This window comes from Lucilia sericata, unplaced genomic scaffold (assembly GCF_015586225.1).
Source record: "Lucilia sericata isolate MDLA Ls3-8-SP2 unplaced genomic scaffold, ASM1558622v1 Contig000424F_arrow, whole genome shotgun sequence".
Lineage (NCBI taxonomy): Eukaryota > Metazoa > Arthropoda > Insecta > Diptera > Calliphoridae > Lucilia > Lucilia sericata.
In genome coordinates, this window is record NW_023994440.1 from 36,273 (window position 1) to 108,361 (window position 72,089).

The 72,089-nt window shown below is 29.9% G+C and overlaps 2 protein-coding genes across 4 annotated transcripts in view; both read left to right on the forward strand.

Moving 5' to 3' along the window:
• The first annotated feature begins 13,142 nt into the window (after positions 1-13,142).
• LOC119604752 lies at positions 13,143-35,942 on the forward strand. 3 transcript variants are annotated; one of them, XM_037957563.1, is made up of 7 exons: positions 13,143-13,431; positions 26,613-26,625; positions 28,355-28,779; positions 28,841-28,926; positions 34,792-34,875; positions 35,085-35,335; positions 35,464-35,941. In XM_037957563.1, the coding sequence occupies exons 3-7, from the start codon at positions 28,359-28,361 to the stop codon at positions 35,588-35,590; spliced, it is 969 nt and encodes a 322-aa protein (XP_037813491.1). In that variant the 5' UTR covers positions 13,143-13,431; positions 26,613-26,625; positions 28,355-28,358; the 3' UTR covers positions 35,591-35,941. The 3 variants fall into 3 exon arrangements, with proteins under 3 accessions (XP_037813491.1, XP_037813493.1, XP_037813492.1); XM_037957565.1 differs by lacking the exon at positions 34,792-34,875 and having other exon boundaries at positions 35,464-35,940; XM_037957564.1 differs by lacking the exon at positions 26,613-26,625 and having other exon boundaries at positions 13,148-13,437; positions 28,358-28,779; positions 35,464-35,942.
• A 35,471-nt stretch (positions 35,943-71,413) lies between these two features.
• Positions 71,414-72,089, forward strand: part of LOC119604753 (serine-rich adhesin for platelets) — a 36,204-nt gene continuing 35,528 nt past the window's right edge. Inside the window, exon 1 of the mRNA XM_037957566.1 lies at positions 71,414-72,089. This exon is cut by the window's right edge and continues 39 nt beyond it. The gene's annotated coding sequence lies outside the window, so the exon portion shown is untranslated.

Genomic DNA, 72,089 nt, shown 5'->3' on the forward strand with positions numbered 1-72,089 from the left:
CTTTCACATCAACTGTTTGTACAAGTGTCAGTACATTGTTGAGTTATTTTCTCGTCTTTTTATTTATTTTGTATTTTTTTTTCTTTTTTTGACTAAAGCACAGACATCTCTAGTACGTGCTAGAGTATATTGTATCTTTTTCTTTATATTTTGTAGATGTATTTGTTGCTGTTGCTACTGCTGTTCCTGTTATTATTTCAATTTATTTTTAGGGAAATTACATTCACTATCAACGTAGTAGTAGTAGCAGTAGCTAAACTAAAGAAAGAAATAATGAGATGAAGCTGTTGTGTAGAAAGTAAGTTGTTCCAACATGTGTATAAAATTAGTTAAATAATAAAAGAACATTTGACTTTTCCACTAAAAATCTAGTTTTATTAAATTAAAGCTGAAGTGTTCAACCATGTTGATCTTTTAGTCTAACAATTTAACTACATATTGTTTTATGTACTTCAATATAGAAAAGACGTTTAGTTTTAGTTTCAAAGCAATTTGTTGTAGATTAAAATAAAAAATTTTACGTTTATGGTATATAATATATTTGTGTCTGTCTGTCTGTCTGTCTGTCTGTCGGTCTATTTGCCAGCTTAAATAGCCATAGGACTCGAATGGTAGGAGTTCGAAATTTTCATTATCTTAAAGTTAAAGTTCATATTTAAGTATTTATTTATGAACGAGCATTAAGGAATCTCTTTTAGAAAAATTACTAACTTCAATTCTCACAATTGGTCTACTTCTAAGCAAATTTTGCATAAATTTTTGAATCAAATTTGTATTGTTCATTAAAAAAAGTCATTAAATTATTTAAAAATAGGTTTTTATCAAATTTTATGTTTGCTAAAGAATAATTTCGTAGTCAATAATTTCTTTAGTAAGTATTTACACAAAATTTAAAATATTATGAACCAAGAACAACAAACTTTAATGTAATTTGTTGCATCTGTTGCAATAAATATTTAAACATTTAAAAACTTTTTCTTATGTATTTATGTAAACATTTGTGGGGAAGTTTTTAACAAACCACTAAACATCATAAAAATTTATATTGACTTTTACGATTTTTTATACCCTCAATGCTGATAGAGGGTATACCCTCTATATATATATATATATATATATATATATATATATATATATATATATATATATATATATATATATATATATATATATATATATATATATATATATATATATATATATATATATATATATATATATATATATATATATATATATATATATAAGTCTGTCATTCTAAGGGAAACATTGAGAAGAATTGGGTCCTCTTTCAAAAATTACTTCAAGGAACTTTACGCATTACCAAATAATTTCAATTATGGACCGACCCTCATAAAATTTGGTAGAAAGATTTTGGATCATATGAAACTTATTTGTGTCGAATTTCATCGCTATAGTCGTACTTTTAAAAGAGATATACCCGTTAAAGCTATTATTCGGGTCCATTTGTATGGGGACTATCCGAAAACGTGGTCCGATATTGCCCATACCAAACAAAGTTTTCCTATAGAGAATATTTGTGGAAAATTTCAATCCTCTAGGTCATTCCGTTCGAACTCTATCGTGCTTTCAACAGACAGACAGACGGACAGACAGACATGGCTAGATCGTCTTAGAATTTAATAAGGACCCAGAATATATATACTTTTGTGGGTCTACAACCAATATTTTAATTCGTTGCAAAGGGAATGACAAAATCAATATACCCCCCATAATTTTTGATGGTGGGTATAAAGACTAATTTTCTGAAGGAGGCTTTATATGTGGGGCTAGGGGCAAATATGGACCAAACTCGATAAAGTTTTGTGAATGTATTTATATTTATATAATATTTATTTGTGCAGAATTTCATCGCGATATTTGTGTTTATAAGTTAATTTTGGACATTCAAGTAATTTTGTGAAGGGGACTTTGTATGGGAGCTAGAGTCAAATGAGACCCGATCTTTATGAAATTTGTCGAGGTCATCAAGACTTGTATATAACTTAGTTGTGCCGCTTTTTATCGATATATATATATACTTTTGTGGGTCTACAACCAATATTTTGATGTGTTACATACGGAATGACAAAATCAATATACCCCCCATCTTTTTTGATGGTGGGTATAAAAACTAATTTTCTGAAGAAGGCTTTATATGTGGGGCTAGGGGCAAATATGGACCAAACTCGATAAAGTTTTGTGAATGTATTTATATTTATATAATATTTATTTAATATTTATTTGTGCAGAATTTCATCGCGATATTTGTGTTTATAAGTTAATTTTGGACATTCAAGTAATTTTGTGAAGGGGACTTTGTATGGGAGCTAGAGTCAAATGAGACCCGATCTTTATGAAATTTGTCGAGGTCATCAAGACTTGTATATAACTTAGTTGTGCCGCTTTTTATCGATATACAGGTATATTTAACATAATTATGAGCTCAAAAGCCCTATTCGGGGGGTTCTGTTGTATGGGGGCTAGGTACGATTTTAACCATTTTCAATAGGCTTCGTCCTTGGACCAAATTTCATCCAATTATGTTGAAAATTGCGTCATGTACCTTGCGCACAAGGTTTACATGGACAGCCAGCCAGCCAGACGAACGGACGGACATAGCATAATCGATTCAGAAATTCTAAGCCGATTAGTATACTTTAAGGTGGGTATAGGACGAATATTTTTGTATGTTACGAACATCAGCACAAACCCAATATACCCTCCCCACTAAAGAGGTGTAGGTTATAACCGATGGTAACCATTTTCAATAGTCTACGGTACCATAAAAGATCATGTGCCATATTTCATTGAATTATCTCCAAAATTGCGACCTGTAGTTTGATTACAAGTTTTAAAAGCCCTATTCGGGGGTTCAGTTGTATGGGGGCTAGGTGAAAGAATGGACCGATGTGAACCATTTTCAATAGGCTTCGTTTACGATACCATAAAAGATCATGTGCCAAATTTCATTGAATTATCTCCAACATTGCGACCTGTAGTTTTATTAAAAGGATTACAAGCCCTATTGGGGGTTCAGTTGTATGGGGGCTAGGTGAAATAATGGACCGATCTTAACCATTTTCAATAGGCTTTGTCCCTGGGACGGTAGAAGATCATGTACCAAATTTCATTGCATTATCTTCAAAATTGCGACCTGTAGTTTGATTACAAGGTTTACATGGACGGACGGACAGACAGACGGACGGACATAGCTAAATCGACTCAGAAAATGATTCTGAGCCGATTGGTATACTTTAAGGTGGTATAGGACCAATATTATTGTGCGTTACAAACATCAGCACAAACCCAATATACCCTCCCCACTAAAGTGGTGTAGGTTATAAAAATATTGTTTAAAATCTAGACAAACGTTCACTTCAAACTTATGTAAATTATATGCAAAATTGGATTCAATATTTTGGTTCAAAAATTAATAAATGAACTTAACATGTTGTTACGTGTAGCGTTTTAAAATTTTGGTCTATTTCTTTTAAACAAGAAATTGACATATAATATTAGCTAATAGGTGAAGGGTATTTCAGATTCGACGCTGATGAACATAACACTCTAACTTGTTTATCTTTTTTGCATTGTTATTTAAAAAATAAAATCGGTTTTATTTTCACAAACTACCAAAACAGCAAATAAAACATTCATGCGAGGATAGTTTGAAAATTTTTAATATACTTTAACACATTCATATTATTCCTTTTTAATAATTTCCAATAAATTATATTTGTAATTTTAACTTTTCACTTCAACCCTCGTTTAAAGATTTAATTCCACCAATACTCTTACATAAGTACATATGTATATCGATAGTTGCTTAGTCTGCTTAAAGTTTATTATTCCAATGCAGGCTAACAAAAAAAAAAAAAAAAAAAAAAACAAAGATTTTATCCTTGAAGAATTTAAGTGCCTGTTAATATATTTACGAATGATGGACAATGCTCGTAGTCATTTTTACTGGTAGTGACAGATGTAAATAAACTCTTTTTATTATGCATATTTACATGTGTACTTACATCTTTATATTCGTACATATATATTTTTGCAAATTTTATCATATTATTTTAATAGAAAAAATATTTATTTACGAAAGTAAAATCTGTTAACAATAAACAAATTGATATCAATTGACAGAAATCCTTTAAATATGTATGAGAATCGTTATACATATATTTATTATACGAATTATAGTGTACATACGTATTTTGTATTTAGACCAATTTTACATACATACATTTTACATATGTATGTATATACCCACCGTGAAATTCATAATCAATATTTCGTTATTGAAAAGTAAAAATTTTATTGTCAAATCATATAAAGATTTACCCTCATATTCATAAACAACATTTAATTTTATAAAGGGTTTATAAAACAAAATTTTCTTGCACAATTTGCTTTAGAAAATAAACATTTGGTTTTGAATAAGTATTTTGTTATGTAATACAAAAAAACTGGAAATCGACACAACACCAATTGGACCGTATGTATATGTACACTAGAGTGCTTCAAAAAAACGAAGTTGCGAATTTTGCCCGTCCCCCACTCTAGAATTGTTCGTTGGGTTGTAAAACTATATCATAAAAAACAAGTAAGAAATTATAGTCGGGCGAGGCCGACCATATAATACCCTACACCTGTTACAAAAATAAAATGTGATTTTGTTTTCATAATAAAGCATTGTAGTTGAATTGTACCTTGCCTCAGATATACTTAAGCCATTTATTGTTGAATAAAATTGTGGACATTTAAGTCAAATTTTGAAGGGGGGGTTTGTATAGGTGCTATGGTCAAATGAGACCCTATAATTATAAAATTCATGAGAGTCATCAAGGCTAGTATAGAACTTGGTTTTGCAGCTTTTTGTTGAGATACGAGTATATTAAACATAATTATGAATTTAAAAGTCTTATTCGTCGGGTTGGGGGCTAGGTGAAATAATGGACCGATGTCAACCATTTTCAATAGGATTTGTCTCCGGTACCATAGAAGATCATGTGCCAATTTTCATTGAATTATCTTCAAAATTGCGACCTGTAGTTTGATTAAAAGGTTTACAAGCCGTATTCAGGGGTTCAGTTGTATGGGTGCTAGGTGAAATAATGGACCGATCTTAACCATTTTCAATAGAATTTATTATTTTATTTCTGTTATTCCTCTAATTATATAGAGCATTATTCAAATAGATAGTTTTTTTTTCGAATTTTTTACTTTGGTGTTAAATTATTCCCAAGTGCCTTAAAGGGTTAATCTGCCTTTTTTTCACTCTATTTGAAATATTGGACTACATACGATAAATTCCAGTCATTTTTGGCCGACAAATAAATATTATTTCGATATGGTACATTAAAAATTCTCAAATATTGCAAAATTTGACCTTTGAACTCCACAGTTTATGGGTTAAGAATGTCCGATTTTATTAAAACTTCGGATATATATTTTATATTATGTGAACTATATTATTCTCTAAAATATTACAAAAAAATGCGATTTTCCCGAAATCCGCCGAGTTCAAATCGCAGGTACAGCTAAACGGTAAGAATTATTGATCTAATTTTTTCACCGTTTAATGGCCTTATCTATTGACCATAAGGATCTCCTAAAAACTTTGAAATTTGTTTAACAAAGTTCCAAAAAAACTGAAATTGGAGATTTGAAACGGCCGTTGAAAAAAATCAAACTTTTTTGACGATAGCTGAGTACGAGTTAGCGTTATCTTATATCAAAATTTATTATTAAATGGCCAAATTTAAGAAAAACTGAAAAATCTATATTTTCCCCTTGTAAATGCGCTTGGAAACTTCAGAGCCGTTGCGGCACCTGTTAATGTTATCCAATCAGCCTAATTTTTTTTATGAAAGAGTTTTACAACCCATAGAACTATTCTGGAGGGGGGGGGACGGTCTGTCAGACAAATTTTTTTTCCTTCATACAAACTTGAATCACTCTAATGTACATCCCCAGCAAAAATTTTCATTACATAGTAATCTAGAAAGTAATATTGGAATCACGTGGAAACTAATTACTTTTGGGGTGAATAACTAATTATTTTTGTTCGACGAGGTTCAAATAATATGTACCTACCTTAAACAAATTAATAAATGGTTACTAATTTGATTACAAAAACTTTGCGAAATAACTAGTTACAAATAAACCTACAAATATGTTATGTGATAGCTAGTTATTTTGGGCCGACTTTGTATGTAGAAAACAAAAATAAAAAAAATCTCGGCCGGGATTTGAACCCAGGCATTCAGTTGTTTTCTATGTTTCTCACTCCAGCCGCTTACTTGATGCTCCATTAACATGTTGCTTTTTGTAATTTTGAGAACGGCATTTTACAAAAATATATAAATGAATGTCATTTTGAAAAAAATAAACAGTATCCAGCAGGGCTCGAACCACGAACCCCCTGTTTGTTAAATAAACGACCTAGACAATTGAGCCATAACAAATCCAAATTGGTTTGTTCTTTACCAGTAATAACCTATTCAGCTAAATGAAATAATGTGGATGATAATGAACACTCATTACCAAATAATGTATGAAATAACTACTGGCTATTACCAAAAATTTCAGATTTTTTGCTGGGTATATACAGCAAACTACGTGATCACTGATCATATAAATATCTTTAAATATATTTTTGGTATAAAATGAAATGCATATTTTTAGGCATTTGTATTAAAAAGATGATCACAACAAAAAATTTGTATACACAAGCTGTAGCTTTTAAGAAGCTTTTGTTATGATTTGGCCTGCAAGTCGAAGACTCGAAAATTTCACACTTGGGTATCTATAGGGGAAATAAATATGTAACTAATAAACAGTTACTAATTGTCAGTTAGTCAAATTTTAATGAAATTTTACACACATAAAATGTTATAGAGTTGATGTTTTGAATTTGGATCGTCCTCAAAACGATCCCAGTTCTTCGTTAAAAGTTAAAAAATATTTTTTTTGATAGATAACCCATTAGCATCCCATTCTGGGACTATAAAGCCATTAAAGGAAATTGTCTAAGCTTTCTTTTGAGCAAAAATAAAAGAGTTTTTTGAAACAATGAAGAAATAGCTATCTGAACTCCTTTAAAAACAATTTTTGCCCCCTCTAACTCCAGCAGTTCTTGACCGTTAGAGCTAAAAATTTGTGTCTGACCTATTATCTAATACTACTAACCTTGTTGCAAATTTCATCAAAATCGATTTTTTGAGTTGGATCGCTTGACAAGAAATTGGCCATATGTATATAAAATATGTTTGTAGTAGTTATAAATTTTATTTTATAGCTAGGGAGATTATCGCGTTTGAAAATTAAATTTCTAACTTTCTTATTTATTTTTTTATACCCTACACCACTATAGTGGGAAGGGTATTATGCGTTTGTGCTGATGTTTGTAACACATTAAAATATTTGTACTATGCCCACCTTAAAGTTGCCCAATAGACTCAGAATCACTTTCTGAGTCGATTTAACGATGTCCGTCCGTCCGTCCGTCCGACCGACCGTCCGTGTGTCCATGTAAACGTTGTTATCAAAGTACAGGTCGCAATTTTTAAGATAATTTGATGAAATTTGGAATACATGTTTATTTTGACCCAAGGACTTTCTGAGTCGATTTAACGATGTCCTTCCGTCCAACCGTCCGTGTGTCATGTAAACGTTGTTATCAAAGTACAGGTCGCAATTTTCAATATAATTTGATGAAATTTGGAGTACATATTTATTTTGACCCAAGGACGAAGCCAATTGAAAATGGTATAAATCGGTTCATTATTTCACCTAGCCTCCATACAACTGAACCCCGCGAAAAGGGCTATTAAGCTCATAATTATGTATAATATAAATGTATCGCGATGAAAGTTCGCACAAATAAGTTTTATACAAGCCTTGATGACCTTGCCGAATTTCGAAATGATCGGACTTCAATTGACCCTAGCTCCCATACAAAGCCCCCTTTAGACTTATATATCCGCAATTCATTCATTGACACTGTTATTGCAATGAAATTAAGCACAGACAAATGTTATATAAATACAAATCTAATCAGCCCATTTTATCGGGATCGGTCCACATTTGCCCCTATCTACCATGTAAAGCCTCTTTTAGAAAATAAGTTTTTCATCAATAAATTGCTTAGATAAATCAAATATCAAATATTCAAGATAAATTCAATGAAATTCGATATAAACAAGTTTTAAGAGGATCGGCGCATAATTGACCCTACTCTACAAGTGTAGAGGTGAAATTGGATACAAGCTAATTTTATAGGAACCAAACACTATATACCGAATTTTATGAGACCCATTTCATAACTGACCCTATCCCCCATATAAGGCTTTCTTTACAAGGTTCATAACTGGCTTAAAAAATAATTATATTTATAAAATTTGACATAAATAAGCTTCGTGATAACCAAAATATCTCTACCAAATTTTATTAGGATCCATCATTGACCCTACCGTCAAATACATATAGAGGTAAAATTCGACACAAACTAATTTTATAGCAACCGAAATCTCCTTATCAGGATCGGTTCATAATTGACCCTATATAACATACCTAGTCTCCATGTAATCTAGAAAATCGGTATGTTGTTAATAAATCTTTCAAAAATGTTAGGGTTAAGATGAAGTTGGAAAGTTTTTGATTAAATTGCACGTCCTTCCATATTCTTTTGAGGTTTCGTTATAGGTATTTTGAAATAAAAGAGTACGCATTTTGTTGTACTAATGCGCAATTTGGATTTCTTTGTCACTTTTTAAAGGACGTCAAAATGAACTTTAGAAATTTTTTCTTTTTGTTAATTTTTTTATTGGAAATTCAAATGGCATCATATTGAATTGCTCATTAAATATTTACTTTCACAAATATTTACTTTAAACACAGATTTCATTTTTATAGATTATTAAATATGACACTTTCATTAATTTCGATCCAGACTAAGGTAATTCTTCTACATAAGTATGTATATTAGGGTGGCTCCTTTTGTCTCCAGAACAAATAAGGTATATGGAAAACATACCTATATTATAAAACATATTTCTTTAGCGGTCCGTTATGAAAAAATGTAATTAGTGTTTTAAAAAATGAACACTAAAACATAATACTTTTATTCTAATATCGGCATGTGAAGAGTTATTGTCAGATGCTATAATGTTGGGTTCCTATATTAGGTGGTTGTGTGATTGCAGAATATAGTGATGAAAAAGAAAAAATATAACTTCAAAATTATTTCAAACGTTTACTCCGAGAACCACACAAAGAACAAATGATTTTGAAAAACCCATTGACTGGGTTGGGAACAATGTTAATGATCATGAAAATATCTTGGTGATTTAGCTGCACAAAAAGCAAAAAGAACGTGTACAAAACAAGCAACCCTTAACGTTATTCTTAGCAAAAAATATGGAAAAAAATTATAAGAATCTCGAAAAAAGGACCATTTAATCCAGCTCACCAAATATCAACACCAAGGCAACAACATTAAGAAATATTTTTTTAGAATTAATAAAATTTTAATTTTTAACGGGAACATCAGCAACTTTTGGAACTACCCTAATGAAAGTACAAACTTATAACTAGATCGTACAAAAGACGTTTTTATTATAAACGTACATATCATATAGTTTCCTGTTAAAACTAGTACATAAAATAACAATTAATACAGCTTGTTTGAGTTTCTTTTGTTCAACGAAGGAAATACTGATAAGTAAAATACATTTCCAAATGTATTTCTCACATTTTCCAAATTTCTAGTATTTTAACTAAAATAAACATTTTAAAGATATTCATATGAGCTCAAAAGCCCTATTCGGGATTAGGTTCTATTGCAGGTAGGTGAAATAATTGATCAATTTCAACTACTTTCACTTTGTCACTGGACCGAAAGAGGAGTATGTGCTAAATTTCATAAAATTATCTTCAAAATTGAGATCTGTAGCGTATACAAAATTTTACATGGACACACAGATAGATAGACATAGGTACGGACAGATTGACATATGTAGCTCAATCGACTCAGAAAGAGATTTTGAGCTGATTGTTATACTTTGAATCAATATTTGTGGTGGTTACAAACACATAACAGGATATAAAAAAATTTGGCATAAGTCGTCTAGAATGGCCCCTTTGTGCTATATGTATGGGAACTTTAAGGAATGAGAACAAAATAAGGGAGAAAGCTAAAAAAGACAAGTACATAAAAGAGCAAAGAATGCATCCATCATAGGACTTAATTCAAAATTAGATAATCTTGAAATGATGCATACTATATCTAGAATAGGTCTTCGGTTATAGCAAAAGTTTATGGTAAGACTCTTTCTTACCCATATTGTTGGAAATACAGCTACAAAGATCATATACGCTTGTTCTCACTCACCCAAATGATATTGCTGCCTAATATCTCATCATCTCGTTGAGATACACCCAGAATTCTTCGACTAGTTGAGATGTAGACTTAACGCTCAAATTAATGAAAAGTTAGTTAGTTTGTTAGTTAGTTAGTTAGTTAGTTTGTTAGTTTAGTTAGTTAGTTAGTTTGTTTGTTAGTTAGTTAGTTAGTTAGTTAGTTAGTTAGTTAGTTGTTTAGTTAGTTAGTTAGTTAGTTAGTTAGTTAGTTTAGTAGTTAGTTAGTTAGTTAGTTAGTTAGTTAGTTAGTTAGTTAGTTAGTTAGTTAGTTAGTTAGTTAGTTAGTTCGTTCGTTACGTTCGTTCGTTCGTTCGGTCGTTCGTTCGTTCGTTCGTTCGGTCGTTCGTTCGTTCGTTCGTTCGTTAGTTCGTTCGTTCGTTCAGTTCGTTCGTTCGTTCGTTCGTTCGTTCGTTCGTTCAGTTCGTTCGTTCGTTCGTTCGTTCGTTCGTTCGTTCGTTCGTTCGTTCGTTCGTTCGTTCGTTCGTTCGTTCGTTCGTTCGTTTCGTTCGTTCGTTCGTTCGTTCCGTTCGTTCGTTCGTGTTCTTTCGTTCGTTCGTTCGTTCGTTCGTTTTCGTTTTCGTTCGTTCGTTCGTTCGTTCGTTCGTTCGTTCGTTCGTTCGTTTCGTTCGTTCGTTCGTTCGTTCGTTCGTTCGTTCGTTCGTTCGTTCGTTCGTTCGTTCGTTCGTTCGTTCGTTCGTTCGTTCGTTCGTTCGTTCGTTCGTTCGTTCGTTCGTTCGTTCGTTCGTTCGTTCGTTCGTTCGTTCGTTCGTTCGTTCGTTCGTTTCGTTCGTTCGTTCGTTCGTTCGTTCGTTCGTTCGTTCGTTCGTTCGTTCGTTTTCGTTCGTTCGTTCGTTCGTTCGTTCGTTCGTTCGTTCGTTCGTTCGTTCGTTCGTTCGTTTCGTTCGTTCGTTCGTTCGTTCGTTTCGTTCGTTCGTTCGTTCGTTCGTTCGTTCGTTCGTTCGTTCGTTCGTTCGTTCGTTCGTTCGTTCGTTCGTTCGTTCGTTCGTTCGTTCGTTCGTTCGTTCGTTCGTTCGTTCGTTCGTTCGTTCGTTCGTTCGTTCGTTCGTTCGTTCGTTCGTTCGTTCGTTCGTTCGTTCGTTCGTTCGTTCGTTCGTTCGTTCGTTCGTTCGTTCGTTCGTTCGTTCGTTCGTTCGTTCGTTCGTTCGTTCGTTCGTTCGTTCGTTCGTTCGTTCGGTTCGTTCGTTCGTTCGTTCGTTCGTTCGTTCTTTCGTTCGTTCGTTCGTTCGTTCGTTCGTTCGTTCGTTCGTTCGTTCGTTCGTTCGTTTCGTTCGTTTCGTTCGTTCGTTCGTTCGTTCGTTCGTTCGTTCGTTCGTTCGTTCGTCGTTCGTTCGTTCGTTCGTTCGTTCGTTCGTTCGTTCGTTCGTTTCGTTCGTTCGTTCGTTCGTTTCGTTCGTTCGTTCGTTCGTTCGTTCGTTCGTTCGTTTCGTTCGTTCGTTCGTTCGTTCGTTCGTTCGTTCGTTCGTTCGTTCGTTCGTTCGTTCGTTCGTTCGTTCGTTCGTTCGTTCGTTCGTTCGTTCGTTCGTTCGTTCGTTTCGTTCGTTCGTTCGTTCGTTCGTTCGTTCGTTCGTTCTGTTCGTTTCTCTCGCTTCGGATCCCCGTCTTCCTCTCTCCCCCTCCGTTCTTAATACTCTGCTCCTATCAAAGTATGCAAACTAGTATGTAAGAGCTAATTAGTTCATTAAAAAGACACAGCCCTGTAGGTTTTTGTGTGTTAAGCCTCCATCCTATTTGGGAACCATTTGGAGTATTGGTTTACCAATTTAGTGTTAAGTGTTGCCCGAATATACCTTCTTCATTGTTTTAATTTTTGTGTGAGAGTTAGAGAAAGAAAAATTAATTTTTTCTTTACAATGAAAAAATTGCATGATACACGCAATAGATTAGATGGTGTTGGATTGTCAAAATATTTTAACAGAAAATTTATAAATAAAATAGCCATATGTTTTAAAACGAACTAAGAAAAGTTACAGTTTAATAGTCATCAGTCTAAATAAAATTCAAAGTTTTCACAATCGTTTTTAACTCATCCACAGGTAGATGATGATTCACGGACAGTATACATATTAATTTTTAACAAGAAAATTAAATAGAGATAAACAAAAGCAACAGTTTTACTAAATACCACAAAGATCTAGTAAATTTAATGAAAATAAACACACATTATAAGCAATTACGCACGCGCAACTTGATAACAGTACAAAAGACTTACACAGGCAGCGTAGAGAAAAAACTAAACAATGTAATTGTTTCGATGATGGTGATTAACATGCATATTATTATTGCCCAAACATGACTGGCTGGCTGGCAGGCAAGATTCACAAATGAGCGAAATAAAGAAAACCAGAAAAGACCTTGTGGTAAAACCAACAGTCAATAACAACAATACCTTTCTGCTTACCACTTGCTACTTACTACCTGTTAAACAATGCACTTTTTCTTCAGCATGTTGTTAACATTTCTTTGTGCTGTTGTTGCGTTTGGAATTTCTCATTATTTTTAGCTCAAACATGTTGCAAGTCTAGCATGTGTTCAAACCACCAAGATCATGATTACTTGCCTAAGACTTTAATACCTACTATGTGCACATAAATATAGTTGTTGGTTTGGTTGGTTCTGCATTTCTTCGAGCTGGTTTATATCAAACCTAACTCTATTAGAGCAAAAAATAGGTCAGCATATATAAAGCCAAGTTCAAAGGCGATAGCAGTTTCAGTTGTAAGAAAGATATACGAGTGTTAACACACAAAAAAATAACCAGCTAAAAAATAGTTTGAAAAGCAAAAAAGAAATTTTAAATTTTCAACTTGGATAAAAAGAAATAAACACAATAAAAATTTTTGAGTGTTAAAGAGAAAATATTTATTAACATTGAAATAAGGTGTGTTAATGTGTTGCGGGTTAACTAGTGTCAAGTGTAATTAACTCTTAATTAAATTAAATAACGAACGAATAATTTATCAAAAATATATATTTACTTAACTATTTAAACAGGTAAGATTTTTACTAAACGAAAAAAAAGTATTTATTAAGCAGAAAAAAAATCAATTTCGTTTATACTTAACGGTTAAAAGAGAAAGTTTTCAATATGATTGTCATATAAGGGCACACACACATATTTTAAATATTTTCGTTTTGTACGTGTGTATTCTAAAAAAAATCAAAATTATCAATAAACAAAAAAAAAAAAAAAAAAATTAACTATTGTTACAAAAACAAAAGATTTAAGACACAAACTTTAAATAAATTTTGTATGAGTGTGAATGAAGGAAATACAATTTAACAAAAGACTTAAGACATAAACATATTTTAAGTGAAAAGATCATTTACATACTAGAAATAAAAACAAACTGTCATATAATTGATCTTAATTAACATAAGAATGATAAGAGATTATTAAGTCTGTAAAATTTGTAAAAAAGTGGTGTAAAGAAATAATTTATTAGTTATTAAGTTTTTAACACGTTTATATAAAAGAAGAAAACTTTTCGATACTTAGGCAACAGTTTAAGGTGGATATTTTCTTAAATTAAACCAATCAAACGAATAAGTCCCATTATATCATTTAAGCCCCCATAATTACCATAAAGATGATAAATTTTTTAGAGCCCGTGAATTTACGTATTCTTCAGAATTGTCGTCTGTTTAACCAGAAACTAAACTTTTGTTTTTAAACTCAAAATCTGAAATTTCTTATAAATTCACCACAAATATGTTTTCTTAACTATGGTTTTGGAATATCGGATGATAATTGTCCACAGCTCCCATATTCTTTTATATATATAAAAGAGTCGTGTTACTGACTGACTGATTCATCATCGCACAGCCCATCACTGTCAAATTTTGACAGCAGATGTGGTTTTGCTTATGTAGATCCACTAAGGAGGGATTTTTGGGTATTTATACATTTAGGGGTAAAAAGGGTAAAAACGGGTAAAACAGGTTTTCTTAATTATCTTACACAATATTAGTGATACTGGAAACATTTTAAATGCACCTGTAGCTACTCTTAAAATGAGTAGATGGGTGTCTGGTACTTTTTTGAAATTCGTACTTTTAAGGGGTGAAAATGTGTAGCAAAAGTGATTTTGGTACCTTTTTGGGCTCTTTATAACTTTTTAACTAATAAACATAATAACATTTTTGCAACTATTTTGTATATAACATCCTAAATTATGAGACACTTGTTTCGTACTTTTTAACATTCAGTCCTTTTTGGGTGTAGAAGGGAGAAAACTGGTACTTTTTACATTAAGAAAACTTTTTCGACTTATTGACGTCTACCTATTAAATTACGTACTAAATCTGTAATATTTATTGAAAAAATATCTACTATTTCACTGGGGGAAAAAAGTACCAAAAAGGGGAAAAACGGAAAATTTAATTTATTCAAAGTAATTGTGTCAATTTTTATAAAATTTGATAACACAAAATAAGCTATTGGTATATTATTTTGGAATTCATGTACTAAGGCCTATATAGGACCAAATTCGGGTAAATTGTTGGGTACTTTTTGAAAGCGCAATTTTTCAGGAACAAATGAATCGTTTGAGTTTTGTCTGTGATATATAGATTTAAACACGGAATATTTTCTAAACTTAATTCTCGAAAAAGTTCCTAGGCAAGAAGGGGGAAAATGGTACTATTTTTATTAGTACGTTCTACAAAAGTAGAATTTATACCACTTTTGGTACTTTTTCTTTCTTCCAATTATACTCTTTGTATGTTCTATAATATGAATCCAAACACATGATTATTAAACAAAGACAGTCCTTATTGAATAAGATTCTTTAGGATAGAACTTTTTAGTACTTTTTATGTCTCAAATGGTACTTTTTGAATTTTCTTAAATATTCAACTTAGAATGATTAATTTGAACATGCATGGTCCTGACTGAATAATAATCTGTAAGTGTGAACTCTTTGGTACTTTTCCATTTTTCAAATTGTACCTTTTGGATTCTCTATAATGGGAAACCGGAACACATGATACACGGTCCCTATTAAATCAAATTTATTGAGAAAGATTTTTGCACTTTTTCGTTATATGCAAAGTCGTCTTTCAAAGTCTATCGGTATAAATATCTGGCCACTTTTTTTATTGAATCCTGAAGTTTGCAGAAGTTTTGAAATTACTGTTTGAATAGCTGCCAATGATGTTTAAAACTATTGATGGGCTAAAGCCCACACTTCTTGGTCTTCAAACTTTATTTTGATTGAGGCATGAAAGTCTTTGTATTACGTTCAAAATCACAACTAAATTTATGTTATTAACCTGTTATTAAATTCCATTTATTCTCATCAATTTCACTAAAAATTTATTCAACAAATATAATATTTTACACTCCATATACTATCTATTGAACATAATATTGAAAGTTATTTATTTACAGTAAAACTTATTTATTCTTTCAATTAACTAAAAAAAATTAAGAACATTATTGCCTAGTTTAGTATGTTTAAGAAAATATTTCCTTAAAAAAATTTCACCAAAATACTTATGATAATCAATTAACATAAGCATTTAAATTGAATACAAAACACAAATAAAACGAAATAGAAAGTTAAGAATATCCAAATACAAAAGAAAACAACAACAACAAAAAACACAACAATTCAACACCTGATTATTAACTGGCATATAGGTCAAGATAAACACACAGAAAACCAAACACAAAATCAAACTAAACAAATACACCGTTGAATGACAATTTAACAGAATAAATGTCTAAATAACAGTTTGTGTTAACAGCAGCTGGTAATACTAACAGCATACTAATACCCCAAAACAACATAAAATTTAAAACTTTTTTTAAAGAAGTAGTGACGACATACTTAACAATTTGTTAGTTAGAGGCATAAAGTGCAACCAATGCTTAAATATGGTTTAAAGAGACAAACCAACTTTAACTAGAAAATTTTCAATAAAAAACTGATCTTAATTTCTGTTGCCTGCATACAAGCATAAATTTGTTAAAAAAATTGATACTCTTTGAGAAGGCTTCTTTTGCTCACTTTTCGTTTATTCATTCAATTAACAAATTGTATTTAAACTTTACTTTTATCTGTACATACATATACATTCATATGCATATGGTTATATGTTTTTTTATAAAAGTGCTACCATACTAGTGACACTACTAACCCAATTCTATCATGCATGTATGTATATGTGTATGTATGCTTGGATGGATGTGGTATATTTTCTGTATATGACGATATACATACAAACATGCAACTTTTATAGAATTTGTGTCAAAAATACTACAACATTTTTGTATATACACCTATTAAAAAAACTGAACTCTTAATTTTGTGGAAATCAAAGTTGTAATATTGTACTGAGTATTCTAAATTTTGTTATGGTTTTGTAACAGGCAAGTTATATGGAATAATTGTATATTATTTATAGCAATTTATCAAAGATTTATTAGACAAATTTTCATAATTCTTTTCCTATAAACTTTTGATAAATTGTTGTAAATAATCAAAAACCAACATTTCAGATTTTAAGTCTTAAATAAATTTTGGAAATATGGGATTTAATCTCAAAATGTAGTGAAATTAACAGATTTTGGAAGAACATTTACGTCAACATTAAAGTTATATGAAGAATATCATCGTTTTTATAAGTGAATTTTGAACTTCAAGTAATTTTCTGAAGGGAAGTTTGTGTGGAAGCTAAGGTCAAATCAGGCCTGATAATCATCGGCAATGTTAGTTAGTTAGTTGGTTGGTTAGTTGTTAGTTATTAAGTTAATTAGTTAGTTAGTTAGTTAGTTAGTTAGTTAGTTAGATAGTTAGTTAGTTAGTTAGTTAGTTATTTAGTTAGTTAGTAGTAGTTAGTTAGTTAGTTAGTTAGTAGTTAGTTAGTAGTAGTTAGTTAGTTAGTTAGTTAGTTAGTTAGTTAGTTAGTTAGTTAGTTAGTTAGTAGTTAGTTAGTTAGTTAGTAGTTAGTTAAGTTAGTAGTTAGTTAGTTAGTTAGTTAGTTAGTTAGTTGTAGTTAGTTAGTTAGTTAGTTAGTTAGTTAGTTAGTTAGTAGTTAGTAGTTAGTTAGTAGTTAGTTAGTTGTTAGTTAGTTAGTTAGTAGTTAGTTAGTTAGTAGTTAGTTAGTTAGTTAGTTAGTTAGTTAGTTAGTTAGTTAGTTAGTAGTTAGTTAGTTAGTTAGTTAGTAGTTAGTTAGTTAGTTAGTTAGTTAGTTAGTTAGTAGTTAGTTAGTAGTTAGTAGTTAGTTAGTTAGTTAGTTAGTTAGAGTTAGTTAGTTAGTAGTAGTTAGTTAGTTAGTTAGTAGTAGTTAGTTAGTTAGTTAGTTAGTTAGTTAGTTAGTTAGTTAGTTAGTTAGTTAGTTAGTAGTAGTTAGTTAGTTAGTTAGTTAGTTAGTAGTTAGTTAGTAGTTAGTAGTTAGTTAGTTAGTTAGTTAGTTAGTTAGTTAGTTAGTTAGTTAGTTAGTTAGTTAGTTAGTTAGTTAGTTAGTTAGTTAGTAGTTAGTTAGTTAGTTAGTTAGTTAGTAGTTAGTTAGTTAGTTAGTAGTTAGTTAGTTAGTTAGTTAGTTAGTTAGTTAGTTAGTAGTTAGTTAGTTAGTAGTTAGTTAGTAGTAGTTAGTTAGTTAGTTAGTTAGTTAGTTAGTTAGTTAGTAGTTAGTTAGTAGTTAGTTAGTTAGTTAGTTAGTTAGTTAGTAGTTAGTTAGTTAGTTAGTTGTAGTTAGTTAGTTAGTTAGTTAGTTAAGTTAGTTAGTTAGTTAGTTAGTTAGTTAGTTAGTTAGTAGTAGTTAGTTAGTTAGTTAGTAGTAGTTAGTTAGTTAGTTAGTTAGTTAGTTAGTAGTTAGTTAGTTAGTTAGTTAGTTAGTTAGTAGTTAGTTAGTTAGTTAGTTAGTTAGTTAGTAGTTAGTAGTTAGTTAGTAGTTAGTTAGTTAGTTAGTTAGTTAGTTTAGTTAGTTAGTTAGTTAGTAGTTAGTTAGTTATTTCGTTGTTTATTAGTTGTTGTTAGTTCGTTCGTTACTTCAGTTTCGTTCTTTTCGTTCTTCGTTCGTTCGTTCGTTTTTTAGATTAGTTTGTAGTTCGTTCGTGAGTTGTTGTTTCTTTCTTTCGTTTCGTCTCTTTCTTATACTTTCGTTCGTTATCGTTGTTCGTTCGTTAGTTGTTCGTAGTTCTTTGTTAGTTCGTTATTAGTTAGTTGTTAGTTAGTTAGTTAGTTTGAAAGAAGCATGTATATACATTTATCGGTCCTGTTGTGCGCTCCGTATTGCTCGGTTTTAAGGAGGCTAGGCGAAATAGTCAAAGGTCAAAGGAAGAATATCTGCCAATTTGTATTAAATTATCTTTAAAATTACGGGCACAATCTATACATGGACACACAGAAAGAGGGACGGACAGAAGTACGAACAGGCGGACCTACCTATATCGAATCAGAAAGTGATGGGTATACTTCATGGTGTTAGACCAATATTTTGGGTGTTACGAACATCAGCTTAGGGTATAAATTCAGTTTATAAAACTTTGCAATTTTAAACAAAAGAATATACAACTTTAAATATTTGAAGAGAGGAACGAAATGGAACTTTATATCACGTATAATATTAGGAAACGGAATGTAATATTAGCAATCGGTAGGGAATTTAACGATTATGTTTTTATGTTACTTCTTAAGTCATTTTATGCTTCCAGAGGATTATTTAACAGTGTTCTAGTCACTTAGTCAGGTATGTTCGATTCCCACCAGATGCACTGGTAGAGGAGTGTACAACAGGCCCGACGATGGCCTGTTGTGCTAACTTCGATATAGTGCTTACAAGAATCGTTATCGTGTCCGTTGCTATTTTGTATACACAATATGTAACTTTTAACCACTGATAATTGAAATATAAAAGAGTTTCATTTTCATTTTTTACACTATTAACTTTGTTTTAAGCTTCTCTTTATTTTCTGAAAAAGAAAAAAAAATAAAGACAGAAAAAAAGTTGAACATATTTTTAATTGACGCTACATGCATAGCAATCAATTTACACAGAGTACTTTTTATGTTTTACAGTTTCTTTTTTTTTAAATGTGGTTTAAAAAGACATAAAATGAGTTGACGACTGAGTATTCACTATATCCGTCAACACCAACTCATAGGCTGTTGTGCCGGTACCAATATTATTACCACCCCGCCTTTAGACCCTTTTGCTCATGTTATTTTGGATTTTTTTTTTTTACTTCTTTAAACTTGCCTTCAATAAAACCGTTTAAAGAAAAATATTGTAGTTTTGTTCAATTTGTCGTTGGTTGGTTGGTTGGCTGGCTGTTAGTCATGTTGAATTTTTTTTCTTCTGTTAAAAGTCGTGACTTTCATTCATTCATAACGTTTTGAGTACGAGTGTGTTTTAATGTTTGAATGGGTTTTAGTTTTATTATTTTCTGTTGTTGTATTTTGTTTTGTTTACAACACTTTGAGTACTCGTAGTTTCTATTGAATATTTTTTTGCGTTTTTTTTTCTTCTTATAGAGGGAGAAAGTTTTTCTGTGTTTTTTACGTATTTATGTGTGTACTTTATAGATGGCATTTTTTTATTATATTAATAATTTTTGTATGATTATTTTCATAATTTATTGCAATTTATTTTTAAATGATGAAATAAAAGTGCTTTTTTAATAATTAATAAAAAAATTTTTAAATTATTTTTTAATTTGTACATTAATAGCATATCTTTGTTGGTTATTGCACGCGCTAAACGTAGTTTTTATAGGTTTTTTCTTGTAAAAATACAATAAGTTTAATGACATTTCGATTGGGTACAGTGGTGACATGGATTAAAAAAAGTTGATAAAATTTAAATAATATGTTTTGAATAAAGTTTCCTTCGAAAAGTGACTGAAGAGCAGATTTCTATAGAAAACTGATTGATAAAAAGGTTTCTTTAGAAAAGGTTCCTATGAAAAGTTACTTAATAAAAACTGACCCATGAACGGTTTTCTGTGAAAAGTAATCAATGAGCAGGTTTCTATAGAAAATTGATCGATGAATAGGTTTCTATAGAAAACTGATCGCTGAAAAATATTTTATTAGAAAATTGATCAACAAAATCATTTCTAAAGATAGCTGATGTTTAAAAAGATTTCTTATATAAAACTGATCGCTGAAAAGTTTTTCATAGAAACTGACCATTGAAATATATTTTTATAGAAAACTGATCTTTAAAAACTTTTTATAGAAAATTTGCCAATATAAAGTTTTCTGATCGTTCAAATCTTTTCTGTAGCAAACTGATCGTTGAAAACTGATCTACGAAAAGTTATTTAATAGAAAACTAATCTATAAACGGGTTTCTATAGAAAACCAACAAATGGAGAGTTTGTTGTGAAAAGTGATCGATGAGCTGGTTTCTTTAGAAAATTGAACGATTAAAGCAAAATATTTTATTAGAAAATTGATCAACGAAAACATTTCTAAAGATATCTGATTTTTAAAATGATTTCTATAGAAATCGTGGAAATGTTTTTCATAGAAAATTATCGTTAAAAGGTTTTCTTTAGATTACTGATCGTCGACATTTTTTTTATAGAAAACTAATCTTTAAAAACTTTTTTACAGAAAATTTGCCAATATAAAGTTTTCTGATCGTTGAAAACGTTTCTGTAACAAACTGATCTATGAAAAGTTATTTAATAGAAAACTGATCTATCAATGGTTTTCTATAGAAAATCTACAAATGCAGAGTTTCCTGTGAAAATTGATCGATGAGCTGGTTTCTAAAGAAAATTGAACGATGAATAGGATTGTATAGAAAACTGATCATTTCAAATTATTTTTTTAGAAAATTTATCAATGAAAACATTTCTAAAGACATCTCATGTTTAGAAAGATTTCTATATAAAACTGATCGTTGAAAACTATTCCATAGAATACTTTTCTCTGGCAAACTGATCGTTGAAAACTAATCTATGAAAAGTTATTTAATAGAAAACTGATCTATGAACGTTTTTCTATAGAAGACCTACAAATGGAGAGTTTCCTGTGAAAAGTTTCTTCAGAAAACTGATCAATGAATATTTCACTATAGAAAACTGATCAATGAAAAATGTTTTTTAAAAATTGATCAATAAAAACATTTCTAAAGATATCTGATGTTTTAAACGATTTCTATAGAAAACTGATCGTAGAAAAGTTTTCCATAATAACTGATCGCTTCAAGATTTCCTTTATAATACTGATCTTTGAAATATTTTTTTTATAGAAAAATAATTCTTAAAAACTTTTTTATAGAAAATAAGTCAATAACAATTTTTCTGTAGAAAACTGACAGATGAAAACTTTAATGTAGGAAAATGATCGTTGAAAACTTTTCTGTAGCAATCAGATCGATGAACACTTTTCTTTAAAAAAAAGATCATTGGAAAGTTTTTCATAAAAAATTTATCCTCGAAAAGATATTAATGGAATACTGATCGTTGATCAGTTTTCTATAGAAAATTGATCTTTGAAAACTTGTTTATATAAAAGTTGAGATGAAAAGTTTTTTTTGTACAGAACACAACAACAATAAGTGGATAAAATTTCCATAGAAAACTGCTGGTTGAAAAGTATTCTATGGACAATTGATTGATAAAAATGTTTTTATAGAAAGTTGTTAGATGAATAGGGTTCTATAGTTCAATGATTTGTATAACCAATACAACTTTAGTGGGTTGGGTATATATTGGGTTTGTGCTGATGTTTATAATGTATAAAAATATCCTATATTCACCTTAGAACCATCTGCTGTGTCGTCTAAGCCATGTCCGTCTGTCCATCTGGTTGGCAGTCTATGTAGTGAAATTTATCAGATTTTTATAGAAATATTATTGCGAACATTTGTTGAGTGATTAGTAGTTCGCCATATCTCCCATATGGGCTACTTCTGAAAACCATTTATGATTTTATGTCAATTTTGATATGATATTCTGGAGCTAGATCACAAAATGTACCGATCACTCTCTTGCAACACATAAGCCATGCATTATTATTTAAAACAAAAAATATTTTATATTTCGAACATTTTTACTTTCATAAGCATATTTTTTTTATATAATTTTATAATCAATACTAAAAATTTTCATAATTTTTGGTAAAAATTATTACAATGTTTACAAATTCATTTATTGCTGACAACAACTGATTATCGAATACTTACTATAAATGTAATAACAAAATATTTGATTATTTAATTATGAGTAGCTAAAAAAAAATCCAAAAAATTGCATCATATTAAAGCCAAAAAAACGCTTAATATGCACTACACATTTTTAGTTAAAAAAAAGACAACATTTAAAAACCAACACTAAATAAAACATACCAGACATGATTAACAATTAACTTAAAGAAAATTTATTTCAAATACAAAGAAAAAGCCAACCACATGGCGGTATTTGTTAAAAAAACTAAAAATGTTAATGAATTTTAAAAAATAATAAACAAGTAACAACAACAGGTCTTTGACCATTTTATACTTAATGCACAGAGTGCATGAACATAATTAAATATACCTTAAATTAAATACAACAAAATAAAAGTTTTTTTTAACAGTTTATAAAAACTTCCAACAAAAATGAGGTCAAACAAGAGTGAAAAATTTTTTCTTAATATTATTGGTCAATAAACTTTAATTCTTGTTATTTTTTTTTCTCAATTTCTGTTTCTTAATGATCATACCACACATTCATACATTTTATGACAAAAAAGAAAGTGAAATTAATTTTGTTGGTTTTTTTTTTTCCTTATAAAATTTCTTATCTTACGTTAAGTAAAGATTTTGTTATTGTTGATGATGATTCGTATAAATATTATGTCTTTCATTTTCAAAATTAATTTCACTATCATTTCTTGTGAACTTAACTTAAGTGGAATCATTTGGAATTCCATTAACCTTAAGTTATTCATGAAACCAACCAAGAAACTTGTTAAGGTTTATTTTTTTCTTTCAAACTTACTCATCTGTATCATGCTTGTTTTGTATTAATTTTTGGTTAAAGTTTTTTTTTTTTATATTTCGCTTAAAGATTTAGTTTCTTTGATTTCATTAAAAGGTAATTTATTTTCAAAATATTGCATGTTTTTATATGATTTTCTCTTTCAATGAAGAAGATTATTGTTAAAAAGTTAAGAAAAAAAAATCTTTTTGTAATTAAAGTTTTTTATTTTATTGTAACTTTTTCTTGTTTCATTTTGAAAGTGAGAGTTTTTGTAAGAAGAAAACACATGTTTTTTTTTAGTTTAAAATATTTTTTTTTAAACAAATTAGTCATTATTAACTTCAATTTGTTAACAAAGTAGTTTTTGTTTTTTTTGTTATTATGACAAAAGACTTGAAACACAAACCTGTCTAATTAAACAACTATTAATAATTTTCCCACCTTTATGGTAAAAATATAATTTTGAAATTACTTATTACACCACTGGGAAGTTTGTCATTTTGTTTCAAGATATTTCGTAGACATTTTGTAATTTTGTATTATCATGAAGATATTTTTACATACATTAAACATGTTTTTGTTCTTTACTTATTTAAATGTATTTTATACAAACTGTTGTAGATTAAATTTTCCCACCTTATAGAAAGAAATTTATTTAAGAAAATACAAGCAATTTCCTCTATAACTTGAAAATCCTTTTCAGCGGGAAATAAACTTTCTTTTCAAGCGAGATCGATCATAGACCAGTTATGAGTATAAATGTGATGTACTTTTCATAATAAAGCAATTTATTGTACATGTACCGAATTTCATTGAATTATCTTTTTTTACAAAGTTTACATGGACGGACAGACAAACAGAGGGATCCTGCTCTGTATGTCAGATAATGTGACAAAGGATGTAGAAATTTCGAAAATCAATTCGAACCCAATAATTGTCCCGACAATTTAAGTGGTAGCTCTCAACCATAAGTAGCGTAGCATGAAACAATATGCATCTTGTTGAGATGGCATCAGCACTGAGAATTTCCCTGAAGTAAAAGATCTACTAAATCAGTACTAGTCTCCTGTCGGGCAGAGGAGTCTTTCCCGATCGTTCACCAACTAACATCAGTTTCATTTTCAGATCATAAAGAACGGAATGACAGGCAACTACCAAGTGTCAATCTGAAAATTCCCCAACGTATACTGGCGCCATACGATGCGAAAAGTAAGAAATACTAAACGGGTTCAGGTATCCAGCATAAGTTGCTCTGTCAGTGACATCTATGACATCTGTTGAGATGGCAACAGCACCGGAGAGAGAATCTAGACATATATGGCATAGGATATATTAGTCCGTAAATTTGAGTTTAAACCACAGCCACTACGTGGATCACGAAGGAATCTCAACCAACTGACCAGCCAAGTCCTGCGGGCAACTGTCTACCCGTAGTGCCAGATTATATGATGCTCTAGTTAGACCCTATTTCAAATCATCACCAGTTTATAGTCCTGGCAGACTAGAGGTATTGGTAGCACCTCTTTTCCCCGGGATATTGCAATAACACTAAGATGGAAATTTCACCAAGTAACATGCCCCCGGGGGGAGGACGGACAGACGTTTTAAGCCAATAAGTATAGGAGCAATATTATTGTGCGTTAGAAACATTGCCTGCTCACTAAAGTGGTTTGGGATATAAGAATTAGTTTTACTCGAAAGATCAATAAATGGCATTAATATTTGGAAATGATTTCGGGCATAGGACCACCGTTGCTCTACTTTACTAAGCGCATTATGAACGTTTGGTTATATGACACTTATTTGCCACAATGTTGGCCTAAAAGACGTTAACTCTTAATGGTAAATCTACATAAACTGAAGACTTAAATTGAACTTAAAGGAAATAACTGAAAGGTCAAATCGCACGACTTTGGAAGCCATTTTTCGAATTAAAGTTTTCGCTAAATTTTTGAAAAAATATGGATTGATGATGTTAAAGGGTATAATTGTATTCTTTACACCGTTTCAGTAGGGAGCCTGGAAAATTGCAAACTGTACCTTGCGCACAAATTTTATATGGACAGACAGCCAGCCAGCCAGCCGGACAGATGGACAGATATGATAAAATCGATTCAAAAACTTGTTCCATGCCGATTGATATACTTTCGAAAGGGTAGATCTTTGAGAATCAGCTAGTTTGTGGCTGTAATTGCACTACATCGTCTTTCTTGAAAAACTATTACTTGCAAAAGTTTATTTAATCATTAAATTAAAATTTTGCCAGATAGTTTTTCATAAATTCATTTTCTCCATAAACTCTACAAATCTTACAATTACTATTTTACCAAATAATAAAACACACATTTGGCTTGCAATTAGTTGCCTTAAAATAAAACTAAACATTTATAATAATGATTTTAATTTAGCACATTTTTCCTGTCTTCTAGCTGTGAAAAGTACAACAAGTTTATGTTCTCATTGAAAAACTGCAACTGCATTACAAATAATATTTAAAATTTCTTCATTAACAATAAAAAACGTACATGTTAGTCAAGAAACGGCTTTCTAAATTTACATATTCATAATAATTAAAACATCTTGCTTCAACAGCAAACAAACAAACAAAAAACTGACAAAGTAGTCAAGCAATTGCACACATTAAACGTAAATTGTGTCACATATTAATGAAGCAAAAATGAAAGAGAAAGAAAATACTCACATTAACAACACTGACAGCTATAAAATAGAAAAAAAAACGCGTTTTTCTTAACATAAAAATAAACTGCAAAACATCGACAACACAATTATAAATCTACACACAAATGTTTTAAAAGATTCTATTTGTTTTTATTTTTATTTTAAATGACTTTAGAGCCGACATAGAACATAGCCATAGAAACAACAACAACACTATTAGCACTCTTACAGAGCTTTAATATAAAACATTTGGTATTAAACCCATCTACGTTTTTTTTTTCATAATTTCCGCTAAATACAGTTAACATTTTTTATACTTATAATAGACCGTAAATATAAACTTAGTTATAAGTAGAAAGCATATAAACATACTACATGTAAAACTAAAAAACAACAACAACAAAACAAACTAAAATAATATAGAGAACAACAATAAAAACAACAACATTAAGACGTGGATCTAAAATGTTGAATCAACAAACGGTATTATATAAACTAGAATACGAATAAGAAAGCCAACAAGTGTCGAAGACTGTCTGTTTGAAGTATTTTTCTTAAATAAATCAAAGAAAAATAAAACAAGATATATTGAACTTGTTAGCGTTTGATGAAAAGAACAAACCAAATAGAAAAAATGCAATCAAAATTGTAAAGAAGAAAATCGATTTTTTTTTAATTAAAATAAATTTGATATATAGAATTTCCTTATAAGCATTAGATTAATGTAAGAAAACGAAAGACTTAAGCAAGAAACTTGATCGCACGCAAGTTTTTTATTTACTTCTGCAAACAAAAATTTAAGCAATCATAAGATTTTAGCTTTTAACTAAATCACTAAATTCAAGAGGTTTATACGGTCTAGTTTTTAACTAAATCAGTGAAATCATAAGGCTTATACGGTTTTGTTTAACTTTTGTATTAATAATCGGATACTTCTGAACATTTATATGATGCCCTACACCATCTTTGAGTGTAATTAAAGATCTTCAGGGAATTTGGTACAAAGAGTTAATCAATATTTTTGTGCTAAAAATACTAATATGATAATATTCTAAAAACGAAAGACTTAAGCAAGAAACTTGATCGTTAGTAAGATTTCTTTATGTTTTTAACTATATCAATGTATTCAAAATAATTATTCAGAATTAGTTAGTTACAAAGATTAATCAATATTTGTATGTCATTTTTATACTAGAAGCTCTAATATGATAATATTCCAAAAAACGAAAGACTTAAGCAAGAAACTCGATCGTCAAAAGTCAGATTTCTTTATACCTTACACCACTATAGTGGGAAGGGTATTATGCGTTTGTTTTGATGTTTGTAACGCATTAAAATATAAGCACTATACTATACCTTTAAGTATACCGATCGACTCAGAATCACTTTCTGAGTCGATTAAATGATGTCCGTCCGTGTGTCCATGTAAACTTTGTTATCAAAGTACAGGTTGCAATTTTCAAGATAAATTGATAAAATTTGGAATACACGTTTGCTTTGACCTAAGGACGAAGCCTATTGAGAATGGTTAAAATCGGTTCATTATTTCACCTAGCCCCCATACAACTGAACCCTCCGAAAAGAGCTTTTGAGCTCATAATTATGTATAATATAAATGTATCTAGTTCGCATAGCTAAGTTTTATACGGATTTCGAAATGATCGGACTTCATTTGACCCTAGCCCCCATACAAAGCTCCCTTCAGAATTACAAATCTATCTAGCCCATTTTATCTGGATCGGTCCACATTCGCTCCTATCCCCCATATAAAGAATTTAAAATAAAAATAGTTTTTTGTCAATAAATAGCTTTAATAAATCGGAGGTAATATTCAAGATAAATGCTTTATTATGAAAAATAAATCACATCTAATATTTAAAAATGGTGTAGGGTATCATATGGTCGGCCACGCCCGACTATACTTTCTTACTTGTTTAGTTTTTAACAATATCAATAAATTCAAAATACTTATACACACTTATTTATCATTTCAATTAGAAAAACTTTATAAGAAAGTTAAGTCGGACATGTCTGGCCATATCTGGATACCCTACACTAGCTATAAGTTATTAAAAATCTTCATAGAAATTGCAGTAAAAATTTACTCTATAATGGAATAGCATTTTTAAGTTTAAAAATGAATTTGATTTGAAGCTCTAATATGCTAATAGGCAAAAAACGAAAGACTTAAGCAAGAAACTCGATCATAATATCATAATTAACATATCTCAATATAAAAAAAATTTCTAAAAATATCAAAAATTATTAGCAATTTCAAACTCATAAAAATATTTCTCTTTTCCATTTCAGCATGTTTAACCAACGCAAAATAAACTCATATATTCTTCTTGCCATAGTGGCAACAAATTGTATTCTACTCACATTTGCCTATCCCCAAAATGAAGTATATCAAAGACGTTTACAACAGAGACAACAACAACAACAACAACAGCAACAGATTTCACCAGTCTATGCTGTAGGACAAGAAAATGTTGCACGTAAATATGCTGTCAAACCAAATGCTTCCAAGAAAGTAGCACTTGATGATGTTGAAGATGACATTGAGGGTAATCAAATACAAGAAGCACCCAATGGTTTCTCATGGTCCAATATGTTGGGTACCGTACTAACCATGTTCTTTAATGGTGCCGGTAATGCACCCACAAAATCGGATGATGTTGATGGTTCTATTGGTTTCGGTGGTTCACCCTGGGCTAATGTTATCTCAATGGGTAAGTTTTATATTTAAAATTTATCATATAATATATATAATCTATCTTTTAATTTAACTAGGTTTGAAAATCATTAACACTTTGTTGGGCGGTGGTGCTCCTAGCGATGGTATCGACAAGGTTGACAATGGTGGTTCTCCCATGCAGGTAATAGTTGCTTTATATTATTAGCATTCTTTTTTTTTGGTTTTTTTATTTTAAGTAGTCTGCACTTTTTGTTTTAATTTGTATATAAATATTTTTTTTTATTTTTGGTTAAACTAACTAATAATTTTTTTTTGCTTATAAATGCTTTTATAATGTCATATGCTGAAATTAACCAAAGTTTTTTTTTTAAGTGAAGTATATTTCATAAGGCTTTTTTAATATACTTATATCAGTTAATTTATTCAACAAAATTATACAGTTTGTTATAGAAATGTTTTTTTTGCAACTATTTCAAATAGAGGATTATATGAAATTGTTACATTTATATAATTAATATTATTTAAAAATTAGAAATCTAAAAAAAACATAAACTGTTATTAATTAATTGTTAAATTAAGGGAAAAACTATTTATCTTAAAAAACATATTAACATTGACTTTAAAATATCGAGCTGTAGCAATAAATCTGATCAATTCGCGGAGAAAAGTCATAATTTCTAGCTTCCTGTTCCATCACATTTTCGTTGGGAATTTAGTTTTTATGACCCTAAGCCGAATGACTTCCGCAAAGTCTCTGTGAGATGGTTGACGGTGTGACTTATTATGACTGGGATCACAGGCTACTTGTATGCCAGTAGTTCTGGTGTCGCATCAATCCATCTAATCTCTCTATCTTGATTTCTAGTTACGCAGTACATTGAACCTTCTGCACATTTTACGTGCATCCTCGATGTCCATGCTCGATGAAATCTTTTAGGCTTCTACGTGTAGCACTTTAGATTTTGGGCTTTCCTGTGGAAGTGAAATTATAAGGCTTTTAGGGGTTTGTTTAACTTTTGTATTAATAGTCGGATACTTTTGAACATTCAAATGATGCCCTACACCAGCTTTGAGTATAATAAAAGATCTTCAAGGAATTTGGTACAAAGAGTTAACCAACATTTTTAGGGTAAAAATACTAATATGATAATATTCTAAAAACGAAAGACTTAAGAAAGAAACTCGATCATAAGATTTCTTCTACGTATAGCACCTCAGAGATTTGGCTTTTATGTGTAAGTGACTTGTGCTACGATAAAATTGGAATTAATGTCAATGTAGAATTTGAACCAGAAACTCCAAGATCAAAGCATCGTTCAATTCAATCTTATTCTTGGAATCTATAGATCCTTGCTCTTGTATATTTAAGTCTATAGGGACCTACTTATTTTTTCAATATCCATCTGATATAATACGAAAATATTATATCAATCAGTAGAGCGCCGTCGGTTAAAAAACACAAAAAGCCACTCATATGGTGCATGGTGCATTCCGATAACAACAAAGATGATCTAGACGCTCGATACTCTTTACATAAATCGATCTTAAATATCAGTATAGAAATTCCATATAACTCCAACAAAATCGATTAAAAAAACTTTAATATATCAAAATCTAATTCTGAGTTATTCTAATCTTGTAGCAAATGAGAGATTTATTCGTATGTCATATGATCTCAATAGGTCATTATAATGATTGGTCCATAATGATAATGACCATAACTCCTGAACAAAAAGAAATGTATGTAGTCTATATATTTCTTAAAATTTTATATAAAAGAAAGCAGTCTAATTAAGCAATAACTTAATAAAAAGCTCTGATTTCAATAAGTCATTGTATATATTGGTCCTCTTTCTGTAATGATCAGTCCATAATGATAACGGCCATAACTCCTGAATATAAATATAGATGGTTAAATATTACTTAAAAGTTAAAATAAAAGTTTAAATAACTTAAATTAAAAGCTCTGCTTTACAAAAGGCAATTGTTAAAAGCTTCACATATGTAGATCATCAAATTCTTTTTATACCCACCATCAAAAAAGATGGGGGGTATATTGTTTTTGTCATTCCGTTTGTAACACATTGAAATATTCGTCTAAGACCCATAAAAGTATATATATTCTGGGTCCTTATAAGATTCTAAGACGATCTAGCCATGTCCGTCCGTCTGTCCGTCTGTCCGTCTGTCCGTCTGTCCGTCTGTCTGTCTGTCTGTCTGTTGAAAACACGATAGAGTCCAAATGGAAGCAGCTAGCGAGCTGAAATTTTGCACAGATACTTCTAGTTAATGCAGTTTGTTTGGTATTGAAAATGGGCAATATCGGTCCACAATTTCGACTAGCCCCCATATAAGGCCCCCTTCAGAAAATGACTTTATCGCTCATAACTTGCTAAGGGAAGAACCAATAGCGGTGAAATTTGGCACAAATATGTTTTATGGGAACCTAAATCTCTTCGTAGAATTTTATAAGGATCGGTCCATAATTGACCCTACCCCCCATATAAAGTCCCCTTCAGAAAATGACTTTATCGCTCATAACTGCCTAAGAAAAGCATTAATAGCGGTGAAATTCGGCACAAACATGTTTTTTGCGAACGTAAATCTCTCTGTAAAATTTTATAAGGATCGGTCTATAATTGACCCTACCCCCCATATAAAGTCCCCTTCAGAAAATGACTTTATCGCTCATAACTTGCTAAGGGAAGATCCAATAGCGGTGAAATTCGGCACAAACATGTTTTATGGGAACCTAAATCTGTTTTTAAAATTTTATAAGGATAGGCTCATAATTGACCCTACCCCCCATATAAAGTCCCCTTCAGAAAATGCCTTTATCGCTCATAACTGGCTAAGAGAAGCATCAATAGCGGTGAAATTCGGCACAAACATGTTTTATGGGAACATAAATCTCTCTGTAAAATTTTATAAGGATCGGTCCATAATTGACCCTACCCCCCATATAAAGTCCCCTTCAAAAATGACTTTATCGCTCATAACTTACTAAGGGAAGAACCAATAGCGGTGAAATTCGGCACAAACATGTCTCATGGGAACCTAAATCTCTTTTTAAAATTTTATAAGGATAGGCTCATAATTGACCCTACCCCCCATATAAAGTCCCCTTCAGAAAATGACTTTATCGACCATAACTGGCTAAGAGAAGCATCAATAGCGGTGAAATTCGGCACAAACATGTTCTATGGGAACATAAATCTCTTTGTAAAATTTTATAAGGATAGGTCCATAATTGACCCTACCCCCCATATAAAGTCCCCTTCAGAAAATGACTTTATCGCCCATAACTGGCTAAGAGAAGCATCAATAGCGGTGAAATTCGGCACAAACATGTTTTATGGGAGCATAAATCTCTTCATATAATCTTATAACGGATCGGTCCATAATTGACCCTACCCCCCATATAAAGTCCCCTTCAGAAAATGACTTTATCGCCCATGACTGGCTAAGAAAAGCATCAATAGCGATGAAATTCGGCACAAACATGTTTTATAAGAATTTAAATCTCTTCGTAAAATTTTATAAGGATCGGTTCATAATTGACCCTACCCCCAATACAAGGTCCTCTTCAGAAAATGAATTTAATGCTCATTTCTGACCTTAAGAAACATATGTTCATATATATAGCAATAAAATTCGACATAAAAAATTTGTATAGGAACTAAAATCATTTTCTTAAATTTTATGAGGGTGGGTCCATAATTGACCCTACCCCCCATATAAGGTCTCCTTCAGAAAATGACTTTAAGGCACAAACTAGTTTTGTGTGAGCCAAAAGTTCTTTATCAAATTTTATAAGGATCGGTCCTTAATTAGCCCTATCCCCCTTGTAAGGTCCCCTTCAGAAAATGACTTTAAAGCTCATTACTAGCTTAAAACTGCGAGTACTGAGTACGACATGAACAATTTTCGTATTAGCTACAATCTCTCACTAAATTTTATGAGGATCAGTCTGTAATTGACCATACCCCCCTCATTACTGACTCAAAAATGCTATTACAGCAGTGAAATTCTACGTAAACAAGTTTTGTACTAGCCAAAAACTATTTATCACATTTTATGGGGATCGGTCTATAACTGACCCCACCCTCCATATAAGGTCCCCCTCAGATAGTGACTGTAACGCTCGTTACTGGCTGTAACGCTCAAATGCGACTACAGCGATGAAATTTCACATAAACAAGTGTTGTATGAGTTTATGGTTATAAATATTGGATCAAACAAAATTAATATTTTTAATTCGGAAGAGCACGGTCCATGCTTAAGCCTTTATTAAATTCCATCTTCCAAATATTTCCCTGATGTTCATAATAATATCGACATATGATTCAACATAGATCGATAATATCAAAGTTTATTTATAAGGATGATTTGATGGTGGGTATATAAGATTCGGCATGGCCGAATATAACACTCTTACTTGTTTCCTTTTCTATAGTCAAACCTAAACTTCAGGGCATGTGTCAGCATTAAAAAAAAACAATATAGTCGAGGTTCTTATTCTTAAAAGCTTCACATCAGAAGCTTTTTTCTTATCAAATTCTTTTTTTCTTTTCTATAGTCAAACTCAAACTTTTGGTCATCTCTTAGCATTATCTTATCTGGTTTAAAAAAATCCAATATAGTCGACGTTCTTATTCTTAGAAGCTTCACATCAGAAGCTTTTCTTCTTTCAATAGTCAAACCCAAACTTCATGGCGTTTGTTAGCATTTTCTAATCTGGTTTAAAAAAGCCAATATAGTTGGCCTTATAATTCTTAAAAACTTTACATAAGTAGATCATCAAAAGCTTTTTGTTCTTTTCTTTAGTAAACCTAAACTGCAGGGCATCTGTTAGCATTATCTTATCTGATTTAAAAAAGCCAATATAGTCGGCCTTATAATTCTTAAATGCTTCACATTATCAGAAGTTTTCTTCTTTTGTATAGTCAAACCCAAACTTTTGGTCATGTGTTAAAAAGATTCACATTATCAGAAGCTTTTTTTCTGTAGTCAAACCTAAAATTCAGACATATGTTGCTGGTTTCAAAAAGCCAATATAGTGGGCCTAGAAGAAGTTTCATATTAGAAGCTTTTTTTCCATAGTCAAACCCAAACTTCAGGGCATCTGTTATCATTTCCTGTTCAGGCTTATAATTCTTAAAAAATAAGTAGATCATTCAAAGCTTTTTCTTTTCTAGAGTCGAACTCAAACTAAAGTTATCTGTTAGCATTTTCTGTTTAATTTGCTGATATAGTAAAAATCCGATTTATGAAATTGGAAAATTATAAAATTTTTGTGAGAAAATGTGTAATAAATCTGTAGTTTTAAAAGAGCTCAGATTTTTATAAGAAATGTTCCAATAAATGTTCACATGGTGCAAATACTATTGATAATAAATGAAACTGGTATTTTCAGCAAATAAAGAATTCTTGTAAAAATATTAATACTTTGTGCATTCATATACTGATAAATAAAATAAAATTCTTTTATAGAAAATATTGATTTATCAATGATAGTCAAAGTAAAATTTACGAAGCTTTTCCATGTAACAAATTTTTGCCATTGCCATATGCATTGAAAAATCATTTAAAAAAGAATTGTTAAATATGTAAATGTATATAATACAAACAAAAATATATTTTACCTTTAGAATACAACACAATTCTTAGTTCTTTTAACCTGTTGAAGTACAAACCAAATAAAACGATTATAAAAGCATTTATAAGAATAAACTGATTTTTGTATTAAAATATATATAAGAAAAAAATATTAGAAATGGAACACATATTGAAAACCATTTATAAAAAAACAACTTCTTTTTTCTCTCTTTTTTTTTTCTTTTTTCCAAACTTCCCGATTATTTTCATGTGTGTTTGTTTTCTGGAAAAATTGTTACGCTTTTATATTAAACACAAACATACTATCATGTAAAACTTAAACAAATAAACTCAAAAATTAAACACTGGTTAATGGTTTTGGTGGATTTTATATGGTTACATGCTTGAATAAAAAAAAAAAATAAAAAAATATGAAAAATATAAACAGGGCGTCTTGGCAGCAGTATTATCAACGGTACTTGGTACAAAAGATCCAGAACAAGTGAATTCAATGGCCAAACAAGCCGGAGAGGTAAAGCAAACTTATTATAATATAATTTTTATTTTTCATTCTTTACATATTTATTAAACCAGTAGTTTTGTAAATTTATTTTTAATTATCTATTTATGCTTTATAATCTACACTATAGTTTATTTTTCTGTTTTAATCTAATTCTCAGACTATTGCTTAAATTAAGTACTTTTATTTGATGTTTTATTATATTTCTTAATGCATTCTAGTTTATACAAATCGTTATGAATCTTTTGGATGCTTTGAAAACTTCATTCTCTCATCGTTCTTTGAATGCCCGTTCATTGGGTAAACGTGATTCTGTAAGTGATGCCACTGTTGCCGGTATTTCCATGTTGAAGGGTTATGTCCGTACTTATCGCAGTACCGATGAGAAGTGCTTGCAACGTTATATGTGTGAAGCTAATACCGAATGTTTACGCGAAATCGGTGGTGCCAGTATTTTCTGTCAATTGGGATCGTAAGTTATAACTTTTTTTGCTAAAAGCTTTCTTCAAAAGAATATATGTTAAAGCATTTTTTTAACTTTCTAGCCCTATATGTACTTGTTAAAAATTACCTTAACATTTATTTCTTCTTCTCTTACAGTTACGCCACCAGTTATCTTTTGGACCGCACCAGTGATGGTAGTTTCGACCAAATATACGAAGCTGGCCGCAGAGGGCGTTCTGGTTTCGATTGCAGTCAATTATATTTGGAATGTAATGAGGTCTAAGTCTTTTTATACCCATTAACTTTCACAACTTAGGCTTGAACTATAGGACTGGTTTAATAAAAAATCCCTGTATTTATTTTTAGTTATTATCCCCCTTAAAACAAACTTCCTCAGTTTCCCCCTTTTATATTTAAGAAATATAAATTATTTATTTATTATTATTTATAATATATTTATGTATTTCTGTATTTCTAAGTATTAGTTTTATATTTATTATTTGTGAATGTAGTTTGTGGATATCAAAACAAAAAAAAAAGAAATAAACTTTAAGATATCGTAAAAAAGTGCATAAAATTTAAATAATAAGCAATAACGAAGTAGCTAAGTATGTTAAGTTTTTAACAGAAAATAAAATAAAAACTTTCGAAAATATAAGAAAACAAAATATTTAATAACAGCAAAAAGCTTTTGGAGTTAATAAATTGAACTTTTTAAATTTACATAATTATGGTGAAATTATAGCAACTGTAAGCATAAGAAAAGCTTTATTAACATTTATGTTACAGTGTTTTTGGCAATGTTGCTGTAAAATCAAGTATGTTTAAAAGCTTAGTGTTAGCACAGATCATGCGCAGAACGGAATACAGTGTCGTGCATAATGAAAAAAAGCTAATTTTTAATTTTGTTGTTTTAATAAATGTTTACAAAAAGAAAGCATTTCTCAAAACTTTTGTTCTGACGTGAATATTAGGTGAGCTGGATCAAAGGATAAAAGTGCCCTTTTTATACCCACCATCAAAATTTTTTTTGTGTCATTCCGTTTGTAACACATTGAAATATTCGTCTAAAACCCATAAAAGTATACATATGTATATTTATATGTCCTTATTAGATTCTAAGACGATCTAGCCTTGTCCGTCTGTCTGTTGAAAACACGATAAGGTCCAAATGGAAGTAGCTAGCGAGCTGAAATTTTGCACAGATACTTTTAGTTAATGCAGTTTGTTTGATATTGGAAAAGGGGCAATATCGGTCCACTATTTCGCCTAGCCCCCATATAGGACCTCCTTCAGAAAATGACTTTATCGCTAATAACTGGATAAAAGAAGTATCTATAGCGGTGAAATTCGGCACAAACATGTGTTATGTGAACATAAATCCTTTGTAAAATTGTACAAGGATAGGCCCGTAATTGACCCTATCGCCCATATAAAATTCCCTTCAGAAAATTACTTTAAAATTCGACAGGAACATATTTTATAGGAACTTAAATCTCTTCGTAAAATTTTATAAGGATCGGACCTTAATTGACCCTACTCCCCTATAAGGTCCCATTCAGAAAATTACTTTAACGCTCATTGCTATAATGAATATGGTGTATTTAAGTGATTTTCTGGACGTGACCTTGTATGGGAGCTATGACCAAATATGGACCGATGTTGAAACAATTTTATAAGGTCATTTCTGTATATAAGAGCAATATTTATGCTAAATGTATGGATATCAATATTTGGTAATGAGTTATGTGCATTTTAGTGATTTTGGGGAGGAAACTTTGTATGGGAGCTATGACCAAATATGGACAGATCGTGAAACAATTTTGAAATAACACTTCTGTGTACAAAAACAGTATTTTTTGTAGATATCACTATTTGGTAATGAGATATGTGCCTTTAAGTGATTTTCGGAAGGGGACCTTGTATGGGAGCTATGACCAATTATGAACCGATCGGAAACAAATTTCACAGTAATATTTCTGTATATAAAAGCAATACTTGTACCACATTTTATATGGATATCTTAATTTAGTAATGAGTTATGTGCGTTTAAGTGATTTTCGGCAGGGGACCTTGTACGGGAGCTATGTCCAATTATGAACCGATCGGAAAAAAATTTCACAGTAATATTTCTGTATATAAGAGCAATACTTGTACCAAATATTGTATGGAGATCTTAATTTAGTAATGAGTTATGTGCATTTAAGTGATTTTCGGGAGGGGTTCTTGTATGGGAGCTATGTCCAATTATGGACCGATCCAGAAAAGTTTTTTCTCTGAATAAATTCTGTTGACATAAAATTTTAATTTGTAAAATTTTGTGAAGATATCAACATTCTGACGGAAGTTATTAACAATAAACTAATTTTCCGGGAATATGTACTTTTGTATGGGAGGTATATGAAATTGTAGACCAATTCCGTCAATTTTCAACAGGAATCAAGCTCTTGTGTAGAAGCGAATGTGTGATGATTTTTATGGAATCATATTTCATAGTTTTCGTGAAAATTACATCAGAATATATAAAAAATGCTTTTTTTCGGAGTTGTTTCAAATTTTGATTCAAAACTTTTCCCGATGTGAACCGATTTTGCACATTTTCAATGCCAATTAAAAATTAAGAACATTTTGGGTGAATTTGGTTAAATTCCATTGCTTCGTTTTATAGTGAGCGTGTTTTACACAGACAGACGGACATAGCTAAATCGACTCAGAATTCGACAAGGACCCAGAATATATATACTTTATTGGTTCTCAGATGAATATTTCTTGGTGTTACATACGGAGTGACAAAGTTATATATATCCTCTATCACCACTGATGGTGGTGTAGGGTAAAAAAAGCCACGAAAAAGACTTTTTATAGACAAATCCATTTTCCGGAAATATCTAAATACATTTGTATGGAAGGTTTGTATATCAATTTCTGTACCGACTATTAAGATCTTTAACAGAATTCGTCTTAGGAGAGTGAAAGTCTGACAAAAATTGTTTCCTAATCAGCAGTAGTTTTTTTAAAATCTACAAAAGAAACGTAATGTATTGGGCTTTCTTTAACTTTCATTTAAAACGTACGACCGATTTTTCTTAATTTTAACTTCCAGCATACAGACGGACATACCCAATTCTACTGAAAATTTCATAAGGTCCCAGAATATATGCACTTTATTCTCGGTTATTTTTTAAAGCTTTACTCATACCCTCTATCGCCACTGAGGAGGATTTCAAAATGGACATACTCCTTTGCTTATTTTTGAAAACAATGTAAGTTGTTTTCTTCTATGCTGCGGGTTTTAAAAGAGTGTCCAATTTAATTTGCTATGTTGACTTTAAATTCCATGTTAAAATTTGTTATGTGGTTTTATTGTTTGTATGGTGCACAGTGTGAAATTTTGTAAACTTAGTGGAACAAAATATATGCATATACATATATGAGTTAGATTATAATAATATTGTAGATTGAAAACTTGAGTTCAATCGGAGTAAATAATGCAATAATAAATTTTCTTACAAAAATAATAATCATTATGCATTTAGTTATAACAAAATTATTCATTATTAACAAATTTCCCATTGTGCACTATTCATTGTTATTTTATATACGGGCAGCATGGTTTTATGTTGACCTTTTAAACTTAAGTTAAATTCTTTGTGGGTCAAGTTAAGTGTTAGAGTAAACAATGAAAAGTATTCTTATAATAAGATGTGAAAAGATGACATAATCCACTTAAATTCCCAATACAATTTTAATCGTTGTGACACTGATACATATAAATTTTGTTCTTATTTTGAAAATAAAAAAGTTTTTTGTTTGTAAATCAATTGTTAATCAAACAAACGCTTGAGTTAATCCTACAAAAACATGTGACAATTGCACTAACCATAAAATCAAATACAACTAAAGGACATGTTGTCCATTTCATGTTGAGATTATCGTCTAAAGGACTTATTAACGGTTAAATGCTTTTGTAAACATATGGCACAATAATGGAAACGAAAACTTACAGGAACACAAAATACATACTTATGTATGCTCATACATAGAGAACATTTATATCTGCAGTTCGGAGGGTGATAACCATCATAGAAGAAACAGAACTAAATGGACAATAGAGGTTCGATTAACATCTTTACCCCAGACTTTCTTTATTAATTACATGTCACATACGTGACTAATGATTCAAAAATCTATAAATTGAAGTTGAATAAGTTAGTGGCAAAATTCTGCGTATAAGTGATACTCCATATAAAACTGCTGGGCTATATTTAGTATTTGTTAGTAAGAAATATGTTTGTGTTTATCTGTATACTTGAATTGACAAATGAAATGGGAAGTAAAACAGCAGGTTGTGAAATCCTTAGAAAACTGAATTGGTTTTGACCAAAAACCCATAAACGAAAGAAATCCTTGACAATGTAATATTGACTTTAATGGCCAACATATTGCATATACTCGTTAGGCCTTATATGTTTTCAAAAATATATGTCTGTATGTAAGTGAGTTTCTAAATGCTGGATTTCCTTAAAAGATTTTAAGATATACTGATATAAACAGCTTGCAATTACAAAGTGTGTCAAGCTTAATAAATCTTTGAGTTACCGTTTTGGGTCTTTATTTATGGGGACAGGAAAAACATTTCGAAAACTTGTGCGGTATCTTGCACTCAAATAGTAAATATGTATGTATGCAGTATATTACAATGATAAAATCTCTTTGCCTACTTTTATTTTTTTTTTTTTTTTTCATTTTTCTCTTCTAACAATTTTAATAAATTTTAAGACTTAGAGAAACAATTTACTTTCATATTACTTAGATAATGTTAATTTAAATTTTAGTATTATTCATGTTTTTTTTTTTGGGGGGAAATATGTGCCAAGGAATGTACTGCTACTGGTTATGTTTTCTAGTAACAAAAGCATTTCTCATGAAATGGAAAAAAAAATTGTAACATAGAATAGAGACCTTATGTTACAATGCTAAAACTTTTCGTTTTTTTTTTCTCTAGCTGTGGACAAAGGAAAACTTATATAATTTTTCATATTTTATAAAATAAAATAAGAATGAAGCCGAGGAAATGCCGGTATGAGGGTAAGGTCGAATAAAATGTGACTTATAAGTACATAATCCGTCTTTTTAATCAACTAGGCACTGAAATTAGTAACTAACTTGGGAAATATGAAGCTAAATTTTGGATTATAGCATTAATGGACTTATAGATTTATATTTTCATAATTTATTACATAGCTAGATCATATTAGAAACTTATAAAGACCAAGAATATACATGGTATATTATAATAATACATCAATATACTACCCATCTTATGCGATGTGATTAAAATCGTTCCACCTAATAGTAATAGTTTTCTACATCCTAAAGATATGTTACAAATTGTAAACTATTAAAAGAAATAAGTACTATGTATGTAAATGTAATGCTGCCAGACGTCTTAAATCAAATAAGTACATACAATCTATAATGAACTAATTGCGATCAGTAAAACTAAAGATCCGATTTCCCTATTTTCGTCTTCTTTCGTTCACGTCTTCTTTCGTTTGATGAATGTTCATAAGAGTGTAACTGCCTTTTTAACAATCTTATGTAGGAATCGATGCGTTCGATATATAAATAAATAACTCAAATTTTTATACCCTACACCGCTACAGTGGGGAGGGTATTATGCGTTTGTGCTAATGTTTGTAACACTCAAAAATATTGATCCTACACCCACCTTAAAGTATACCAATCGGCACAGAATCAATCCTCCTTAGTCGATTAAAATATGTCCGTCCGTCCGTCTGTTGTCCATGTAAACCTTGTGCGAACGCAACAGGTCGCAATTTTTAATATAATTTGATGAAATTTGCCATGTGTGTTTTACTTGATCCAAGATCCATTATTTTACCTAGCCCCAATACAAATGACCTTATAATTATGTTAAATGATCTACTATATCTACAAAAATTGGCTAAACTTAGTTTTATATAAGATGTAATAATTCTAGCTATTTTCGAAAAGATCGGGCATTATTTGACTCTAGCCCCCATACAAAGTCCCCTTCGGAAAATGACTTGAATGTCAACAATTCACTTATACACACTAGTATGACGATGAAATTTGACACAAATAAGTTTTATATAAACATAAATACTAATAATAAATTTTATAAGGCCAATTTTTGCCCTAGCTCCATATAACCGGACCTTCCGATTTGGGCCTTTTAGCTCTTAACTACGTAAACTATATCACTATCTTCCCACAAATTGACACAACTAAGTTTGTTTTAATCCTAAATAACGCTGTAAATTTTAGTAACGATCGGGCCTCCTTTGACCCTATGCCCCATACAAAGTCCCCTTCAGAAAATGATTTGATCGTCCACAATTCACCTATAAACTCTAGTATCACGATGAAATTTAGCACAAATACGTTTTATATAAACATAAATCCCGACATTAAATTTTATAAGGATCGGACCAATTTTTGCTCTAGCCTCCATACAACCGGACCTACCGATTTTGGCCTTTTAGATCATAACTACGTCAAATATATTACTATCTTTCCAAAATCGGTATAATTACGTTAGATACAATTATAAATAACACTGTCGATTTTCGTAACGATCTGGCCTCACTTGAGCCTATACTCAGTCCACTTCCGAAAATGATTTGAACGCCCACAACTCAGTTATAATCACTAGTATCACGATGACATTTGGCACAAATAAGTTTTATATAAACGTTATTCCCGACAATAAATTTTATAAGGATCGGCTCAAGTTCTGACCTTGCGCCCATAAAAGTGAACCTTCCGATTTGGGCCTTTTACCTTTTAACTACGTCTAATATACTACTATCTATCCAAAAATCAGCATAATTAAGTTTGATATAATTACAAATATTGTAGATTTTCGTAATGATCGGGCCTCATTTAACCCTATCCACTATACAAAGTCACCTTCGGAATATGAATGGAATGTCAATATGTCCATGGTATCACGATGAAATTTGGTATAAATAAGTTTTATATAAACATAATTCCCCATAATAAATTTTATAAGGATCTGCTAAATTTCTGCCCTGGCCCCCATACAACCGGGCCTTTTATCTTCTATCTACGTCTAATATACTAGTATCTATCCAAAAATAGGCACAATTTGCAAATGTTTGTAACATTCAAAATTATTTATCCTGAAGTATACCAGTCGGTTCAGAATCAATTGAGAGGCATAACGAAATTTGGAAAATACTCTTAAAAAATTAAAATTGCGTCATTTTTTAGACCCATTTCGAAAAGTTTCCAGGCAAATATTTTTAACATATTTTCAGTGATCAATATTTCCATCGCTGGTAGGGAACTTCAAAAGAATATTTTTTATTTTACTCCTATTTAGTACATTATTACGCATTAGTTAAGAGGTATTTCTGGAAAAAAGTGGTACACGGAAGACCTTAATATTTATAAATAATGCTAAACGTAAGATTATCGTTTTATTATCTCTGGAGGTCGAAGGAATCTTATTAAAAACCGATGGTTAAGATAAAATAAAAGTTTTAATACAGTTTGGAAATACATACTTTTCTTCTAAGGAATTATACTAGATAGTTATTAATAAGTTATTTTTTATATTAACATGGCGATATATAAGTACTAATATTTAGGATATATCATAACTAATTTGAAATTTCCAGATGTAATCATATTACTACACTCCACCGACAATTCTGCCCTTTGTTATAGGGTGTTCAAACAGTAGACTAAGATAGAAAACAAACACATTAACTTTTTTTACATTATTCAACATAGAATTTATTTAAAATTGTACGATGGTATGATAGAAACTTTAATTTACTTAATATAATTTTATATCTATTTTTATCTTTTAATGGAATAATTTACCAAGGAAGTTGAATTTTTGCCTAAAGATATAAATGCTGGAAATATTATAGAAAATTTTCTTCTCTTTATTTTTTAAATATTTTTTATTTTTTCTTCTACTTTTAATAATGAATATAAATGATTATAGAATGAAAAATCATACGTTGGCATATGTTGAAGTTTGACGATGTTGATAATGATGATGAGGCTGGTGGTGATTATGTGTTAATATCTGGGACAAATACTTTATAGTATACATATACATAAATATATGTATTTATACATACGTACATGTATAAAAATTCATATCTCTATTAAGTAATATTTTGTTATCGTACGATTATGTACACATGTATGTGGTATATACTGTTTATATTGTTTGCTGTAGTTTCCGGTTCATGATTTATTCATTAGTCTAGAGAATAGAAAAGGAGACAAAAGCAAACACATACTCATATATACTTCATTTATTTATTGTGTGTTTAGATTTGTGGTTTCTTATAAAACACTAGTCATAAGGAAGTCTATAATAGTCATATTATTATATTAAATTCTTGCACATATTATTTTATATTCTTCTGGCAACAAGATATTGAGTCTACTTGTGTAGTTGAAAATGATTAAATAATCCAAATGAATTCTGTTATTATGTACAAAATGATTTCTGGTCAAATGTTGTATATTTATCTTAAGAAAGTTGGGGCTATATGTGTTTAATTTCATACCCTACAGCACTATATTGGGGTATTATGTGTTTCTGCTGATGTTTGTAACACACAACAAGTTAGAGTGCTATATTCGGCTGAGCCGAATCATAAATACCCTCCACCAGCTACCTTAATATTAATACTTTTCTAATTGATCAAATATTTGTAGAAATAAGTTTTCTCATATCTTAAATAGAAAAATCCCAAGATTTAAACAACTTAAATCTATTATAATTCCAAGATTTATTGAACATTACAAACGCCATATTCTTTTATAGCGCTTAACAATATTTAGTAATTTGCATGTATGCATGTGTGTGATAGATTTAAGGATTTTCAAGGATAGATTTGGGCAATACTTGTACCAAATTTTATATGGATATCTTAATATAGTAATGAGTTATGCGCGTTTAAGTGATTTTCGGGAGGGGACCTTGTATGGAGTTATGACCAATTATGGACCGATCGGAAAAAACTTTCACAGTAATACTTCTATGCATATGGGCAATACTTGTACCAAGTTTTATATGGATATTTTAATTAAGTAATGAGTTATGCGCGTTTAAGTGATTTTCGGGAGGGGACCTTGTATGGGAGCTAAAAAAAAAACTTTCATAGTATTATTTCTGTATATGTGAGCAATACTTGTACCAAATTTTATATAGATATTTTAATTTTGTAATGAGTTATGCGCGTTTAAGTGATTTTCGAGAGGGGACCTTATATGGGAGCTAAGACCAATTATGAACCGATCGGAATAAACTTTCACAGTAATATTTCTATGCATATGAACAATACTTGTACCAAATTTTATATGGATATCTTAATTTAGTAATGAGTTATGCGCGTTTAAGTGATTTTCGGGAGGGGACCTTGTATGGGAGCTATGTCCAATTATGGACCTATCCAGAAAATTTTTTCTCTGAATGATTTCTATTGACATAAGATTTTAATTTGTAAAATTTTGTGAAGATATCGACATTGTGACGGAAGTAATTAACAAAAAACCCATTTTCCGGGAATATGTACTTTTGTTTGGGAGGTACAAGAAATTGTGGACCGATTCTGGTAATTTTCAGCAGGGATGAAGGTGTAGAAACGAATGTATGGTGACTTTCATGGAATTATCTTGTACAGTTTTCGAGAAAATTACATCAGAATGTTTAAAAAATGCTTATTTTTTCGAGGTTGTTTTAAATTTTGATTCATAACTTTTCCCGGTGTTAAGCGATTTTGCCCATTTTCAATACCAAACAACTTAGGAAAATGAAGAACATTTTGGGTGAATTTGGTTAAACTCTAGTACTTCGTTTTATCGTGAGCGTGTTTTACACAGACAGACGGACAGACGGACATTGCTAAATCGACTCGGAATTTGATAAGGACCCAGAATATATATACTTTGTTGGGTCTCCGATGAATATTTCTTGGTGTTACACACGGAATGACAAAGTTATATATACCCTCTATCACCACTGATGGTGGTGGAGGGTATAAAAATATTGATCCTAACTCGACCTTAAAGTATACCGATCGACTCAGAATCACTTTCTGAGTCGATTAAGACTATCTTAAACTTCCAAAAATTGACTTATGACCTTAGAAATCGCGATAATCCCAATATGTTGAGGATCGGCCCATATTTGACTCTAACTGCCATATAAAGCCTCTTTTTGAAAACTCATGGTGTAGGGTGTCATATAGACGGCCATATCCGATTATATTTTCCTACTTGTTTTGCTATATATGTGTATAATACATCGTAATAGATGGACCTCCGACAATCTACCATCTCCCTGTCTCTTTTCCCGAAATATTCATTGTTGATGTTGTATCAGGCATAAAATCATAGTTAAGAACGACCGGACATAGAATACCCTACTCCAGAAAACACCACTAAGCCATTTAAAAGAAGACTTTATATGAGCCAAATATAAACTTTCCATAAAATTTTGTAATCGTGATGTTAATTTCTAGAAATTATTTATGAACATTTAAGTTATTTTCTCAAGATGACCGGTATATATGATATACATCATCTGCATAACCGATTTAACCATTTTTAATAAACTTTAAACTTAGAAATAAGAATGACCAAAAGCAATAGGTTCCAAATGGCCCTAAAATTGTAGATATATCTAAAACATTTTTTTAATGCTTTAAGGTAAAATAGATTATTGTATAATTCCTTATAGCTGTTATATAAAATGACTTCAACTTAAAAAAGGTTATTAAATTTCGTCTCATTTTTTGCTTTAATTTATTTTTCATTGTAAACAAGTTCAATAAATATTGTGTTAACGAAACTGAAATAATCAAATGACCTTGGTTTAACGCCAATTTATAAGAATTTTCCCAAACAATTCGTTTTACGTGTATGAATGCTATAAGAGCATTTTCATTTTTACTACATAAACTACTAGCAAACCTTATGGAAGCCATAAAAATTTTTCAATGAAATATACACAAACATATATTCACAATTTCTATTCGTTTTATAAAAAAAAGATAATAAAATTTATATTATTGAAAGGTTCCTTGATTTAATGTCCTATATACAAATATATGTACCTACGTACATACACATATAAAACAAGTAAATATCTACTTATGTAAGACGTAAAAAAAGATCTTTAAGTGCTCTCCTAGACATTTTTTTTTGTATTTTTGTGTCCACGTAATACCGTTTTTATACTTTATTGTCCATAAAATAAACAGAAAAACTTTTGCCATATTGTAAGTAAAAACATATAATAGCAAAAGATTTATAGGGATTTTCTTTAACGCAAAATTTAAATTGTATTTTGTGAAATAAAAGCCTTACGCAAAATTCACTGTTCTGTTAAATCTTTATTTATGCCAAAACCTATTGCTTTCGGGGAATTTAAGAAAGAAAATAATATTTTGATGATGAAATTCTCTCGAAAAAATAATAAACACTAATGGACATTTGAATTTTATTTATTGCAAGATGCTAATCTAAATCAAACAGAAATGTAGAAATTGATTATTGTTTTTTTTTTTTCTAATAAAAAAATCTAGACATAAACATTTTTGTAAGATTATTGGTATAATTTTAAATGGTAAATTTAAATAGCTGACATTTGAGATACTATTTTTAAATATTTGATAGATAAGAATTATTGGAATATTAAGATGTTTGTAACACCAAGATACAACATTTAAAACGACTGGTATAGTGATTTTACAAATCGAATAAATCTATTGAATATCGAACCATTATATTTTTAAGATTATTTAGTTCTTTTTAATGAAAACTCTAAAATTACCATTTGAAGAACAACAAGTTAGAGTGCTATATTCGGACATGCCGAATCTTAAATACCCTCCACCAGCAAGCTATTTTTTAATAAAACCCATTTAACTATCTAGATTTTAGATAACTCGGCATATGTTTTGTTTCCGTAGTGAGGGTACTATCATTAAGCAATTTCTTTAAGCTTATATGGAACTTCTTTTGATCGGGTCCAACAAGTGTTTTTATATATGAGCTTTTCAAACGATGTTGTTGGCCTTATATTGGAGCTACGATCTATAACGGATCAATTGGAAAACATTTTAGCAGAATGATTTATCTATACACAGATAAATCATCTGTGTACAGATATAAATCATAAATCATCTCGATTTTTATCCGTATATATTCATTTAATAAAGAATTATGTGGTATTAATGGATTTTCAGAAGTGAACCTTATATGGGAGCTATGACTATTTAAGGACCGATCCGGAAAAATTTATATATACACCAAACATATTCAAGTTTAATTTTATTCCGATAACTTTTATTGTCAGTGAAATTGTGCATTTAAGTTATTTTCGGTAATGATTCTTATTGGGAGTTGTGACCAATTATGGACCGATCCGGGAAAAATTTCCCATAATGATTTATATATATATACATATAATATATTCACGTCGATTTTTATCCCGATAGCTTTATTAGTTAATATATTATATGCGTTTAAGTGATTTTCGAATGTGTACCTTATATGGGATCTATGACCAATTAAAGGCCTATCCGGAAAAGAAATTCGTAGAGTAATTGATACATATACTTAATATATTCGTGCCGAATTTTTTCTCGATAGCTTTATATATCAATGAAATACGTGCGTTTGAGTGATTTTTGGAAGTGGACCTTATATGGGAGCTATGACCAATTATGGACCGATTCGGAAAAAATTTCATAGAGTGATTTATATATACACAAAACATATTCATGTCGAATTTTATCTTGACAGGTTTATTTATCAGTGAAAATGCGTGTTTGAGTGATTTTCAGAAGCGGGCCTTATATGGGAGCTATGATCAATTGTGGACCGATACAAATCTACGTTAGTAGTATGATTTCTGTTCATTATATATTTATAAATCCATTTCCGGAATTATGTACCTTAGTATGGGGACAATGAGACATTTTGGATCGATTGTTTTGATTTAAATAACGTGTAACAAATTTCGTCGAATTATCTTTTGTAGTTCCTGAGAAAACGACTTAAGAATTACGAAAAAAAACGTATTTTTTCGAGGTAGTCTGAAATTTTTACTCATAACTTTTAACATTGTGAACCGATTTTACTGATTTTCAATACCAAACTGCTTAGGACAACAATGAATATTTTTTTGGTGAATTTGGTTTATTTCATTTGTTTAGTGTGTTTTAAGTAGACAGACGTGTTTTAGGCAGACAGACAGACAGACAGACAGACAGACAGACAGACAGACAGACAGACAGACATAGCTAAATCGACGCTGAATTTGATAAGGACCCGGAATATATATGCTTTGTTGGTTCTCAGATGAATATTTCTTGGTGTTACACATGGAATGACAAACTTAATTATACTCTGTATCACCATTGATGGTGGTGGAGGGTATAAAAAGTTATTAAACTATCTTCATGTCAAGTGACCCAACTTTTAAAATCGATGTTTTGAACAAAACACTATATGACCAAAATGTCCAAATCGGACAAGTCCGGCAGTTCTTGACCGATAGACCTGAACATTTGTGTCTTGCTTACTATACAATAGTACTAACCTTGGTGCGAGCAAAATCGATTTTTTGAGTTGGGTTCCTTGACATGAAATTGCCCATATCTTAAAAAAAGTACTTAACTTTTTAGCCGAATTTGGGCCATAGTGCGCGAAATCTATATAACACCTTATTTTGATGTTTGTAATGCATAGAATTAATGCTCCTTAAAGTAGTTATATCAATTGACTCAGAATTATTTTCTGAGTCACTTAAGCCATCTCCATCCTTCCGTCCGTCAGTCTGTTTGCCTGTGCATGTAAAGCTTGTAATCAATATAGCAATTTTTAAGATAACTTGATGAATTTTGGTACATTATTTTAGCTAGTCCCATATAACCGGATTCCCTAAACTGGGCTTTGGAGCCAATGATTATGCCAAGTATAGTACTATCTTTAAAAAGGTACAACTACGTTTTATATAAGCATAAATGATATAGCAAAATTTCAGAGGAACAAACTCTATTGTAATATCGATAGATCAGTGAAATACACAATGAGATGGATACCCTACTGTCACCGATTACATCTTTTACCCTCTCTTGTACGCGGTCGAGTAACTCCACAATGGATTTTGAAGCTCCAGCCCATATATGAGAGTTGTATTCTATTTTCGGTCGGATGTAAATAGTAAGAAGATCAGATGGAGTGAAGTAAGGCTTACATCAAAACAGCGCGACACGGATGCTTCTTTTGACACTTTAAAAATGTGTTTAGTTCAGCGGGCATCGCACTGTATTTTCATGCCTAGAACATCCGATTCCTTAATATTTACAAAACCCATAATATAGATGAAACAACATGGAGTCTTGCAGGCGTTAAAATCGACTCTAATAATACGATCCCATTCAGAGATTGTCATCAAGTCCCGATTTAGTGATTCATTCATATTTTGCCTCACTGCCCTAATCTCTAAAGGGCTTGACCTATAAATGAATTAATATGAATGGTAGATATTGCTGTCATCGCAAATGAGTAGATACATAGAGTTGAAAGTTTCACATAGAAGGTCGTTTATGAAATTCGGTATATCTAATTTTATGCCAATAAAACTGCTTTTACCAAATTTTGTTAGGATCGGTTCATATTTGACCCTAGCCCCAAATCAGTATTTAATAAAAAATATATTGAAATTAAGGCAAAATTTAGAAAAAATACACATTTAAGATATACTCATAACTGGTGTAGGGTATCATATGGTCGTCAATTGCTGTCTATACTTTCTTGCTTGTTTAATGATATTTTTTAGACAATAAACGGATTTTCTGTAAGATATTTAATATACTTAGTCGGTAGGGTCAATTAGACACCGTATTCATTAAAATTTGTATTTTAAATAAAATGTAATGACAAAATCAAACAAATTTTGGTTACATTTTAAATCTCTCTGTAACATATTGGGTCCATAAGTCTTATATGGATTACACAGACCGACAAAATTTTAAAAAAAGTCGAAACCCTTTAACCAAGTTATACTTTTTTATGGGTTTTATACGAATCTGACCTTAGATTTTCTCTATTACCCTTGGGATTTGAGATATCGTGTATTGAAGTTTGAAAACATAAAATTTTTTGCCCTCTTTCTGTTGATATATCTTCTTCATAAATAAAGTTGTATTGGTGCTATTAAAGCGTTTCAAAAAGTTTAAAAAATACGTTTTTCAAAGTTCAGGACACGAAATCTCGAATCCTAGATGTGATGGAGATTCGGATTCAGCGTAGCTAAATCCTGTAGGAAAGCACTTATATCTCTGGTTTACAAATGTGTCTGCCAGTCTCATCTTAGTATTGCATTATTTAAATATTATCTCATTATTATCCATTATAATAGTTTAAGAAATACTTTTTTTTATTTCATAGTATTTAACTTAATAGCTTTTAATAGATATAATTATTATTTGAAAGTTAAGTTAAATACCTCAGAATTAATTTTAAGGTGATATAAGTACGTTAAGTACATAATAATTTTTTTACTTCATTATTCTTATTTTACAAAAGTGGTAGAAAACAAATTAGAACTTTGCCTAGCATTAATGTCGTGATAAAAAAGTATTATTACATTTAACAAATTAAACTTGTGGCATGATAGGAAAACTTTTATAAAAGTTGCAAATGCATCACGATTCTGTGAATAAATTAAAAAACGTGAAGGAAATGAAAGTCGTTCAAAAGAAACTTTTGAATTCCTTTGAAATAATAATAAACTTTTGATATTAGTTTGTGATTTCTATAGAAAAAGGAAATAATAATCGTAAAGTCGATTGGACGGACCTCTGTTCATATAATTAAAATGATCTTATCTTGATTATGCTATAATTCCGGTTTAAATGAGTCACTTTTGTACAAAGATATCATAGGATTTGTATAATTTTGTTTTAATTAAGAGTCTATAAAGTCACACAATAACTGAATTTAGTATATAGAGAAAAAAAATTTAATTTAATTTAAATATTTATTATACCCTACTCCACTTTAGAGGGGAGGGTATATTGAGATTGTGCTGATGTTTGTGACGCACAATAATATTGGTCCAATACCTTAAAGTATACCAATTGGCTTAGAATCATTTTCTGCGTCGATTTAGCTATGTCCGTCCGTTGATCTAGCCCTCTTACAACTTTTAAGGTAGTAAAAAGCGTTAAAGTAATTTTCTGAGAGGGACCTTATTTGGGGGGAGGTTTGGTCAATTATGGACCGATCCTCGTAAAATTTTCTAGAACGATTTTAGTTTAGGGTAGTAATGAGCGTTAAAGCCATTTTCTGAAGGGGACCTTATATGGGGGTAGGGTCAATTATGAACCGATCCTTAAAAAATTTTACAAAGCGGTTTATGTTCCTATAAAATATGTCTATGTCGAATTTCATCGCTATAGATGCTTCTTTTAGACAGTTATGAGCGTTAAAGTCATTTTGTGTAGTGGACCTTATATGGGGGATAGGGTCTATTACGGACCGATCCTTATAAAATTTTACAATGACATTATGGTTCCAATAAAACATGTTCATGGCGAATTTAATCGCTAGAGATGCTTCTTTAAGGCAGTTATGAGCGTTAAAGTCATTTTCTGAAGGGGACCATATATGGGGGTAGGGTCAATTATGAACCGATTCTTATAAAATTTTACAAAGCGATTAAGGTTTCCATAGAATATGTTCATGTCGAATTTCATCGCTATAGATGCTTCTTTTAGACAGTTATAAGTGTAAAAGTCATCTGAAGGGAGCCATATATGGGGGGTAGGGTCAATTATGAACCGATCCTTATAAAATTTTACAAAGCGATTAAGGTTTCCATAGAATATGTTGATGTCGAATTTCATCGCTATAGATGCTTCTTTTAGACAGTTATAAGTATAAAAGTAATTTTCTGAAGGGGACCATATATGGGGGGTAGGGTCAATTATGGACCGATCCTTATAAAATTTTACAAAGCGATTAAGGTTGCTATAAAATATGTTTATGTAAAATTTCATCGCTATAGCTGCTTCTTTTAGTTAGTTATGAGCGTTAAAGTCATTTTCTGAAAGGGGACCTTATATGGGGGCAAGGCGAAATCGTGGACCGATATTGCTCATTTTCAATAAACTACATCAATATTAAATGTCTATGCAAAATTTCAGCCCGCTAACTACTTCCGTTTGGACTCTATCGTGTTTTAAACAGACAGTCGGACATGGTTAGATCGTCTTAGAATTTAATAAGGATCCAGAATATATATACTTTCATGGGTCTTAGATGAATATTTCGATTGTATTGTCGATATTATGAATAAATTTTGCAATTTCTTTTGTAATTGTTTTGCAAACTAATTTAAATTTTATTTTAAGTATGTATATATTATAGTTTGTTATAAATACTTATACTATTTAGAATTTTCTTACATTTAATAAATAACAGAAAAATAGTAATTATTCAGCAGTCCAATACAGACATTTGTACCTTTTCTTAGTCGAAATTTTACTGGATTTTTACATTTATAGCTATATGAATACTTTCATTGTACATACACATTTTTATATAAATATAAGGTTATTTATTAGTATTCCATTATACCCCTTTTTGTTAGTCAACTTCTACTTATTCACATAATCTATATTTATACATACGCACAGCAGGTGTTGCACTTTTAACTATCGACCTCATGCTGTTTTATGGGCAACTAAGGTGAAATGTTGCTTTCCATTATTGTTATAGTTTAGGAATGGCAAAAAGAAGTGAGAAGAAATACATAGCTATAAAGGATAATTCATTAGGCTTTCGAAATAATTTTTATTGCTATTACTTTAGTATTTTATTTTTTTTGCAAAATGTTATTGTTGAATGATTGTTACGCTTGTCTGAGCTTTTAAGAGTTTATTGTTTTGTTAGAATAAAACAACTTTGACAAAAAAAAGCAAAACAGATAAAATGCCAATTTTTATTAAAGACAAAGATACACAATTATAACTTGAACAAATTTATTGGAAAATTTAATGGAAGTTAAGTCAGTAGAGATTATTTTATAGTTAACAGTTCGTTAAGGATAAATAAATGGATGAAGGTATAATGTTATAAAAACTTGTTAGATATTAAATTATAAAATTATTCAAGCAATAATTTTAATATTTATTTTGACAATAAATACAATTTTAAACTTTCAACAAGATGATGGTGAGGTGTTTAGGAAAACATTTAATTTAAAATTTAAACCAGTTAGTAGATTTTAGGAAGAAACCATACATATGTTATGGACATTATGACTAAATGTACCCTGTATTTTCTACTCTGTTAGTAATTTAATACAATTTTTAGTATTACAGTTTTCAGTAAAATAATCCTTTAATAGGGCCAACTAACTTGGCTTCATAAAGTGCACCCTTTGTGTGAGTCTTAACGGGTCAAAATTGGAAAAGAGGATGTATGTTATAACATAGCCGATTCTGGCTCCTTTGCCAGAATCTCTGATGGGAATTGAACTCAAGAACTAAGTACTGACAGACTTGAACATTACCAACAAATCTAAGAAGCCACCCATGACCATGCATAACTAGATGTAGAAGTGCTTTACGTGTACACCAACCCTTTCGGCCATATTTCCCTGTGGCTCACCACCGCCCTTTTGTGTATCATACACGCCAGTGGAAACATTCATACATGGTTCTGCCGCACTTTACTCAAGTAATCGAGCAATCTGATTATTGCTGCCCTGTCATTCCGAGATGCAGGAACATCACTTCCATTCACAACCACGCAGATGGAATGGCCTCTTTGAGTCAGCAACAGCACCTAGTGACGTATTCGGTAGACCAAAATTCCATGCTCTTACTCACGGAGAACACTATGGAAAATCTGGTATGAACAGAGTAAACCCTGAACGGACCCATACAAGGAGGGAAAATTCAATGTTATCACTTGTATTCTTATACATCATCCATCAACATTCACAACATCCGACACACTCACTCTATGTATACAGCCGGGAGAAGACCCGTATATCACTACATTCATGCTGTATCGTATTCATTTAACACAAACTCATTTCGAACGCTTAGTACCACAGTCACTCCTCTGTGGGTTATCTGTTGTCTTTGGCAAGATCACCGAACTTATCACGAATCACAGGCTTTACCGTGCATCAGCGTTTTAAATTACATTCTGTTCCCACAAATTTGGGTTTAAACCACAGCCATCACGTACACCCAGAAAGGACCTCACCAATATCTGGCACAAGGAAAAAACCGAAATTCTGGCCTGCGGGCTACCGGTTCCCGTGGTACTAGATCATGTGGTTCTCTGGTTCGACACCATGTCAAATAATTCCAAGGAAAGGCATTTGATCATCACCAGTTTATAGTCCCGGCAGAGTAGAGGTAATGGTAGCACCTCTTTTCCCCGGAATTGCAATCACACCAAGATGGGGTCTTTCATCAAGGTAACATGCCCCCGGGATCAAGAACCATACATAACATTAGATAAATAATTTGGACCATAATGAGCTCTATTTCTATTTCATGATCAGTGACTCCTATTCGTTCATTGTAATCATAACTGTTATAGGGTATCATAATGTCGTTCCTGTCCAAGTTTAAATTATAAAGTATTTCTATACTCATTGTCTATAGATTGTATAAAATTTATATATTGCTCGTTAGAAACAAAAAACACATTTTGAACATTTACATCCTGTAAATCCAATAAAATCCTGTTTTATACTTACATTTTAACAATGAATTAACATTTTAAAATACAATTTTACAACATTCTAAAACACGTTACATTTTATTTGTTTATTTTTTTTTCAAAAATTGTAAAACAGTTTTTTTTCTCTATTTACCAAATGATACAAATTATAATCATTAAGTTTCCTCTAAATTTATTACAACTTTAGTTTTATCGATTCATGCACCATTGGTCATGCATGTTCTATTTCTACAATACCGCCCGTTGCGCCGTGTCAGTGTTGGAAAAAAATCTTTTCATTCTATAAAAACTGAAAAATAAAGAATAATTACAATTGACATAATTGCCAAATCGTGTAACAATTATGCATCATTCCCCCGCATTTATTTTCAAATGGCAGAGCTCAAAGTACACATTTCCCTAATATATAGTTAAATATCTAAACATGTTAACGAAACATAAACTTCATTACAATGATTTTTGCAATGATTAAAACGTATTTGCCATTCGGTGGCGTCAGCTTAATGTAATGATTTGAATACGTTTGAATACTAATATTGAGTATTAGGATGTATGTATGTAGATGTGGGTAAAATTGTTAGTCAGCAAATTTTGAAAAAAGTATTTAGATAATGTAATATTTGTATAACGCCATCATGACTGCAAAGTGGCCTATGTGTTTTTCAATAAACGAAATGTTCGTTATTGTTACTTATAGTTAGTAAAGCACTCACAAATTATTTAACAAATAATTTTATAAAAATTACACATAGGCCATTTTTGAGGCTACACCACGACTTGTATACATATTTTAGTCTCTAATCTATTGATAGCGGCAGATGATGCCTCAGATCATTCTTAAGTAAACAATTTTGTTTTAGGTTGTAGTAAGTATTCTATAGCCATTAGATACTGTGATTGTTGTTATTGATTGTCGATTGAATGATATATTTTATCTATATTTTATGTTGTTGTTGAAATTAGTTTAATGACTTTGATGTACAAAACAGCTCCAAAAGAACATGCTTGCCAGGAACCTGATAGTTTTCATTAAATATATCGCGTCCCTCCCTTCGTTATGCACTATTTTTCAAACAAAATTTTTCGATTTATTTGTAATTTAAAATTTAGAAAATTTTATTTATTCGAACAGTTAATCGACAAAAATTTATCGATTATTCCATCATATGAATTAAAGTAGCAGTATTTAATTTGTTATTGTTTTAAAGCTTTTTTATGTCGAATTTTGTTGCGATGTTATTTATTAAAAGTTTAACTGGAATATTACTCATACGTCACTGAGTTCTTCTGCATACTTAAAAGTTGCAGAGACTGACATAGATGAATCATCTTAGAACGGACCAAGAATGTATTTTTGTATTATATTTTTGTAGGTCACACCATTTTCATATTTAATTATTAAAAGAAAGGAAAGTGATGCATTGATAAAAGTATGGTAACTTTATTGGGGTACTGTCATATGCCCAACAAATGTATTTAAGTTTTAGTTGGTTAGTTAGTTAGTTAGTTAGTTAGTTAGTTAGTTAGTTAGTTAGTTAGTTAGTTAGTTAGTTAGTAGTTAGTTAGTTAGTTAGTTAGTTAGTTAGTTAGTTAGTTAGTTAGTTAGTTAGTTAGTTAGTTAGTTAGTTAGTTAGTTAGTTAGTTAGTTAGTTAGTTAGTTAGTTAGTTAGTAGTTAGTTAGTTAGTTAGTTAGTTAGTTAGTTAGTTAGTTAGTTAGTTAGTTAGTTAGTTAGTTAGTTAGTTAGTTAGTTAGTTAGTTAGTTAGTTAGTAGTTAGTTAGTTAGTTAGTAGTTAGTTAGTTAGTTAGTAGTTAGTTAGTTAGTTAGTTAGTTAGTTAGTTAGTTAGTTAGTTAGTTAGTTAGTTAGTTAGTTAGTTAGTTAGTTAGTTAGTTAGTTAGTTAGTTAGTTAGTTAGTTAGTTAGTTAGTTAGTAGTTAGTTAGTTAGTTAGTTAGTTAGTAGTTAGTTAGTTAGTTAGTTAGTTAGTTAGTTAGTTAGTTAGTTAGTTAGTTAGTTAGTTAGTTAGTTAGTTAGTTAGTTAGTTAGTTAGTTAGTTAGTTAGTTAGTTAGTTAGTTAGTTAGTTAGTTAGTTAGTTAGTTAGTTAGTTAGTTAGTTAGTTAGTAGTTAGTTAGTTAGTTAGTTAGTTAGTTAGTTAGTTAGTTAGTTAGTTAGTTAGTTAGTTAGTTAGTTAGTTAGTAGTTAGTTAGTTAGTTAGTTAGTTAGTTAGTTAGTTAGTTAGTTAGTTAGTTAGTAGTTAGTTAGTAGTTAGTTAGTTAGTTAGTTAGTTAGTTAGTTAGTTAGTTAGTTAGTAGTTAGTTAGTTAGTTAGTTAGTTAGTTAGTTAGTTAGTTAGTTAGTTAGTTAGTTAGTTAGTTAGTTAGTTAGTTAGTTAGTTAGTTAGTTAGTTAGTTAGTTAGTTAGTTAGTTAGTTAGTTAGTTAGTTAGTTAGTTAGTTAGTTAGTTAGTTAGTTAGTTAGTTAGTTAGTTAGTTAGTTAGTTAGTTAGTTAGTTAGTTAGTTAGTTAGTTAGTTAGTAGTTAGTTAGTTAGTTAGTTAGTTAGTTAGTTAGTTAGTTAGTTAGTTAGTTAGTAGTAGTTAGTTAGTTAGTTAGTTAGTTAGTTAGATAGATAGTTAAATGGACCTTTTTGTTGCTTAAAAGAAAGCTTATGCAAATTCCTTGAAGCGCTTTATAGTCCCATAATGGGATGAGAGTGGGATATCTATGTTTGCTCTACTATCCCATAGTACTGATCTTGGGATCTGAAGGCATCGATTTTAAAAGTTGGGTCAGTTGACACGAGATTTCCCATATCCTTCTTACGTTTAAACTTAATTTCTAATACAATAATAATAATCGATATAATGGAGTTATTCTAGTCTTGTAGAAAATGGTGACTTGCTTACGCACTTAAACTAGGTAAACAGATGTTTATAACTTTCGAGCTCTACTTTGCAAAAGAAAAAGATAAAACACAATGGTTTCTCATTTTATATAAACATTCCTTTGTTATTCAACATTTATGAGAAGTTGCTTTCGAGACAAAGTAAGAAAGAATAGACAATATAAATAATAATGAGAAAATACCAAATGAACATCCGTTTATTTATGTGTATCCCAACAGAAAACTTAAAATTGCAGGTCTAGGTACGTTGGTTGTTTCATAAATGTTCTATGTGATTACAATTTATAATTTTTTGGTAAAGTACATTATGCTTATGGTATTATAAAAATTATCATAAATATTATATTTAGTGGTTTAAGCAATCCATAGCGGATATATTAAAAAAAAATTAAAATTTTGTTGAGTTTTGGGTCAAAATTTTATAAACTTCTCATGTTTAAAAGACATAAAATGCTGGTGTTCTAGTGACTTACATACCCACAGTAACATAAAGTTCATTGTTTAAAATAAAATTTAGCTTAGTTGCACACAATTAAGCATACACTATAAACAATCATAGTGCATACATACATAGACATGCGGAAATATGAATATACTAGGGTATTCCTGTTTTAATTTTTTGTTGATATTGATTTTTTATTTCTTGATCCTTATCCATAAATCTCATCTATGTGAAATCTGACAATTTCTGTATTAAAATCAAAGAAGAGCCACCCTAATATTCACAGTTATATACTACGTAAATATGTTTTTCTATGTAGGACTCTGTGCCATTGTGCACTTACTCATATGAACTATGGGAGGATGTTTGCATTGAAGTATATGTGAACTCGTAACATATTTTGTAAAAATTGTGTATAGTTATTGTATGTGGGTGATGTCTGTAAAAATTTAGAAGTGAATAGTATATATTTTTAATATTTTTTACATTTTCTATCATTATGATTGTAATAGAGATAAACTAATTTATTTTACTTAAGTTTTTTAACTACTGCAAGGAATATGTATGAGTTATTTTATTATATTTAAATTGGAGAATTTAATCGGCTATTATCTATCAAGCAGTCAATACATTTAACAGAATCTGAGGAGAAGTTCATTTTTGGAAACTTAGTTTTTCACATATGAGAAGGAGAGTTTTAGATAAGCATATTCTTTGAGACTTTTTAAAATACAAAAATCATAAATATATTTAAATAAATATATTTCAATGTTCCGTAAAATTACTCTAAATTTTTTCGCAATTTTTGCATCGTGTCAAATACTCGGGAATTTCTCCTGCGTTTCCCTATACGTTTTCATATTTGTTTGGGTAATAACGACTCCAACACATATACATAACTTTCATATTGCACTAGAAATCATCTGCACTTTCATATCCCAGTATTACTAGTTAATAAATACAATAATGAAATTGTTTAAAATAAGGATGTAATACAATTTCTTGCACATTGACAAGGGTAACATAGACAATGGGGATAAGTGAACGTTATTGAAGACATTTTCCTTAAACGAAAACAAAAGGAAAAGGGGAAATGTTTTACAATTAAGACGAAAGTAATAAATGAAAATTGTTGCAATATAAAGACACGTGTTAAAACAAGAACTATAAAAAGGAATTGTATATAAAGAGGCAATGAATATTTTATTGTTATATTGTCACAAGCTCAAGTTAACCCCTTAAAATTGTATTTTACAAAATTGCTGTTTATATACTTGTCACCAAAGATATTATAATACGAAGCAGGTTCGACTCTACTTGAGTATTTGTGCATACTGAACTACCAAGCCACATACAATTCCAAAAAATATTCTTTAATGGGATTTGATTGATACAGAAAATTTCTAGACAACAGTAATAAGAGGATGTTTGTAATTGTTCAACTTAGTAGTTCTAAGGTTATCTTACAGTATACCAATCGAATCTCTTTCCGAGTCGATTAAGTTTTATCTGTCCGTCTGTCCACGTATATTAGACTCATTAGAACCTAGCAATTTACTTATAAATACCTCCTCATAACAAAAACCTTTACTTATTCCCATAAGTAATTAAATTTATTAAAATTTCTTTTCTTATCTAATACGAAATAATTTAATTAACTAACACCTTTAAATAGATTTCTTAGTCGGATTGTAATTTGATTACATAATTAATCATTTATATTAAAACATTACATTTTCTTATGACATTGAAACCAAACATCTTAGAATAACCTTTTTCTTAAGATACATTTTTATCATTTACACTTTTCTTTTAAACAAAAACATACTTTTTGTTAAAGACTTTGCCCACACAATCATCACTTTATGAAAGTGTTCTTTACAGTATGGCTGGCTACCTTAGTAGTTAAAAGTATATAGTATACAGACAAACAAAAACATAAAACCTATTAAGAAAAGAAAAACTTTTGAAACATTGTCGTTATTCCATTCTAACGCCACAAATAAGTTGTACAAAGACATTTTGTCATTAAATATTATCATAGGATCAAATAATAAAAAATGTTAAAATAATGAACATGAACACACTTTGTTTAAAAGAGAGAATACATCTGCTACAATAGCAATGATTTTAAGGTACAAATAACATCATAAACAGCAGCCTCACTTCATCATCGCTTTGGCCACATTATTTCCGTTCTTGTTTTTTCTATTTTCCTTTATGAACTGACATAGAAAATATCATAATTTTCGTTTACCGGATAATAGGGGCAATGTTAACGTAAATAAAAGTACAAAAGGAAAACATTGGAGAGAACTTGTGCAGATTACAAAGGTGGCCTGCGGTAAAAGTTGTCCACAATATTTCCGGAGCTTTTTTAGTTTATTTAAATAGGATCAATGTATCCTGTTTAAGCACAAGTACTTAAATTGAAATAACTAAAAAACTTTAAATTAGTCAATATTGTAATGAGATAAAATAACCTAGGAAAAGTATAATGACTCTAATTTCAAGAGTTGTCAAGATATGAATAGAATGTAACTGACATATGACGTGGTCTCCGGTAGGTTAGTTAGTCTAGTCTGGTAGATCGGTTCGCATCTGAGATACTAGTTAAGGAGTGGACAACATGCCCGATAGAGGTCTAGGTGTACTTCTACAGATGTGATGTATACACTCCTTTCTAACTAACTAACTAACTAACTAACTAACTAACTAACGAACTAACTAACTAACTAAACTAACTAACTAAAGAAAGAACTAACTAAAGAACTAACTAAAGAACTAACTAACTAACTAACTAAGAACTAACTAACTAAAATAACTAACTAACTAACTAACTAAAAAGAACTAAGAAACTAACTAACGAACTAACTAACTAACTAACGAACTAAAACTAAACTAAACTAAACTAACTAACTAACTAAACTAACTAACTAACTAACAACTAAAACTAACTAACTAACTACTAACTAACTAACTAACTAACTAACTAACTAACTAACAACTAACTAACTAAACTAACTAACTAACTAACTAACTAACTAACTAACTAACTAACTAAAACTAACAACTAACTAACTAACTAACTAACTAACTAAACTAACTAACTACTATTTTTTCTTGCATTACCTTACAAATAGGTTTATTATTTGTTGAACATGGTATCTTGGAAGAAGGGTTTTGTGGGAGCAGAGTATATGTAGGCTTATCCTTATAACTTTTTGAAGGGGGGATTTATCTTCACACTCAAATTTTTTATGGGGTGATTCTATGGAAGCCAAGAGAAAAGTATTTGACACGTTTCATCAAATTATCATGGAAATTACGAAATAGCGATTTGAGAGTGCCTACAAATTTTACATGGACACACTGAGGGATATAGCTTAATCGACTCGAGAAGGTGATTCTGATACGATTGGTATACATTAAGGTAGATGTAGGACCAATATTTTTTGTAATTAACACCTGCACAAACAGATGTGGCGTATAAAAAGTATATTTCTTAAGTTATTCAAAAATCATTTATGAGCAAACATCTCACTACTGTGGTGTGTACATTGATATAATATAATTTTTTTAACGATCTATAATTGGTCATAGCTCTTATTTATGAACCCTTTCCGAAAATTATTTATCACAGACACCACAATAAAATATTTATTATAGTGTCCATTTATGATTTTTAGTTTTTTAACATTTTTACACTCAAGAGCCCAATTAATTTTATGCCCACAAAAATGGTCTGTTTGTTTTAGTAAAGAATTTTGGAAGTACATATGAACTTTTTCTATATTTCTAGCATATCTTTCTTACATATTTGATCATAAAATATACAACAATTTTATAACTACTGTTATGGTCTTTAAATTTTATACGATTTTTTTTCTCTCTTTACAATTTTATTATTGTTATTTATTGTGTAAAACATACGTATACAAGTTCATGTATGTGGAAAAAAGATTTTTCTACACTTTTTGGTAACGGAACAAGGAAAACAACAATTACAACTGTAACATCTTTTGAGTTTTTCTCTATTTTTTTGTTGTTCATGTGTTTTATTTTAAATTGCAATTTTGGCCAATCTAAAGTTTACACAAAGGTGTAGATTTCATATAGAGAACTTTTATTTCCGTTTTATACTATACGTATATATATGTATGTGGCCATTTCAAAGAAGTAGAAAAACAAACAGTAGAACAAATATATAGATAGTAACTGAAAAAAAGGAGAAGAAAAACAACTAAAGTTTTGTTTGCAGTTTATGTTGCTAATTTGGCCTGAATTCAACTGCATTGAAATAAAATAAAATAAATTGTTTGTTATGTATGTTTATAAACTTGTTTAGATGTTAGATACACTATTATAAAGAAGCCAATATTAGTAACTTTTTGCAACTCCAACAGACAAAGTTATGAATGAACAAAAACACAGGGCAACTAACTAGCAAACTAACACTTTTGGTGTAGAAGACAGGCAAACTTTAATGAAGCGTTATTAAAATTATTGGCAATTTTCTTTAAACTCCCAAAAAAATTTTATAGTTTGAACAGTAGGTGCTATTATTTAATAATCTCTTGTTAATACTTTTTTAAGATTATCAAGATTTTGGATGTCAAACAATGAAAGAAATATATTGATCAGCTTAGCTTAACTTACCACCCTTTTACTAAAACATTTCCGCTTGAAAAGAAGAGAAGAAAGTTTTTCTATAAAACTATATTAAATACTGTTCATAGAACTCACATTAAACTAGCAAAATATATGAAACATAAAGTTCAATAACTTTTCTTAGAAGAAAACCTTAGTCCTTTCACTTTTTAAACTATTTTTTGAAAACAATTTTATTCATTAAACCAAAGCCATTATACCAAGCGATTATTATTATTTTGTTTTGCCTTTTCTATTTAAAAATAATAGTTATAAAATTATTAAACTATCAAATTTCAATTACGAATATTGGTAAAAATTTCTTTTAGATTAAAGTTTCATATAGTTTTTTTTTTTTTTATATAAAACTTTGCAAAACTTTATCTTTGCAAAAATTTATTATTCAAACTAGATCTTCATTGTTGTTTTCTTCGAATTTTAGGTCACTCTCGAAAGCATAATTTCGAAAAACAAGTTCGAGTAAACTTTATATATTTTCTTATGGTTTATTTTGTTTTTTTATTTAGGGTTTTATTGTTCTTATGATGAACACAAAAAAATGTGTGTGCCAATAAAATTAAGACAATAGAAATTTCTGCATTATTGTTTGTTATACCCTACATTTGGTGTGTTAGTTATGACTTTGATAAGATCTTGTGTATAAGCATACCAACGAGATAGGATAAGGCAAACACTGTTCTTATGGTAATGTGAAATGGACTCTCAACTGTAACTACTCGCTGTCTTAACTCACTTGACATTTTGATATGAGGGATTTCGGAAAATCCCTCCATATCGAACAAATAGATCTTTGAAAACAGTTTTGAGAAAGGGGCCTTAGAAAATCTTATTGTTCAATCCATATAAATAACAAATTTCAATTTTACAAGTATGTAGGGTATAATTAGTTTTCTTTAGTAATAAATTTTGAATTTTCATTTTGCAGCTTTTGTTTTCTTCTTGAATATGCATTCATGTCTTAACTTAAATTACATGACAAGTATCAAATCCATAGAAGCGTATAGACAAAATCTTAAAGTGCAAAATGCTTAAAATTGTTTTGTAATTGAAGCCATTGAGGTTGGTGTAAAATTATTTCAGTTTATACCCTTGACACAGTAAATATTTGGTTGGATGTAAGTATTTTACAAAATAAGTATAAAAGCTGAACGATTGTATGTACGTATGTATGTGAATTTGTAAAAAATTAAATACACATCTACTATATTGAAAGTTTGACAATACATAAGTGACAAGATTTTTCGAATTTAAGCTAATGATGTTTATCGATTTCTCTATAATGCTATATATGCCAATCATTATTATCTCTAATTGAAAAACATGTTAGTTAAGTGGTGTCAATCTTTCTCCAAAACTCATATATGACCATATATATATAAGTATATACTGAAAAATAAATAGTTGCATGTATTTATATAGTTTTCTAAAGAGACATATCAAAGCTAAGATATGTAGTTGTTTTTGGGTTAAAATATACAACTTAAATAATGACAAGCAGCCACATGTTATAAATATTAAATGTTGTACGTGGTAAAATGTATGGCTTAACAAAACTAAAAAGGAGAAAATAAAAACGAAGCAAATAAAAAATCATATTGTATACTTCAATTGAAACCCTTGAATATGTTATAAAAAGAAAGAAAAAATATATGTTTAAATTGCACAATTGTACTACATATATAATGAGTTTAAGTTTATCTGATAAAATTGTATGTTAACCCCGTTTCTTTTTTTCTTGTAATCAATATTTCTGGCTAATATATACATAAGCCTATGTGTAAAGATATTGCCAAGATTTTTTTGCAGTTATTCCATATGGATTTTAATAAGACTTGTTTATATATTCTACTGTTTTTTGGGGAATCGTATTAACACTAAAATACTGCGTAATAACACATACATATATACATAGTTTTTTTCTGTATATACATATGATTAACATGTAAAATTTTGGTGTCTGATGTTTATTTAAATATTAGACATTATATTAAGTTGGGAAGCAACACGAAGAAATATAATCATATACGGACACCACTTCGTGATTAAAGGACAAAAAAAAAAAGACCCGTTTGATTAAAATCGTGGGCCCCCAAAGATGTGTGGACTTGGTGTAATTTTTGAAAAAAGTGATCATTTTATCTGGCTCTTATCTTGCAAATCGTTCGAAATTTTGATTTATTCTTGTCATAAAGCACAAAATATGTGAACATATTTATAATATCAAAAAAATTCATCTTCGAGATCAAAATCGAAAAAAAAAACTTTAAAAATTTTGATTCTTTATGTATTAAAAATATTTCAGGTGTTTCTCAAAATTATGCGTATACTTAATATTTGTAACATCAATAATTTATTAACACGTATACGTACAGTTGTCGTTTATAAAAGCAGTGCAATATTACAATGTAAAACTTTCCACTTCAAATGATGATAAAGTTTATGTTCACAATTTTTGTTCTTTATGACAAGAGCTACAACTTTGCCTTAGAGAGTAAATCCAAATTCCAAACGGTTTACAAGATATGAGACTAAGAAAATTATGACTTTTTTTGCAAAAATAACACCGAGTCTACAAATCTTTGAGGGCCCATAAAAAAGTGCATTAGTTTGTTTTTACAGTATTTTTGGTCTGTAAAATTATTTAAACCTTCATTATAAGGGATATGTTCTCATGAAAATAATCTGAAAAATTATAAAATTTATTTTGGGAATTATGTTTACATATAACTTATTTGTGCTAAATTTCATCGTGATACTAGTATTTATTAGAGAAATTTCGTCATTCAACTCATTTTCTGAAGGGAACTTTGTATGGGGGCTAGGGTTAAATGAGGCCCGATCATGATGAAAATTGACGGTGTTATTTATGATTATATTGAACATAGTTGTGACAATTTTTGGAAAGATAGTAGTATATTAGACGTAGTTATGAGCTAAAAGGCCCAAATCGGAAGGTCCGGTTATATGGGGGCTAGGGCAAAACTTGAGTCGATCCTTAAAAAATTTATTGTCGGGATTTATGTTTATATAAAACTTATTTGTTCCCAATTTCATCGTGATACTAGTGTTTATAAGTGAATTGTGGACATTCAAGTCATTTTCTGAACACATTGTATGAGGGCTAGGGTCAAATAATGCCAGATCTTTACGGAAACCACTGGAATTATTAAACCTTATAGAAAACTAAATTTTACCAATTTTTGTAGAGATAGTAGATTAGATAACATAATTATGAGGTCAAAATACCTATTCGGTGGTCCGGTTGTACGGGGGTAGGTAAAACAATGGACCGATTTCAACAATTTTCAATAGCATTCGTCCTTGGACCAAAAGAAGTGCACGTTCCAAATTTCATCAAATTATCTAAAAACTTGAGACCTGTAGAATGCGCACAATGTTTACATGGACACACACAGACAGACGGACGGACATAGCTTACTCGACTCAGGAAGTGATTCTGATTGGTATACTTTAAGGTGGGTGTAGGACTAATATTTTTGGTGTTACAAACTTCAGCACAAACGCATAATACCCTCCCCACTATAGTGGTCCAGCAAAAAGTCTGAAATTTTTGGTAATGGCCAGTAGTTATTTCATACATTACTTGGTAATGAGTGTTCATTATCATCCACATTATTTTATTTATCTGAATAGGTTATTAGTGGTAAAGAACAAAACAATTTGGATTTTTTATAACCCAATTATCTAGGGCGTTTATTTAATAAAGGGGTTAGTAGTTCCAGCCCTGCTGGGTACCGTTTATTTTTTCAAAATTACATTCATTTATATTTTTTTGGAAAACGCCGTTCTCAAAATTACAAGCAACATATTAATGGAGCATCGAGTAAGCGGCTGAAGTGAGAAACATAGAAAACAACTAAATGCCTGGGTTCAAGTCCCTGCTGAGGAATTTTTTCATTTGCAATCTGTAACAGAATATATAATCTATTTGTAATCAAATTAGTAACCATTTATTAATTTGTTTAATTTACATATTATTTGAACCTCGTCGAACAAAAATAATTAGTTATTCCCCCCGAGAGTAATTAGTTTCCACGTGATTCCAATATTACTTTCTAGCTTACTAGGTAATGAAAGTTTTTGCTGGGAGTGTAGGGTATAAATACAAAAGTGAAGATTTTGATTAAACTTTGTTAATTTCTGATAGACATAGTTAAATATACTCCAAATTTTTTAAGAATCATGAATATATTGATATGCATATATGTAATTACTGGTTGGTTTTTAGAATACTTCTCAAAGTAATATATAAACTATGGTGGTGAAAATAGTTTATCACTTCCCAAATCTCAAAATAATTCGCCCAAAAAAATCTTAAAATTTTTCGAAATTTGTCTCACCAAAATCAAATTTAACACAAATTAATTTCATAAATATTCCAAAAGTCGCAATAAGAAATGTAATCACAATAATTCTATAATTGCTCACAACTTCTTTATTACAATCAATTCAACAAATAATTTAAACTTAATTTAATATCTTAAAAATTTTGTGTTGAAGTACTAAAATGCAACTGTATACAAAATTTTGGTACATTCATAATACATATACCATACATATTGGTCTAAACACTTTTTAAATTACTTAAAAGATATCAGATTTTGTAATTAAAATAAATTTTATACAACAACTCTTCGGTCGGTGTAAGCTGTAAATTATTATACATACATACCAAATTTAATTATTATCATCATTGTTTGTCTATTTTCTTTCATTACATGCTTTAAAATAAATAAACATAATACCAATATGTTTACGTCATACGGTACGTATGATAAATTTTTATATTATCACAAAGAAAAATAATACTCATACGCCATCATAAGAGCATGTATCAATTAATAAATTATTTCAACATAATGTTTATTTTATACAAAATCAAACTGGTTACTAATTACGAAGAGCATTTTTTTTCCAAAACTATGTTATTTTGACTTATGCCTTTTTTAAAACAAACGACCCTTTTGTAGAAAAATTAGTATCAATTGTATATTGTGTTTTATAATAGGTACTACTAATCCTTTTAAAACACGCATGTCTGCTCTTAGTCATTGTGCTATTGTTTTGCTACAGATTAGTCTCTTTATTACATCCACAAAAGCAACAAGTATTTATTTAGAGTAATTATGTCATACAAGTAAATTTTTATTTCATTTTTTTTCTTCCATAAATATTTAGCATGATTTACAAATACCCATATTTGTACAAACATAACACCCTCACATAAAATGCCAAAATATCCTGAGGTCATCAATAAAAATAAATAATATAAAAAAAAATAAACAAAATTTGTCATGGGACAACAAAGAACACGCAACAATTCACATAAATTCACTTGCAAAACTGTTGCTCTTACAAAACAAAGTTGGGTAAAGGAAGTAGAGATTTAAACTTTCTATAATATACAACACACATAATAACAAAAAAAAAAAAAATGTATCGTTATGATTTATAATAAAGTTTCAAATGTTTTATTTCCTGGTAATAAAAGCGAACAAGGAAAAGCACAAAAAGTTTGCACACGCCTTTTTAAGACCAGCGCTAACTGACACCCCCAGGTTATGTGTTTGTTTTTCGTTTGTTTGTTTGCATCAAAAAGAGAATTTTTGTAAATTTATTTCCCTCAAATATAAATATTTCTTATAAGTTTATATACAAGTTATGAAACATACATAAATATTAATTTACCTAATATTTATTTAAACGTTGTCTATATTATGTGAAAATAAATTATACGTTTTTTTTTATACAAAGTAACAAAGTTATTTCTTTGGGGTTTTGGGTATTCTAAATAATAAACAAATGATTACGAGTTGTTTACGTGTACTAAAGTCATATAAATTATACAAATCCTCCATTTAATAGTATAAATTACATTAATAATATAAACGTTTTTTTAAGTTCTTTAGGCAATTTTAAAACTGATAAATTATTGTTTGTTTATTTAAACGTTGGCATTTCCTTAATACTAATCATGGTGTAAGGCATAATTTGATCGAGATAATCCTTTTATAATTTCCAAGTTAAAATTTAAATATTTTTAAATTTGTAATTTTAAAAACTTATTAATATTCAATAGAAATGTTTCTTATTAAACTCTGGGTTTATGCTGCTAAACTCTAAGATGAAATTCTTTGATTAACAAATATTTTTCTGAGGTCCAATAAAAATGTTTATTAGTAAACTTTCACCACATATCAAATATTCGATAACGAGTATACATTTATACCTTCATTTTAACAATGTAGATTTTTTTTCTCCTAAATATTTTACCAAATATATTGAGTATTTCTTTAGTTTATTATTTTCTTTTTATAATGGTGTTATAGCAACACTGTTGAACTTTAACTCTTTTGTAATATTTTATGACAAAAGCTTGTTTCCAATCTTTTTGAAGACATAAAGTATATTTTATTTTATTTCTTTAATGTTCAGTTTATTTTTTTTTTTTTCGATTATAAATTTTCCCTTAAATCAAGCTTTATCGTTTCTTTTTCATTTATTATTTTTTTTTATTATAATGATGTATGTTTTTCGTTAAAGTATATAAAGAAAATTTCATTTGATTTAGTGTATTAAATTTCAAATAATATTTTATATTAACAATAAATTTTCGTTTAGTTGGATTTGGCAACTTAAGATAGGTTTTACCCATTCAATGGTGGTAAATAAGAATAACATTCAAACTTAATTGGAGTTTAAAAGTAACTACTTATCAACTTATGTAAACATCCTTTGTAAAAGGTTTCCATTACCTAGTAAGTAATTGGTTAAAATGACAAAATTTACACAAACTGAACATTACAGTGTTCAAAAAATGGTAATGGCATGTAGTTTCTCAATGACTACTACATACCTTCTATAATACGTAGAAGTAGTCTAGTAATGACATACACACAATATATTATATAAGTTCTTAATTTTAAGGCTTCTCAGAAACAAAATTACCTACTTAACTACCTATTTGCAGGCGGTCGCAGTAAATACTTACATAATTCCATATTTTTAAGCTATACAAATTTTTATGTTTTAAAGTTGACTTCTTAGGGTTAATTAAAATATGAATAATTTTAAATATTTGTAAGAAACATCTGCAACTTCTAAATGGCTGGTCCAATTACGATAAAGTTTGGACCTGTTGAAATTTAAGTAGGAGCCACAAACCATAAGACTACACCACCAAAGTGGTGGTGTAGTCTTAACTTAGTTAGTTAGTTAGTTAGTAGTTAGTTAGTTAGTTAGTTAGTTAGTTAGTTAGTTAGTTAGTTAGTTAGTTAGTTAGTTAGTTAGTTATTAGTTAGTTAGTTAGTTAGTTAGTTAGTTAGTTAGTTAGTTAGTTAGTTAGTTAGTTAGTTAGTTAGTTAGTTAGTTAGTTAGTAGTTAGTTAGTTAGTTAGTTAGTTTTTAGTTTTAGTTAGTTGTTAGTTTCGTTCGTTCGTTAGTTTAGTTAGTTCGTTAGTTAGTTAGTTCGTTCGTGTTCGGTTGTTCGTTATTCGTTCGTTTCGTTAGTTAGTTGTTCGTTCGTTAGTTAGTTAGTTCGTTCGTTCTTCGTTCGTGTTGCGGTACGTTAGCTTGTTTAGTTCGTTCTCGTTTTGTTCTGTTCGTTTCCGTTGTTCGTTGTTTCATGTTCTCTTTTGCGCCCTAGTTAGTTCATTCCTTTGCGCTCAGTGGTGGGGTGAACACTTACCTCGGTTTTCAGGTTGTAAAATACTCAGGCTAGTTTTGTATCCAACTTAAAGACAAACCGTGTAACCAAAGTTCCCGCTGGGGCTTGGTGAATAATTGGATCACAATTTCACAGTTCATTACAAATTGTGTCCAACTTGAACTATTTTCAATTGATATCTTTAAAACTATATTCATCTATAATTGCTCATACAACAATTATTTAACGCTTATATCAATATGTATTTTAAACAAAACTTATCATCTCTTAACCTTCAAAAGATCATAAAGTGTACAATCTTTCTTCGTGTTCTTACAAATCTATAAAATACATTCATATAACTCAATACACCATGTAAGATAAAAGTTGACATGCGCCTGAAGTATTCCAAAGAGAAAATACATTTTCGTTTCCCACAAACGAACGGCAATGAAACACAATTTTTATCTTAAAGCCAACAGCTGACAGCATCCTCAAAACACAAATGATGTCAAAGATGATTTCAACTCCGAAAAATTTGAAATGCGCATACGAGCTTTATTTACCATACGAAATGTATTGCCAGTTTTGTTAATGCTATGGTTTGGAAAACACGTGCCAAACTTATGAAACGCGTAAATATTTCAAATCCACTAGCAAGAGAGATATAGAAAGAAGTTCTTGTACTTAAAGAAAACTAAAATATTTAGTAAATACTTAAATTGTTGAAAACGGAAGGATACGTAACCTTATGACATTAAGCTAGTATGGATTTATGCTCAAGTTTTATGTGGATTTAAAAAAGTTTAAAAATAAACTTAAAACTAAGGATACAATGCCAAGTGATAAAATTAAATTACCACACACACACACAAATAAAAATAATATAATAAAAGTGAAACAAGCAACAACAAGAAACCAAGAAGCCATTTAAATGTTAAGTGTCAAATATTTAATTGCAGTGTTAATGACATCAAACAGATGTTAGTGAAATCAACAACATCATAAACATACAATTAAACAAAGAAAATTTTTATTCTAAAAATAATTTTAGAAATTAAAATAAAAGCTTAACACACAAATATAGGTACTTCTAAAAGAAAAAAGTCAAATAAACTATAAATTAAAACAAAACAAATATTTAAAATAATTCAAAAAATTAATAAAAGTTTTAAAAAGTTTTAAGTTAAAAAAAATATATATAAAGTAATTAAAAAGTGTTAAGCCATTTTATTCAATATACAGGCTAAAGTGAAAACTTGTTATCATTTAAAGCAATTAAA

Coding starts and splice junctions, on each gene's coding strand:
- LOC119604752 (XM_037957563.1), top strand. CDS start 28,359: ATGTTTAACCAACGCAAAATAAACTCATATATTCTTCTTGCCATAGTG. Junction 28,780..28,840: donor GGCTAATGTTATCTCAATGG/GTAAGTTTTATA, acceptor TAATTTAACTAG/GTTTGAAAATCATTAACACT. Junction 35,336..35,463: donor ATTTTCTGTCAATTGGGATC/GTAAGTTATAAC, acceptor CTTCTCTTACAG/TTACGCCACCAGTTATCTTT.